At 39.5% G+C, this 72089-nt stretch overlaps 6 protein-coding genes across 6 annotated transcripts; all 6 read left to right on the top strand.

Annotated features, from left to right (window-relative positions):
- The first annotated feature begins 1927 nt into the window (after positions 1–1927).
- LOC101681407 (olfactory receptor 2A5) lies at positions 1928–2860 on the top strand. The gene has a single exon (XM_004772079.1). It carries the CDS (start codon positions 1928–1930, stop codon positions 2858–2860), a length of 933 nt encoding a protein of 310 aa, XP_004772136.1.
- Positions 2861–17707: 14847 nt separating this feature from the next.
- Positions 17708–18655, top strand: LOC101688448 (olfactory receptor 2A25). Its single transcript, XM_004772102.1, has one exon. It carries the CDS (start codon positions 17708–17710, stop codon positions 18653–18655), a length of 948 nt encoding a protein of 315 aa, XP_004772159.1.
- Positions 18656–28805: 10150 nt separating this feature from the next.
- Positions 28806–29738, top strand: LOC101681691 (olfactory receptor 2A12). The gene has a single exon (XM_004772080.1). It carries the CDS (start codon positions 28806–28808, stop codon positions 29736–29738), a length of 933 nt encoding a protein of 310 aa, XP_004772137.1.
- Positions 29739–44501: 14763 nt separating this feature from the next.
- Positions 44502–45434, top strand: LOC101688734 (olfactory receptor 2A14-like). The gene has a single exon (XM_045089519.1). The coding sequence runs from the start codon at positions 44502–44504 to the stop codon at positions 45432–45434; it is 933 nt and encodes a 310-aa protein (XP_044945454.1).
- A 9292-nt stretch (positions 45435–54726) lies between these two features.
- Positions 54727–55661, top strand: LOC123394840 (olfactory receptor 2A5-like). Its single transcript, XM_045089520.1, has one exon. The coding sequence runs from the start codon at positions 54729–54731 to the stop codon at positions 55659–55661; it is 933 nt and encodes a 310-aa protein (XP_044945455.1). The 5' UTR covers positions 54727–54728.
- A 7507-nt stretch (positions 55662–63168) lies between these two features.
- On the top strand, positions 63169–64100 carry LOC101689289 (olfactory receptor 2A2-like). Its single transcript, XM_045089521.1, has one exon. It carries the CDS (start codon positions 63171–63173, stop codon positions 64098–64100), a length of 930 nt encoding a protein of 309 aa, XP_044945456.1. The 5' UTR covers positions 63169–63170.
- The last annotated feature ends 7989 nt before the right edge of the window (positions 64101–72089 follow it).

The raw sequence follows: 72089 nt of genomic DNA on the forward strand, positions 1-72089 counted from the left end.
ACATGAATGCCAATTTTCAACCCACTGCCTCATGAAGATGGGGCTCTGCCTCCTCCAAGCTCTACAAATCCATCGGGACAAGATAAAGATCCAGGAACCTATCACCATCCAAATACTTGGGGGGTATAATTTGCAATGCGGTCCCAGGAGTATGTTTGTTCTTATTACTATAGAAGTTTCACGTGTGTGGATTCAGCTGGGTATTAAGTCATCATTTGCCAGCTCTTTTTTTTCTGAATGTCCATCCCCAGGGCCCAGAGAAATGGAAAGAGAAAGACAAACAATTTTGGTTCTCCTGATAGAGGTGTGTGTCCTGGTCTCATCACCCCCAGGGACACTCAGAGACAGTCTGGGTGGCCTTGGGTGAAGAGGAGCTTGCTATAAAACCTTTACTGCTGGTACTCCCGATGAGCAGACCCCAGTACCTGCATCAGCCTGTGTCAAGGGAACGAGGACAAGCCCTGCACTTCAAAGTCCCTCTTTCAGAGACAGTTGGAGGGGCAGGATCATCCGCTCTCACCTTCAAAATCTGCTGACTTCCGTGCAGTTTCTGCTAAATCTAATCCAACTCTAAGATAAGACAGGCCGGTATCACAGTGAGTAAAGGGCCTTTTTCAAAGTGTGTTAGTTGAGAGAACTGGGCTTTGGAGGAAGGAAGAGCTCCAGAAATTAGCATCCTGAACAAGAGGCACATGGCCAACTTATGGACAGGCAGCTTTCTGGCCTTACACAGGGCTGAAATTTGGGGCGCCTGGTTCTCCAGGCTCAGTGGGATAAATAGGGCTGAAATTTCCAGAGTTGGAATCATAAGCTGCTTATTGAGAATGATCAAGTATATCATGAAATATCATACAATAGGTGTCTATAATCGGTTCTATGGAACATTTCAGGACTCCCTCTCTGTCATCCCTGGGGCCATCTGCTTGGTGAAATGGCAGCCAGAAAAAAATGAAAAAAAAGTCAAAAGCCTTGATTAAATTCTGGGATAGGCACTTTGGATGTTATTCCTAATGGGACACCTTCCATCCATCCATCCATCCATCCATCCATCCATTCAGCAAATGGGTGCTATATTGGGTACTGTCCAAATGCAGGGGGACCCAGAAATAGCATCTGCACAGAACCAGGGAAGCATTCCTGCAAGGGGGTGGGGGTCTGGCAGATATAGAAACATTGTATAATTAAGTCTTCACATGATAACCACTTCCCTGAACCTATACCTAAGTTATGTCTAGGAATGCCGATCAGATTCATGATGTTGCTCTACCCATGCTCAAGAGAAACAGCCAGATTTTCCTATGTAGCATCAGGAGTCAAAAAGTTCATGCTAACTTCATTTGCCAAAGCCCTAAAGTTAGTGAACAGAGAGAGAAAACAATTCTCCTTGAAGTTACGTTTATAAATCTTATTCTCTAATTCATTCATTCATTTATTTATTCTGTCACTTATTGAGCACCTGGTACGTGCAATGTACTCCACAAGTTATAAAATAAGAGCAAATCAAATGATAAAGAGAAAGTGGAAATGAAATCTGAAAACTAAATCAATTAGAAAGTAAACATATATGACAATATGGCTATGGAACTTTCCCCCAAGTGAAATAATTGGTCATTCTGGAGAACAAATGATTCTGTGTCTGCCATCATGATAGTATATATGTGGATCTTGCAATCAAAGTCAAATAAAATTCTGTAGACCTCAAAATGGTACATGCAACCTTGCGCTCCTTAAATAGGTTCTCTTCCTGCGTTACTGTGGATTAAGGATTTGACATCATGGCTCTGAAAAGGATTGCCAGCTGAGGTAACACACAGGATATACTTTAACCCCCCTCTTTCTGTTTGAGAATTAACCCAGATCTGTGTTCGCTCCTTAGCACACAGCCTCCCGCAGCAGCAGAGACTGGTACAGATACTGTTGCCAGGGAATGACAGAAAACCAAACATGGGTCACAGAATTCATTCTCCTGGGATTCCCACTCAGCCCAAAGCTGCAGATGCTCCTCTTTGGGCTTTTCTCCCTGTTCTACGCCTTCACCCTGCTGGGGAACAGCATCATCCTGGGGCTCATCTGGCTGGACTCCCGACTGCACACCCCCATGTACTTCTTCCTCTCCCATCTGGCCGTCGTTGACATAGCCTATGCTTCAAATAATGTCCCAAAGATGCTGGCAAACCTTCTGAGCAAGCAAAAAACTATCTCGTTTGTGCCATGCATAATGCAGACATTTTTATACATGGCTTTTGCTCACACTGAGTGCCTCATCCTAGTAATGATGTCCTATGATCGGTACGTGGCCATCTGTCACCCCCTACATTACTCCATCATCATGAGCTGGAGAGTGTGCTCCGTTCAGGCGGTCACTTCCTGGGCCTGTGGCTCCCTGCTGGCCCTGGTCCATGTGGTTCTCATCCTGAGGCTGCCCTTCTGTGGGCCTCATGAAGTCAACCATTTCTTCTGTGAAATCCTGTCTGTCCTCAAGTTAGCCTGTGCTGACACAAGGCTCAACCAAGTGGTCATCTTTGCTGCTTCTGTGTTTATCTTAGTCGGGCCCCTCTGCTTGGTGCTGGTGTCCTACTCACGCATCCTGTTGGCCATCGTGAGGATCCAGTCCGGGGAGGGCCGCAGGAAGGCCTTCTCCACCTGCTCCTCCCACCTCTGTGTCGTGGGGCTCTTCTTTGGCAGCGCCATTGTCATGTACATGGCCCCCAAATCCCGCCACCCTGAGGAGCAGCAGAAGATCCTTTCCCTGTTTTATAGCCTTTTCAACCCTATGCTGAACCCACTGATCTACAGCCTGAGGAATGCAGAGGTCAAGGGTGCCCTGAGGAGAGTGCTGTGGAAGGAGCGATCAGTGTGAGAGAGGCCGGAGACAGTCTTAAAGGTGGAAGACTTGTTTTCTATGAGATTTGGAACAACGGTAGTATAAATGCTTTAAGAATCTAGTGTCTCAGATTTTCAATAATAAAAATTAAAAAAAAAAAAATTAAAAAAATTAAAAAAAAAAAAAAAAATATATATATTGAACTGATTTGGTCCCTAAACATGGGATACTTCCAGACCACAAAGTCCAGGCCATAAGAGAAAAATTGTGTCCTGGTGAAGCACAGAATAGAGTCATGGACTCCACCAGCCAGGTCCCAGTGCTACCTAGGATCCAGTTTCTTTTCTTTTCTCTCACATCTCCCCTTAGATTCATCTAAGATTTCCATCTCCCTTATTGCCATAAGTATATGCTAAAAATGCCACCATATATTCTGTACAATGGTGCACCTCTAATAAGAGAATAGAACTGATCTTGTTATGAAGTCCTCTCCTGGGAAATGTACGAAAGGAACTGCAAGTCTAAGGATGATGACATCAGCTCTGAAAAATTATCTGAATCTGAGCCCACAGAATCTATTTCTGTGAAAAGCAAAGTTTAACTTTATGGGTTTTTGGTTTTTTGTTTTTAATGTATGTGACAGGCAGAGAACTGTTAGACTCTTTGTTTCATTTTATTGAATTCTGCTCTGTTTAATTTAAGTGAGTTTGTGTTTAGAATAAATACGAGAGTCAGGTATCTGAGAGAGTTACCATTTGCAGCGTTCAGAGTCAAATCCAGGTGTAGGTAACAACTGACCATTACGATGGTGGCATAAAATATCACCAGAGTAAGAAAATCTTCTAGAAGGAAAACAACATGAAGGAAGGCCAGTAGCTTAACATCCTGTTGTAGAGCCACGTTTGGAGCCACTAGCACGACAAAGTCGGGTAAAGACTTGTAGGAACCTCAACAAAATTCCAAGAGCATCTGGTCCAGGAGATACTAGTCACTTATTTTGGGCCCAAGTGGTCAGAATGATGAAGTATAATTTTTTTTTTTTTTCTGCTTCTAACACATGTCTGGGAACTAAGTGGCCAAAGGAGTATGAAAACAGTGATTTCTTTAACACATGAAGTATGTCATCTTTTGAATTCTCTTCTTCTCTGGTAGGCTCGTGTGCCATTCCAGTGTGTGGCATATATGATTGTGTATTATTATCTGGGTTCTGGAGATCTTTCTATTTTTTTCACATCTCCTCATGTACCATTATCAGTCCCCATTTTTCTTCTTCCACAAAATTAAGATGCACAGGAGAAACTTTGCCTTCCATCTCGCTCCTAAAGCATGATTTTCCTCTCGCTTCTTAAAAAGCCGCGTCGCTGATTATTCATCTCCTGGACTATTCTACTCATTAGTTAACTTAGGCAAAACGTTTTTCTCTGGCCTTTACCTGAGTCTCCATGTCTCCACTGTATGAGGAGGTCGCTTGCTCAGGCACACTCCGCTTGCTCTCCTCCCTCCTTCTCCATCGACCCCCACCTTCTTTCCCCCTCCCCGCCCCCCAAAATAATTTGAATAAAAAAATATTAGCCCTAAATGGAACAATAAGCATGATGGAGCTACTGTGAGACCTATTTTAAAAGTAGAAAAAAAAAAACCTGGCGATTCACGGACCTGTACCCCTGGGGATAAAAATATATGTTTATAAAAAATAAAAAATTTTAAAATTAAAAGTAGAAAAAAACAAGCAATATTTTTATAAAAATGATATTTTAACTATACTTGGAAAATTATTATTCACTAAAATATGTATACCTTAAATTAAGGTTAAAATTCGAAGAGGAAGAGGCAAAATTAGGATAATGTGTCTCAGAAAATATAAGCTCTTGGTTTGGATTCAGAATGTTTCTACAAGGACCCATTAGAAAAATCAGGGGATTGCATTCACGTTTATGTCAGTTCAAAAATACTTGAGAAAATGTAGACCAGAAAGACCAAGCTTCTGTCAGGGTAACTGAGATGAATGAGTTAAAAAGAGACGTCCTTCAGCAAGTCTCAGAAATGGCTCTGGTTCAAAAAGGGAAAACAAAACCAAGAACTATATTTTGTCAAGAAATTACAGAAAAGCCTGAGTGTATGAGAGATTCCTCTTAATTGTTTTAATATTTGAGGTAGAGGACTTTAATAAACAGATTCAATTTTGTTGACTTCTTTTTATGTATATTCTTTTGATGTTAGTCACAGTTTCCAGAGAGCCGAGGGTGAGGGAAAGAGGGTACACTTGCTTAATGTGGAGGAGTCTGGTGGGCGCTTCCCAGGCTTTATCCCGTCCTTCCCCAGTGACACTGGAATGTAGACACTGTTCACCGAGGACTTCTCCTCAGCAAAACAGGTGCCAGAAGAGAACATTCAGAATGAAGGGGGGAAGCATCACTCTACAATTTTATACTTGGCCTAAAATTCATTGAGGAATAAGAAAACCAAAGGAGAGAAAGTCTTATGAGATAAAGTCTAGCAAAATATATCCCCCACAGGCCTTGGTGGAAGAACTCTAAATAGATGTACTTGGGTCTTTTTTGGAGTGAAAGCGTATGATGTAAGGAAAACTTGCCAGGCACACAAGTTGCTAAAACATGTTAGTAAATGTAGCTGTTAATGTGACAAAATTAGCTTTTTTTTTTTACAAATTATCTTTTTATATGAAAAAAAGGAAAAGGGAAATGTTTATCAGCCATGAAAAGTTGATTAATACCGATGAGTCATTGAATCAAAGTAAGTCCCTTGTTATGGCTAGCAAGAAGATGAAAATCTGGAATAATTGTAGATGTCATTAGAAAATTTTAGAATTAAGGTATGTGTTAAATATTTTAAGGGGTGCCTGGATGGCTCAATTGGTTAAGCATCTGCCTTTGGCTTCAAGTCATGATCCCAGGGACCTGGGCTCAAGATCGAGCCCCACCTCGGGCTCCCTGCTTCTCCTATCCCTATGGCCCCCCTCCCCCAATCATGCTCTTTCTCTGAAATAAATAAAATCTTTTTTAAAAAATTCAAAGTAGATCACCTTTGCTGCCTCTGAACTCCTGCCTCATCAGGTGGTTGCTGTAACTTCAGAGTCTACCCGCCCAACAGTGATGCTATGGACTTCTAGCCACAGACAAGGACCATGATTTTGGTACATAGAGCTCCTGAACTCTGTTGCCAGCTGGGTCAGATCAGTGTCTGTGCTGCCCAGCTGCCCTGACCCCAGTAATCCTGACCTCCACGGAGGATTGTTCCCAAAGGATTTGAGGCAAAAGTGAATTTCATGGGAACTTTGGAAGAGGCACCATGGAAATGGGCACAGCTAGCTAAGAGGTTGGGGATTTCCTGATAAGACCAGCAGGTCTAATGTTCTAGGGTAAGGTCAGCTAGCTAACCCTGAGTTGGAGGATTGTGATCAGTGTATGTTAGAATTCCTCCATAGGTGAATTTCCTGCAAGTGAAGGACTTAGGTTTAATTTTTGACGTGGATCAGGCCACTGGGCTAGCCTCTTTGCTGTGGGTCCTGATATATGAATTAACTATCACAAATATGCTGGTGAGGAGATTGAATAGGGTGATCTTTATCTGAGGAGGCAGAATAAGCACATTTTTGAGGAGTGATGAGGGATAGAAGAAGAAAAATGTTCACTGTTAGCCCAGAAAGCTGACCTATATCCTGCATAGTTTAGATAAGAATCAAATACACACTGGTTTCTACATTCTTCAAAGGTCTCATGATTGCCTGTATATCTCACTGATAGTTAATATGGGGCTGAATGATAAGCACCAGAGATATCTTGCAAAAGTAGTTTTATGAGAAGAAATTGGAGGAAACATTTATGATCTAATACTCCCTGCATATCCCCTTGAGCACTAAACATATAACCACCAGCTTCATACAGCAAAAGTTGAAGCTCTTTCTCCTCCTGGATCCTGTCCCTGTGCTTCTTAAATTAGCTTACAAAGTTGCACCATGAAATGTCTCAAGAATTCTTTCTTGGCCACTGGGCTTGAAGTCTCCACAACACGCAGTTGTATTTTTCTTTGAAGGCGTTCAATTTGTGACTCAGTATTTTGCCTTTCATTTGAGAATACTGATGATGTTAACCATAAGAACAATGATAATTGACAACATCCAGTCCTTGCCTGGAATGGATTAGCACCCAGTTAATGTCATCAAGATACTTCCAGAAGAGTGAGCCCAAATAGGACAAAATTAATGATTCTAAAAGAAAATATGCTGTTCTCTATTAATCTGCTAGATAAGCAATGGAATCTATCAGTGTGGTTTATGAACCTATAGGAAACCAGGTGTTGAAATGAGAATTTTTGAACAAATGAAAGAAAAGACAAAGACCAAGGAAGAGAAAAAAAATGAAAAGAAAAAGATAATCTCAAGATATGGTCCTTGCCCTTGGCTGACCTTGGGAATTGCCTGGGAGCTTTAAAGAATCCTGAGGCTTAGGCAACACAAATTAATTAAATAAGAGTCTTCAGAGATGTGTCCCAGGTTCAGCATTTTTTTTAAGGCCCCAGGTATAGTTAGATTTGAGGACCACTACTCTAAAGAAGTACTTTATTTTCTTGATGATTTTTTGAGAATGGGAAGTTGCTTAGAAAGAAGGTTCATAAACAGAATAAAAATATCCTGGAATCCTAAAACATGTCCCAGATTTAAAAAAAAAATACAAATTCTGGAAAAGCTAAAATTTTCCTGGTAGGATTTCTGTTTCAGCCCAATGAATATTTAATAAGTGAAATATTGACCTGTGATGTGATTTATAAGAAATATGTTTGGTCTTCATCCATGCTTCCTGGCTCACAGGTCCCAAAACTTTTGTAATTACCTGAAGGATAAGAGCAATGGGAGAATCTTTTATTATAACATTCAGTCTCTTGTCCTCAGTTCCTGAAATTACTTTGGAGCCATTAAGGTGAAATGTGTGTCTTGTTATTCATAATATGCCCCTTTCCACCATAGCCACGTTTATATTAATGAGGTGACTTAAAGTGACCTAAAGTGCAGGCTGGTTGCCAGGAGAATCAGAGGGGCTGGATGTCGGATCCATCACCAATGGCTAATGATGTAATCAGTCATGCCTGTGCAATGAAGCTTCCATTAAAACCCAAAAAGACAGGGTTCAGAGAGCTTCTAGGTTTGGGAACCAGAACTTTTCCATGTCCAGATCATCTGTCCAGGACCTCACCTTATGTGTCTATTCATCTAGCTGTTGATTTGCAACCTTTTTGTAAGAAATCAGAACCTAATGAGTAAGTCTGTTTCCTGAGTTCTGTGAGATATTCTGGAAAATTAAGCAAACCCAAGGAGGATGTCATGGGAACCTCTGACTTATAGCCAGTTGGTGAGAAGCCCATAAGTTAGGACATGGACTTGTGGTTGTCTTCTGCAGGCCAAGGAGGCAGTAGTGGGAACTTCTGGTCTGTAGCAGGGAAGTCAGAAGCCCAGGATGGACTTGGGATTGGCATCTGAAGAGGGTGGCAGTCATATGGGGGCTGAATGCAAAATCCAGAAATCTGACACTATCTCAGGGTAGATACTGTCACAACTGAGTTAACTGTGGAACACCTGGCTGGTGTCTAGAGAATTGTTGCATATGCAGGGGCATCCCCCAACACATACTGGGTGGAACTGGGTGCAGAGCCCTTCTGGACCATAGCAAACATAATGAGGTCAGACACAGATAATTCTCATCCTTTCCTCTTTTTATAGGGCAAAAATTACACACCACCTCACGTTTCTAATATTGATGAAAGAAAAACTCTTCTTTCTTTGTAAATCACTATAATTGTCCATAAACTTTCTTCAAACCAAAAAGCCTGATTTATGGCTTGCCAAGCATGCATTGTACATTGGCTTTGTGAATGAGTCGCCTGAAGGAAAGCCATCTTATCCTTGAGATATTGATCAGTGCTCCTACTCCCTGCCTTCATACCTTGAGTGAAAACCCATGATTCCTGCCTATATGCTAATGCATAATCTTTTGAGCTTTTACTAGATGTAAAAGTGTATATTATCCTGTTTATTCTCTGGAACACTTTCTCCCTTGTGAAGATTGTGTCCCACTTGGGCTATCCTACCTTGGGTTCTGATAAAACTCTATTTCTTTTTATATTAGAGTTTTCTCTCTCTGGTAAATTTGTGTTGACAATCGGATATGAAGAAAGGAAGTCATCCTGGAAACTACAATGAACAGCAGAAATGTCAGCCATGTGGAGTTACCAAACATAGAGTAGAAAGAGTCCTAGTGATTCTTGCTTTGAATAATTTTGTCCCTCTGAAGCTCTTCAGAATAGGGACCTGTCAGCTGCTGTCAATGTTTTCCTTCTGCAGATTATGGATTGGGGATACTTTTCCAACAGGAATAGCTCCATGATAATGTAATTAATGGGAAAGGCTATTGAAAATAATGATGACTGAGATAAAGAAGCCCAAGATGAAGGATTTCTCGTAGGACCACATTTAATAATTATAAAATTTGCTTCTTTGAAGATTTTTTTTAAAAACTTTATATGATCTTGGAACTTTATATGATCTCTAAGGAACATACTCGGTCCTACTGTAGTGGCATTTTATGGTGACAGATGGTGGCTACATTTGTGGCAAGCATGGCATAGGTACCGAGTTGTGGAATCACTATGTTGTACCCCTAAAACTCATGTAACACTCTGTGTCCACTGTACTAAAAAAAAAAAAAAAAAAAAAAAAAAAAAAAGCTTTGTATGATAGGAAAACTAGTCATAGTAAGGTTTTTTTTTTGTTTTTTTTTTTAACATTATAGTGTTACTAGTTTTTACTAGCTGGAGTAAAATACCCTTGAAACATCAGTATTTAGGAAGGGATTAGCATTCACTTTGAATATAAATCAGGTACATTTCATGATAAAAACAAAACCTCTATCAGACTGTGATTCTCTTTGGGGGGTCCTGACGCCTCTGTCAGAGAGTCTGTGTGACAATGAACATCATCATCAGGCAGGAAAACTACTGTATTTACAAAATGTCAACTAGCGTTTACTGACCTTACGTGGAAGCTGGTCTAGAAACAACAATATGGTACTTACACTACAGTCCTTTGTGGAGAGTGTTGGGTAATGTCTGTGTTGGGGACAATGGGGTATGATGGAGGTGATTCCCTTGGAGGAATCAACGTGGAGGGGATTCCTGTCAGCTTCTGAGACACAGTGCTTGGCTTCCAGTCAGCTTGGATTCCTGTCAGCTTCTGAGACACTGTGCTTGGCTTCCAGTCTTCCTCTCTCCTTCTCTCTGGGGGTCAACTATCAACACGAAGCACACATTTTCCTCTGCCCCTCTGTGCTGTAAGTTGTACGTAGGCTGTGTCTTGTAAGGAAGGCCAGTTTTATAGTGTTTCCTGTGTCTTCGCAGTGGGTTCTGTTCCGGGTAAGGAGTTAATAAGTCATTTGGGTAGCACATTTTTTTTTAAATTTTATTTCTTCATTTGAGAGAGAGAGAGCATGCACAAGGTTGGGGGGGCAGAGTGAGAGGGACAAGCTGACTCCCCCCTGAGCAGGGAGCCAGATGTGGGACGCAATCACAGAGCTCAGAGATCAGGACCTGAGCTAAAAGTAGATGTTTAACTGACTGAGCCACCCAGGGGCCCTTTGGGTACCACATCTAAACCACATTCTCCACATAGTGTTTCTTCAATAACTCCTGCACCTCTTCCTTAATTAATTCTCAATAGGAGTGATGTAGAAGCTTGTTCTTTATTGACAAGCTTAAAAACCCCAGCATATTGTACCCAGGCTTATAGTAGAGATTAACCACACTGGGGCATTTGGATTATTGGTTTCAGCGGCTTACAGTTGCCTGTGCTGTGTGGGTAGGGAGCTCTAAAAGTCACTGGGAGCTGGGGCTAGGGGGACAGGGACTTACTTCTTCCTGTTTGCTTGCTGGTCTCGTCCAGATTGCTCAACCCCTCTTTACTTAGCGGGTGGCAGCTGGTGCCTGTTCCTCCAGTCTTTATTTTCTGACTTTCCCAGAATGAGCCTCTTTCCTTCCCCTGGAGGCAACAGTGCAACCAGGGGAGCACCTCCCCCTCAGAAGTAAAGTCCGAACCCTGACTCCTCTGACCTTCTAGTTTGTAACTACGCCAACTTCTGCTCTGGGTCTTAGCCCTAGGGATGATGGCTGCTTCACTCAGCTCCTATCTGTGTATCACAGAGCTCCATTTTTAGTGTTGAAACTCTGCAACATCACTTTAACCATTTTGTTACATTTAAATCGCTATTGAAATATCTATGTGACTTCTATTCCTATGGGATTCCCATATGATTCAAAGAGAGGTTTGAAAAACACTCTGAAATTTGGGACAGTTATACCAGTGATTACATACAATATCTGGGCAGGTATGAAGGTTAAAGAAAAGAATATTACTATGTAATATTTCTAAAATTACCTAATGTGTTTCAAGGTGATCCAGTAATTATTAGGTGTGGTGTGTGTGGTACCTGTGTCTTGAGCGAAAATGCCCAAGACATTTACAAGTTTTGTTCACTAAGTGAAGACAAAACAATGGAGTAAAAAAAAATAAAAAATAAAAAGTGGGCATCAGGTCAGACAATGGTACAGTATCTCTTTTTAAAAAAATCTTGCCATTTGCGACAACATGGATGGAACTAGAGTGTATCATGCTTAGCGAAATAAGTCAAGTGGAGAAAGACAACTATCATATGATCTCCCTGATATGAGGAAGTGGAGATGCAACATGGGTGGTTAAGGGGGTAGGAGAAGAATAAATGAAACAAGATGGGATGGGGAGGGAGACAAACCATACGTGACTTTTAATCTCACAAAACAAACTGAGGGTTTCTGGGGGGAGGGGGGTTGGGAGAAGGGGCATGGGGTTATGGACATTGGGGAGGGTATGTGCTATGGTGAGTGCTGTGAAGTATGTAAACCTGGTGATTCACAGACCTGTACCCCTGGGGATAAAAATATATGTTTATAAAAAATAAAAATATTTTTAAAAAAGTAAAAAAAAAAAAGAGCAGAAGAAAGAAACATAAAGGTCAAGAAAAAGAGTGCTGAACAGAAAACAGAAACGGTAGTCTAGTTATCTCAATATTTGCACTGAATGAAAATATATTACATTCTCCTATTTCCTCATTGATATTTTCAAAACCCATAAAATATAGCTTTATATATTTATAAGAGCAATTAAAATGGGTCACGAAGAAAAGCTAATAAGGGTATTGAAGAACATATTCTGTGCAAATATATGATGAATTGAAGCAACAATGTAAATACTAGGCAGATATTTGCATTTATGGCTATATAAGGCGGAAAGCATTAATATAGATAGTTACTATATACAAATACACATAATAGGCTGTCGAGAAGATGTAACAATCATAAATATGTATGTATGTGACAACATAACTACAGTATAGAAATAAGGGGGAGGAAACCCAGAGAATTATCATGAAAAGTTTTTTAAAATCCAACTTGGTAGTGGGGGATTTAGCAAAAGTTCTCAGAAACAAACTGACAATCTTAGAAAAAAAATCAGAAATACAAGTTCTGAAAAAAAGGAATTAACAAGCTTGATGTAATACATAAAGAATCCTGCACCCAAGAAACAGAGAGGTGGCTCAGTCAATTAAGCATCTGACACCTGATTTTGGTCATGATCTCAGTGTTGTGAGATTGAGCCCTGCGTTGGACTCTGGGCTCAGCATGGGTTGGCTTGAAATCCTCTCTCTCCCTCTGCCTGTGCCCCTTTCCCCACTCGTGCTTGCTCTCTCTCTCTCTCTCTCTCTCTCTCTCAAAATAAGTAAAATCTTGAAAAAAGCAATAGAGAACATACATTACATTCAAATAATATAAAAATTGCAAAATCTGAATATATACAAAGCAACAAAACCTCTCTGATTTTCAAAGAAAAATATCACAAGGATTCATTATTTTACCATAGTGATAATACATTTTAAATTAAAAATAAAAGGTTATATAAATATTTGGAAACCTAAAAATATACTTCAGCATCATGTAAAAATGAAGTTAATAGGGGCGCATTGTGGCTCAGTGGGTTAAAGCCTCTGCCTTCAGCTCAGGTCATGATCCCAGAGTCCTGGGATCGAGCCCCGCATCGGGCTCTCTGCTCAGCAGGGAGCCTGCTTCCTCCTCTCTCTCTGCCTGCCTCTCTGCCTACTTGTGATCTCTCTCTCTGTCAGATAAATAAATAAAATCTTAAATAAAATGAAGTTAATAATGATGAAAGTTGTGAATACCAAACTTGAGATGGATGGCTAAAATGGTAGAAAAAAGCAAATTTATATCTCAGTTTACATTTATTTAAAAAAAATAGGACACAAAAAGTAGTTCAATAGTCAACTCAGGAAGATGATCAAGAATTAAAATAAAAAGGGGCATCTGGGTGGGTCAGTCACTAAAGTGTCTGCCTTTGACTCAGGTCATGATCCTGGAGTCCCAGGAATTGAGCCCCACATTGGGCTTCTCACTCAGTGGGGAGTCTGCTTCTCCCTCTAACCTCCCCCCCCACCATGTTCTCTCTCTCTCTCTCACTCACTCTCAAATAAATAAAATCTTTTTAAAAAGAGAATTAAAATAAACATAGGAGTTTATGTAAGAGCAAACCTTACTGATGAAAATAAAGAATTTTGAAAATCATTAAAATATAAACCTAGTTCTTGTTAAAAATACCAATAAAATAAATAATATTTGTGAGGGAAAGAAAAAGAAAAGGTCTATATATAAAATTTTAAGTATAATACATTATCTAACCAAAAAAAGTAGAGATTAAAAACAGAGTTCTATGAAAAAAATTATTTTGATAAATTTTAAAGTTAGAAATGTTACTAAAGCTTCCTTATGTAGAAATAGAAAATCTGAATAATAATGATTTAAGAAAATTGAATCAATGACCAAAATTATCCTAAAATCAGAGAACACTAAGTCAAACAGTTTCATAGGCAAATTTTTCCAGTCTTCAAGAAATGCCTAATTTTCCTATCATGTAAAACCTTTTTGAGAACAGAAGAAGAGGGACAACTATCCAGTTATTTTATGGGGCTAACACAACATCGATGACAAAACTAGTAAAGGGTAGTAGAAGAAAAGTAACTTAATAAATCTCAAAAGGTAAAATAAATACAAAAATCTTAAATAATTAGTAAAGCAAACACAGCATTTTCAATATCAAACAAAAGATATTTTTCAGATAAAATTAATTATTAACAAAAAAATTTTTTGAGAAAAATAGGAGCTTTAAATGCTAGTAGAATTAGAAATTGAAGAAATATGGTAAACTTATATGTTTAATAAATTGGACCATGAATAACATACAGGTAATGGTGACTGTTTCTCTCTAGGCATCAGAGGCCCTTGGATATTATCAGTATGGGAGAGTAGCATCTTTCCAGCATGTCAGAGTACAAATCTGGATGCCAGTTACCAATAGACCTCTCCTTGAACAAGTGTGTTGGAGAAAAACCCATTTCAGATCTACTGTTGGTCAGTGCTCTCAAGGTAAAAAAATAATTGGTCTATCCATGATTTACTTGATTGGCATGTACAGTAAAATAACTTTAACTTGGGAAACTCTACTTCTTTTATATTTGAGTATAAGATAGATTTGGATAAAAGAACAAAAGAAATTTAAGTCACAAAGTCACCATCAAATTGACTCTGTTGTATTTTCTAATATTATACAATGGAGCTAGTTAATTCCATTTTAGGAAGAACAGAAAATGTCATAGCTACAGACCTAGAGAGCCTTGGTCTTTCCACCCACTTGAGCTCAGAATCTCTGGAAATTAAAAAATAGAGATTGTTTCCTGCTGAGAATTTTCCTTTCCTTTCTGTACTCTAGTTAAATTCTACAAAACAGGATTTAACAAGTCCCATTGGGATACTTTATCCATTTCCTGACTCTTTACCATGTTCCCCGTAGCTACTATAGGTCCTGCTACCTGGTCTTACTTTATAAATGGTATTCCTTGTGGTGACCTGATGAAAAAATAAGGTGCATGGTTAGTTGGGTCAGATGTGGTATAAAGCTTAGACAACACCAAAGAGCATGGGAGAAATATATGAGTTTCTTCTGCCCTAAATACCACATAATCTATTTGCGGGTGTTGGGGTGTGGGTGCATGGGGCTGGGGGGACGTTGACGTTTTTGAAACTGAAATAAATCCAAGATTGTGTTAATTGTGATATACGAAGGAGCCTGGAAGACATCCTCATACTCCTTACATTTAGGATCATGGTGGACCCCACAGTGAGTGAAGAAATCAGCAGCAGCAGCATCTCGTCATGAATGTCGCTGTAAGAAAACCAGAGGTAAATGCAGTGACAGCCCCTCTTCTCCAGGAGCAGTAGTTGGCGGTGTGCAGGGTGGGTCTTCATCTCTCCCCTTCCACCAAACACTCAAAAACATCTTGAGAGGTGGGTGCGCTGAGCAGAGAATGAAATCCTCTCTTCTGAAAGAAATCTCATTGCCTCTGTTGAGAAATTTTTCTTTCAAGAGATCGTTGGAAGAAAATAATTTCAACACTAACGTACAGATCCTGTTTACTTTATTGGCACACTTGTGCTTCACCCAATTTCTACCCAGTTTGTCTCCTCATTTCTTAGCTGTAAATCTGAGATACATTGATTATCTAGCCTTTGTTCACTGTACAACATCAGACAGGCTGTAATGAACAATCACAATACAAAATGTAATTGCTAGTGTCTGTCAATGCCAAATTTCTGCTATTTATAGACTTAGCTAATAGGATAATTCAAAAGTTAACATCTCTTTTAGATACACTTACTATGTGTCATTTACTCTCCTGAATTTAGTGCTGAGTTTCTTGTTTAAATGATAACAGCTGTTTGAGAGATTTGCTGGAAACCCTTTCCATCGCCTCAGGAAATTTAATGGTGTTTTCATGAAATAATGGGCTTGATTGACCAAAAGGGAATCTGTTACAGAAAATGAGTTGTCCTGAAGGTTTTATTTTTAAAATATGAAATTTCTTGTGGTGATTTATTTAAATATAAGAATTGCCATCTTTGCGAATCCTTTTAACAGTGCTGTCATTCCAGCCAGCTGGTTATATACACCAGCAGACATGAACTGCCTTATATAACATGAAGCAGGACATAGACTGTGTTCAGTAAATATCTGTGGATTTTAGATTTTGTCTTTTAGGTATTTGCAGGTAGGAGGAAGATGAGGTAATCATTGGTCCTTCTACTTGGGTTTATTGTGTGCCTTCATCATATGAAATCTTAGAAATAGCATTGTGATCTTCATTGGCTCTAGTTAGTGCAAGAAAGTTGAACTGAATATGACTAACATAGGGGCCAGTGAATCCTGTCGTTGGAAGGGACCTTAGCATTCTTCTGGTTCAACACAGGAATGTTATCTTGAATAGATGGTTGGTCAATTTTTGATTTAAAACATTCACTGACTAAAGTCCACCTCCAATAAAACAGCTAGTTTTCAAGGAGGTGATTCCAATTGTTACAGCTATTTTTTGAACTAAGATAAAGTCATCCTTCAATAATTTCTACTATGAATTCTGATTCTGTCTTTGATTCTGTCTTTGAAGCAAGGCAAAATGTTAGTTGCTTTTATGATATCTTTCAAGTATTAACAGAAAAGTTAAATGAGAAACTGATAGATAGGAACTCAATTATGAATTCTTCTAGGATTCTTATTTTAGTGAAATTCAGATGAATTCTGGACTGAAGAAAGATATGGAGTCAGAAAAAATAGAAACAATGGCTTAAAAGTTACAATGATTCAATCTTCAGAGTACCTACTCTGTTATGGAAAGATTCTTTTAAAATTTAATAAGCCACAAAAACCTAAAGATTCATGATAAATAATAATCGTTTTTTATGTAACGTTAAACTATAAAATAAGTTAATGATCCTATTATGACTATGACTCCCTAGTCAGGGCTCTTGCCCTAATCTTGGATAAGAATCGGTACTTGTTAGGTCCCAGGCTATGACGCACCCTGAAATCATTCAACCACCATTTTTGCTAATTAAATAGAATAAAATAATATAGAAAATACATTTCGCCTCATAAGGACACAAGGATATTAATGCATGTATGTATATAGTAGATGTTTCTTACTATAGGATGTGGCAAAATATTTGGGAAAAACTAGATAGGTAGGTAGGCAGATAGATAGATACAAAATTTAAATGTAACATAGAGTGTAAGAGGGGTGACAGAGGTAGCATCCTGATGATGAGATGACACAATCAGAAAGGAACATCTGTAGGTACAAAAATCAAAAGATAAAGGTCTCCATTTCAAATCTAGCCAAAGTCGTGGCAAACAGCCTGCCATTCTCTTATTTCATTCAAGATTATGCTCTCAGTAAAGATCTCAAGTAAAGATCTCAGTAAAGATCTCAAGGCTAAAAAATAATTAATATATTGAAAGCACAAATTCATGGGAAGACCTAATGGAAGAATCACCGACATGCACCTTCCCTTCTTTCTATCCCCATAGATGAGCACACATGAGTCATCCTGTGATAGAATCGTTACAAACTGAGGGAAGTACCCAGTCCTGTGAAGGCAATTTAAGTATTATTAACATTTTGTACTATGGTGAAAGTTGGTCAATAAACATAAGATTTACTGAAGACTGTAATAGAATGCTAGGATTTAGCCTATTGCCATGAAAAAAGTTTCCTTCTGTGTCATTTGGAATGTATCCTTTTCACTTAATAAGCGACAAACAGGACAAAAATCTCATTGAAGATGTTTTCTTAGGAAATAAATGATGACACACAGAGACCCATCCTGTTTAAACACTTCCCCCAGGCATTCAGACTTGGTGAGCTCTGTTATCTCTTTCACAGGGAAATGAGGGGAAATCAGACGTCTGTCACAGAGTTCATCCTACTGGGATTTCCCCTCAGCCCAGGGATTCAGATGGTTCTCTTTGGGCTCTTCTCCCTCTTCTTTGTCTTCACCCTGCTGGGGAATGGGCTCATCCTGGGGCTCATCTGGCTGGACTCCAGACTGCACACCCCCATGTACTTCTTCCTCTCCCACCTGGCCATCGTCGACATAGCCTATGCCTGCAACACCGTGCCCCAGATGCTGGTGAACCTCCAAAATCCAGATAAGCCCATCTCCTTTGCTGGCTGTGTGACACAGACCTTTCTTTTCTTGACTTTTGCTCATATTGAATGTCTTCTCCTGGTGGTGATGTCCTATGATCGGTATGTGGCCATCTGCCACCCCCTCCGGTATTCTGCCATCATGAGCTGGAGGGTCTGCATCACCCTGACATTGACTTCCTGGATTTTAGGAGTCCTCCTGGCTCTAGTACATCTAGTGTTACTCATACCATTGCCCTTCTGTGGACCCCAGAAAGTTAACCACTTTTTCTGTGAAATTATAGCTGTCCTTAAGCTTGCCTGTGCAGATACTCACATTAATGAAATTGTGGTTTTAGCTGGAGCAGTATCTGTGCTGGTAGGACCATTCTCCTCAATTGTGATGTCTTACATTCATATTCTATGTGCCATCCTAAAGATTCAGTCCGGGGAGGGACGCCAGAAAGCCTTCTCCACCTGCTCATCCCATCTCTGTGTGGTTGGACTCTTTTATGGCACAGCCATCATAATGTATGTTGGGCCCAGATATGGGAACCCCCAGGAGCGGAAGAAATATCTCCTCCTGTTTCACAGCCTTTTCAATCCCATGCTCAACCCCCTGATCTATAGTCTGAGGAACAAAGAAGTCAAAGCTGCTCTGAAGAGGATGCTTGAAAAAGAGAGAACATCACGAAAACCTGTAGAATAAAATAACTGAGTTTAAAGGGGCCTGAGAAATCATCTCATCCAATATTTACCAGGATTCACAAGTATGCTCTAGGGCATCCTTTTCATCTGCAGATTTTCCTAGCACTCTCTCCCAAGAAAGATCATTCTACTTTCCCTACTCTGGCATTGAAAGTCAGTGCTATACAAGAAAATGAAAATAACTTCCTGCTAGCTGCACCATGGACACACTTTTAAAAATTATATGAAACATTCTGAATAAGAGGAAATAAGTTTGTATATTGTTCTGTAATCAGGGCTAGTAGACAACATTTTATAAAATAAAGCAAGGTATTGTCAGAACATTTAAGACACAGCAATTGGGAGAAGTTGATACCATAATAATTTCAATATTTGAAATTCAGCAGCTGTCATCTCCTTCAAAAATAAGTCTACACTTAAAATGGAATTCCTGTGTAAATTCCTGTGGTAGCAATGTTTTCTTAGGCAAAATCAACAAGTGGGGAAGAGCAGGAGCCAAGGCTTCAAGGGAAAGAGAATGAAAAATGTAACTCTGATGCTACTCCCAATAACAAAGAGCCCCAAAGGAAGTCTGGCTGGTAAATACATGGACATTGGTGCGCTCTCTGTTACTTGTTTTCTCTGCTTGGGGAATGGAGGTGGTGCTATGTGGAGGAGAAGAGAGCAGAATGGTTGGGTCATTTGTCTCCGATGGGAAGACTTGGAGAAGTCTTGGAGAAGACACTTGGAGAAAACTTCCTCGCAAATGAGAGCAGACTATAAAGCACCTAAAAATACTGGATAAAATATTTTAAAAACCATAATTTTTAAGTACACAGCTGGGCTTGCAAGATCGGAAATAAAATTCGCGAAGGACAAAGATAAGGCATAATCACCAACTGAGTGGTGAGACTGGAAACCAGCGCCGGGCTTTCGGGTCACTTTGAATCCCTAGGATTCCAGGTTGCAATGACTGCAATAGGCCCATGAGAGATACAGCTCTCATGGCAGGAGATTAGAATACAGACACCTTCGTGAGACTGGACCCTTCCTCCATTACCATCAGGAATACAGTAATAAGCAGTTACTTGAAAAGCTAACTTCTCAGTGGAATCTACAGAAGTCAGAAGTCAGAGGAGAGCAGGAGAATACCTTTAAAGCAAAACAGAGGTCACTCAAAAATTTTATATAAGGAAGAGTACCCTTCCAAAACCCAAATGAAATAAACACATTCCCAGACAAAAACAAAAATAAAACCGGCAAGCAAACAAATGAATCTGAGTCTTTATTGCCAGTTGGTCTACACTGCAAGAAATCCTAAAGAAATACCTCCTTCTAGCTGCAGGAATGCTCCCTGATCATAATGGGTATAATTTTTTTCTCTAAATATTAAGAATATTTACTTTATCTCTGGTTTTCAAAAATGCTACTGCAGTATTTCCAGGTATCTTTTACATCAATTTATCCTGGCTGTGATTTGCTGAGATTTCTGCATTCATGGGAGCATACTTTCACCATCACTGGGAAAGCTCAGAAATAACTTCTTCAAAATTTGCTTTTCTCCCCATTATATTTTTCTTTCCTCTTGAGAATATGTTCGAATTTTTTTTACCACACTCTTTTATATCTTTCAGATTCAACTTTATTTTTCCATTATTTTTCTTTTTATGTTTTTATTTGATAGTTTCCTGTTAATCTTAATATGAGATCTTGGTCCTGCTCTCCATCAGGGACAATCATCTGTTAAATTCATCCAAGGTTTTTTAATTTATTATTTATTACTGTTTCAGAATGAATATTTTATTCTTTCTGTAGATTCTAATACCTCACTGAAATATTACATTTTTTATTCTTTATATCTTCATTTCCCTTTCCTTTGACAAATTATAGTTATTTGAGTTTTTATTTGTAACTTTAGTATCTGTTCTATCTGGTATCTCTACTGTTGACTATTTTACTTCTTGATTATGGATAACTTTTCCTTGTGTGAAATGATTCATTTTAGAAGCTGTAAATTATGTCATACTCCTATAAAGATTATTGATATGTTTTGATTTCCCTGAATAAGCAGTGAATTTGTTGAAGACCACCTTGTTTCTCTTGGGGTTCCATTTTAAGTTGGCTAAAACTATCCAATTTCGGTTTTACCCCTACTGCTCAGGCATCATTTCTGTGCCTACACCAAGGTTTTTATGATGAGCTCTTCATCCTGGCTAGACTGTAATTCTAAAATCCCCTGAACATTTTGCAACTTCTGAAGTTTCTGTTCAGCTCCTTTCAGCTCCTCTCAGTTCTCCTCATCTTTCGGCACTTCAGCCATTGGTCTCTGCTAGGTTTCAGCATCCATGTACTTAGGACTAAGCAATGCCTAAGAAAATTCCCCGCTCCTCTCACAGAGTTCCTTCCTCTTGCACTTATCTAGGCCAACTCAATTCCCAGTTCTCTTATTTTTCTGTAACTCCCGTTTCTGTTGCTTGCACCCAACAAGACTGCCCCTTTCTGCTTGCACTCTACTTTTACAGCCACTGTTTGGGAATATCTTCTGGAAGAAAGCCTTTGTGAATGTGAGCTCATTTTGTGTATCTCTTTTCCTCAAGGAGCACAACTCTGTACTATTGGTGTTTACTTCCTAAACACCCTCATCTAAAGCCTAATTCATTTCCAGTTATCTTAGCGACTTCACCTTGCTCAATAAATCATTAAATATTATCAAATAAAAATTTTGTGAGAAATTGATCTCATTAATGGTTAAAGCAGCATGAAAATAATGTTGCCAGTTTGAAGAGTTGAAATACGTATAAAGGCTAGGGCCTTTATATGTAATTCACCCAAATGGCAAAATGCTCCAGTTAACAGTTTTGTATTTATTACTGAAGTCTCTATTTATTGGTAAGTAAGAACTGGGGCAATATAATCCTGAACCGTATTCCAGAAGATGTGATTCTGAAATATCAAGTCATGTACCTGAGAAGTAAATGTTAAGGAAATTGATTTGTGGTTGCTAATCATAGATACCATGTGATAAGGTTTCATTGTCTTAAAAGTGAGTAATTAGCTGGGTTGGACTGAATTGTGTTCACTCAAATTTATATGTTGAAATCATGGTCTTCTAATACCTCAAAGGGGGGACTTTTTGGAGACTGGGTTTTATAGAGGTAATTATATCAACATGAGGTATATAGAGAAGCTCTAACCAATACAGCTGGTGTCCTTATAAAAAGAGATTAGGACACAGTCATAAACAAGTGAAGACTCAAGGAGAAGATAGCCATCTACAAGAAGACAGACTTTGGAAGGAACCAACATGGTCCACACCAAAATCTCAGACTGACTACTAACCCTCAGGACTGTGAGGAAACAAACTTCTATTGTTTATGCATCCCATACTGTGGTATTTTGTTATGGCAGCCCTAGCAAACTAATAGAGAAGTGAAATAGCCAAATGAATATTGATTAGCAGACAGCCAAGCATAGTTTGGTACAAATAAGTTACCAAAGATACCATTTTTGGGTTATGGACATTGTGGGGGGGTGTGCTATGGTGAGTGCTGTGAAGTGTATAAACCTGGCGAGTCACAGACTTGTACCCCTGGGGCTAAAAATACATTATATGTTTATTTTTTTAAAAAGTACCACTTAAGCAACTACTAGAAAATTCTTCACCATGACAAAGAGTTTATCTTAAGTTTGGAAAAAAATTTTTTTTCTTAATTGTCAAAGTTTTTTATTGAGATCTTTTGGAAAGAAACAACATCTCTAGTATCATTACACAAAACTAATATCCTAGATATTTTCAAGTTAATGTTCATTTTATGAAAGCACAATGACCACAACAAAACTATTTATAAATTTGCCAAGGATTGCACTTCTCTGAGATGCTCTAAAAGAATCATATAAGCAAAATTTACCTTAAAAATTAAAGTAATATGAAAATAAATACCATTATGGACAGTATGGATTTATTGTGATCTATATCTATATCTATATCTGTATCTATATATAGATGCAGATATATGTATTCTTCAATCACCAAACCATGTTGATGATTAATAGATTGAATTCAAAAGAGAAAAAAGGAATCTCATCCATGCTAACTGTTCCCTAACTTCATGTTTTAAACACCAAGTGCAATAAAGTTTGGAGAAGTCATCAGAAACCTTAGTTAAATAAAGTTTCTAAACAGACAAGAGTTAGACATGTGAAGGGCTAGAAAAGTTTCTTTCCCTTTTTGTAAGCTTATTCATATAAGCTGTGAAGAGCAGCTGTATGTTATCTGTGGAGACAGGAAATATGCTTTTTCTTCAAAAAATTATAAGCACTGTTCAATAGAAATAATGTAGTAAGGATCTCCAAAAATCCTCTGCTCCATAAAGAAAAAAGGACAGTGACAAATTTGTAGAAATCAATTCTTTCAGAGCTTGGGGTGGTCAGGGGAGACAATAATCTAGGGAGTGTGCATGCAATAACTGCTGATCTTGTTAAGAACCATGAACTTTAGGATGGTTAAACTTGCTGTGTTTCCATCTCAAACTCCCCAGCTTTGCAATATCCTTGAAAACCAACAGCTCCGCAATTGTCATGGAAACCAGCATTTCTACAGTCTCTGGAGGGAGAAAATAAGGTTGAAGCAATAAAAGAGCAAAGAATTGGTAAACTATTGAAATTAAGTTGACATTAACCTGAGGCATATTATTATAAATTAAAATGCCACTAAGGAAACAACTCAAATATGTGTGTGTGTGTGTGTGTGTCTATTGAAATGACAAGAGAATTAAAGAAACAACAAGAGAATTAAATAGTGCACTACAAAATATTCAACAAAAAGGGGCCAGTAATGAAGGAAAGAACAGAAGAACAAAACACTGTAAGATATATGGGGGAAAAATAGCAGTTAGTGTACAAATGTTGATGTTGATGTTGAGTGCATCTGGGTGGTTCAGTGGGTTAAGCAGTCGGCTCCTGATTTTGGCTAGGTCATGATGTCAGGGTCGTGGGATTGAGCCCTGCATGTAGCCCCTCCTGTCAAACCCCCCACTGAGCTGATTCTCTCTAGCTCCCTCTGCCCCTTCCCACACTTGCTCATTCTCTCTAGAATAAATAAATAAATCTTTAAAAAATTAAAACATAAATGTTGATGTTTTGGGCGTAGAGCCTAGGTAGGTCTTAGATCCTGTACTGTTACACTCTCATCCAAATGATGGAATTAAGATTAAATTTTATCAACATCGGGGAATATAACACTTTATAACACTTTAATTAGCACTTTAATTAGCAGTAAATACTTTAATTAGCAGTAAAAAATTACATAGAGTTATAGGAATCACAAAAGACAACTAGAAGAAGGGAAGAGAGAAAGAATAGAAGACATGGGGTATAGAAGTGCATTTCTTAATGTGTACTGCGGAACGGTCTCCATATAAAGCAGGCACTCTCTCAAAAGCAACAGAAGGAAAGCATGAGAGGAAGCTAATAATTGGGGTCATCTAAGTGGATTTTAAGATGTTGAACTTACTCTTTTGAGACAGGAGGTCAGTGGGCACTGCTGATTCACTTGACGTGCACTGGGCTAACATTCAGTCTGGACACTGCATTTGGGAAGAGGCCTGGTGGGACATACGAACTGAAGTGTTATCAGCATGTAAAATGCAGTGAAATCCTTGGGACTGATGAGGTCCCATAGAAAGTGGACAGAAACCAGGTACAAAGAACAAACCTTTACAAATGCCAGTGTTCATAGGTCGGGGGAAATGAGGAGAAACCCACCAAGGAGACAAAGAAGGAGCAATCAGGAAGGTAGAAGGACCACAGGGGGAGCAGAACAGCATAAGAGTGGAGGGAAAAAAATGCTTCAAAGAGAGAGCACTGTTGACTGAGTTATATGGTGCTGGCAGGTCAAGTCAGATAAGCACGAAGAATTGGTTATTGGGTTTAGCAAAGTCAAGATAATTAGTGTCTTGGAGAAAAAGAGTTTCACATGCTGACTGGATGTGTTCAAGGGAATAGGAGCAAAGACATTTGAGACAAATTGCTGGAGAGGAGTTCTTGAGTAGGCAGGAGGGATAGGACTCCGTATAAGTGGCGGCTATCCTTCATGAGGGTCAAAACCAGTAACTTCACAGTAACAACAGAGAAGTTGGCAGGGAATGCAGATCCAGGACCCTGGTCAGTGTTTTAGTTAGATTGTGAATTGTTATCTGATCACTTCTGTGTTCCCAGTGACTCTCAGTAGCTGGGGCTGTGGGTGGGCGAACTCATGGGAGGTTTAAAGAGAGAAATTATGGAGAAAAATCATCTTAGAAGACTAGAGAAACAGGATGAGTTCTGGTGGCATCAAGGACCAAATTGATGTGAACAGTCATGAGCTTAAAGCGGCCTGAGTCGTCAGGGTTACGTGTTTTTCTCCAGATGTGTGGAGGCGGGCAAAGCCACCCACCATTTAAATTCAGTCTAACACCTGAGGGCTTAGAACAGAAGCATTAAAATTACCTCTGTAAGTACAGGATGGAAAAAGAAATGTTAAAAAAATGGACAAGTGTTTAAGGGGTGGCTTATAATCAAAAAGTACTGAGTTTCATGTAAAAATTCATGATTCAATCTCTGAGTTTCCATGTAAAAATAAATATGTACAATGGAAAGTTTTGATAATTCACTTTACAGTAACACTTTTCAACAGACAGAGATTATTCACTCTCTAGGGAGGATGTAGTCCTTTGAGGTGCTGCCTTAACAAGCCCCATGGGGGGCACCCATATATCCTAACATTTAAACCATTCCAAGAGGGGACATTGAAGCAGGCACCCTTGAAAATCAAGTCCGTAAGAAGTCTGAATATTTGAGGCTTGTACTATGTGACATAGGCCATCAAGTATGACTTGCGTCTGCTACATTTTCATGCCAATGTTCTCCTGAGTAGGATCACTCATGCCATTCTTCCTGAGTTCTCATTTTTCTGCATAAGCAGGTGCACAAAGATGCGTACACGCTTGGATAACAGAGCTGGAGAACTCTGCACAGGTTTCACACTGCTGTGTAGGGTAGCCGTAGGATGGTGGGAAGTCACTTTGTAATGTTCCCTGAATGCCACAGGTACGCCTCTGGGGAATGGGTTGTTTTTAGGTGATGAGAGTATATAGCCCTCCCACCTAGACACCTCCTGAGCAGCCCTGAGTACTGTCCTCTTGGTCAAGGTGGAAAGGAAACCTGGGACTCATCATCCACCAAACCCACTTCAGGGAGGAGGTGACTCATTTCCTCCTCTCTGTGAGTTTTCCTGTATATTCAAGATGAGTTTAAAAGATATACCAGAAATAGCACCTCCCTTTGTATAAATCGTTATAGAGACACTGGTTGATGAGTAACAGAAGAGCAAGGCAGAAGGATGGCAGAAATCATCAGGTTCAAAGAGAAGAAGAAGAAGCCACTTTTGTGAGACCCCCTTCTCCCACTACGCTGGGGGTCTCAGTAATACCAGTGTTACTAACCACTACGCTCTCACAAGCCCTCCTCAGTCTCACGTACGGGAAGAGGCAGATGGAATTAGATGTCTGTGACTCATGGTATCAAACCGAAAGGGGCATAAGTGCTATCTAGTCCATTTGCCTTTTTCTACAATTGAAGAAGATGAAGCCAGAGGTCTTACACAATTTTCCTTGACCTGTCATTTCTTCCCCGGCTGCACTATCTGATCGTACCACGGCTTAGAAATATCTTCCAACCAGGGAAGTAACAACACGGGGGCAGGGGGAGGGGGGCTCCTTTTATATGCTGCCCAGGAGAGAAGTCTTAATCAGTATCAGGGAGAAATCCCATTGTTATTTGATAAAATTCCATTATTATCTTTTTTTTAATCGGTAAAGCTGGAAGAGGTTCCTGATTAGCTTTTTCTTATTTGGTGTCTCAAGCTTGCTCTTACAGGATGGCAGTCCTCATCCTAGGGGTGAGGTTCCCCAGGGGAACACGTTGATCCTAGAATGGAATTATGTGATCACTAGTTTCACTTAAAGTTAGGAAGTAAGTATAGATGGTGGAAATATGGTAAAACACACCCGCGCGCGCGCGCGTACACACACACACACACAACATAAAAAAACACTACTACAGAGTTTCTCTACTTCATCTCTATTCTGTATCTGGCACCATATTCAGTGAAAACATCTGCGCTATAAAATTTTAAAAATTTAAATGCTCTTTACTTTTAAAGTCACTTTTGAGAAGTGTGGGTTTTTTTAAACAATGGAACTAAAGTAAAAATGTGTTATTCTTAAATTTAAAAAATGCAAAAAGAAAAATAGGAGAATCCAGGTCAGTGGGAGTAATATGATGTAATGAGATGATCTTCTGCTTGTTTAGATTCTGTGTAAGGAGTATTTGCTACATTTAGGATCCTCTCATTTGTATTCTGACAGGTTGGTTTTCAGCTCTCATATTTAGATCTAAAATCTACCTGGAATTTATTGGTGTATTCTGTGAGGTAGGGGCTATGTTCTCACTTTGTTTCACATGGATAGTTAACTGAACCACATTATTAAATACCAGTGCCTCCTTTGCTAGACATGGTTGAGTGTGCATATACAAATGCATGCGTGTGTTTCTGAATTTCCAAGTTAATCACATTGTTCTCTTGATCTGGTTGTTTATCTTTGCCCCAATACTATGATGATTTAATTACTGTGGCTTTATGATAAGTGTTGACTGTGGAGTAACTTCTACCTCATTCTTCCTTCTCAAGATTTCCATGACCTTTTGCATTTCATGTAGCATTAAAATGAGATTATTAATTTCCACACACTAAAAAAACCTGCTGGGATTCTGATTTGAATCTCACTGAAAGTACAGATCCATCTGGAGAGATTTAGAACTTTATAAATCATCTAATCTGTAAACACACACACATACAAATATCCTTCATTTTGTCCATTGACCTTGAATTCAGAGTTTTTATAAAAATCACTCATTGATTTCAAGAATTTACCTATGATTTTTTTTAAGATTTTATTTATTTATTTGAGAGAGAGAAACATGTGAGAGAGAGCAAGAGCATGAGTGGTTTTTTTTTTTTTTGTAAGATTTTATTTATTTGACAGAGAGAGATCACAAGTAGACAGAGAGGCAGGCAGAGAGAGAGCTCCCTGCTGAGCAGAGAGCCTGAGGTGGGACTCGATCCCAGGACTCTGAGATCATGACCTGAGCTGAAGGCAGCGGCTTAACCCACTGAACCACCCAGGCGCCCTGAGTGGGGTGTTTTTATTTTTTTTTCCAACTTTTCTTTCTTTCTGTTTTGTAATTTTGAATTTTTGTTGTTCTTCACCCAGCTCCATGGACCCTGCTTATATAATATGTAATATATAATACAGGAGTGTCTCAGTCTCTGGTGTTCTAATGAGAAAGGCTGAAAGCATACTGACCTCTTGATAGTCACTTTATTCAATGGCCCAATAGCTGTTTTATATCTCCTTTTATATCCAAACACTTAGTTTCAAGCAATCATATTAGTATATTCTATCTCCCAAAACTTGCCTTGACTCTGTAAGAGTTGCAGGTCTAACATCCCACTTTCATACTTGGAGCATACATGTTTCTGATTCATTTCTGATGTTGCAAAAATGATCTCATTGTAGGCTTTGGCTATCTATCTGGGGGTTTGTATTTTATATTTTGATTTCTCATCTCCATGTGTTAGGAACTCCTCTTGAGCACAGATCTTTCTTCTTAACTAAATATATAACCAATAGTGTAGTACAATGTTAAAATTGTTAGTGTCAATTATTATTGTTCATATTTCTGGGAGAAAATAGAAATTAGTGGAAGAAGAGATAAATGAAAGAGAATCTGACCCTATTTCCTTATTAGCTTCAGCTGATTATTGCTTACAATGAATTTCAAGAAATGACATTTCTTCTATTTTTGAAAAGCAGCCAGAGACCCTAATTTGTATGTGAAATCTACTAATTGTTAATATTGGTCAATAACTGAATTTATTAGATATTTCTAAAAGCCAAATGTACAGATCGGTATCACAGACTTTGGCCTAGATTGGATCCATGAATTACCGACTTGCGGCCTTTGCAAAAATTCTTACTCTGTATGAATGTATCATTCCTTTTTCCTTTTCTATCACTCAGCTCCAAAATTCCCGTGCTAAGAGCAGCATTGTACCTATCTGCCAAAAGAGCATGGGAAGCAATCAGACATGGATCACAGAAGTTATCCTGCTGGGATTCCAAGTTGACCCCAAACTTGAAGTTTTCCTCTTTGCATTCTTCTTGCTATTCTATAGCCTCACCGTGATGGGGAACGGACTCATCCTAGGGCTCATCTGGCTGGACCCCAGACTGCACACCCCCATGTACTTCTTCCTCTCAAACCTGGCCATTGTTGACATGTCCTATGCCTCAAGCATTGTCCCCAAGATGCTGGCAAATCTTATAATGGAGACGAAAACCATCTCCTTTGCTCCATGCTTACTTCAGACATTTTTGTATCTGGCCCTTGCTGTCACAGAGTGTATGAGTTTGGTAGTGATGTCCTATGACCGGTATGTGGCCATCTGCCATCCCCTCCATTCCACGGTCATCATGAGCTGGAGGATATGTACTATCTTGGCTGCCACTTGCTGGATATTCAGCTTCCTCTTAGCTCTGGTCCATATTACTCTCATTCTGAGGTTGCCCTTCTGTGGGCCACAAAAAATCAACCACTTTTTCTGTCAAATCATGTCAGTATTCAGACTGGCCTGTGCGAACAGTAGACTCAACCAAATTGTTCTCTTTGCGGGCTCTGTGTTTGTTTTAGTCGGGCCCCTCTGCTTGGTGCTGGTGTCCTATATGCACATCCTGTTGGCCATCCTGAGGATCCAGTCCAAGGAGGGTCGCAGGAAGGCCTTCTCTACCTGTTCCTCCCACCTCTGTGTGGTGGGGCTCTTCTTTGGCAGCGCCATTGTCATGTACCTGGCCCCTAAATCCAGCCATTCTCAGGAACAAAGAAAGATTCTATCACTGTTTTACAGCCTTTTCAACCCTATGCTAAACCCACTGATCTATAGCCTGAGGAACTCGGAGGTGAAGGGTGCCCTGAGAAGATTCCTGGGGAAGAAGTCATCGGTGTAAGGGATGGTTTGGAGTATTTCAAGACTGTGAGCTTTTTCCACATAATTCTGGGTTCTTGAATGCACTTTTTTGTCCCTTAATTTAACAAACCCAGTACTCTTTATCTTTGGATTTCTTGTAAAATGAGACTATAAATACTCTTACGTTTTAAGTCATTGATACAAAACCTGAGATAAATAGTATGAAACAGAAAATCACAGTCTAATGAAGAGAGTTGCAAAGAGCTTAAAGAAAATATTAGTAAAATAAGTCCACAAAAATATTACATTTTGATACAGTTTTATCCTCCAAATGCAAGAATTATTCAACATTAAAACAATGAAAATAATTTGCCACATTAACAAATTAAAGGATATGTATCAGTTCAACATCAATTCGTGATAAAATTCTTTTTTTTTTAAAGGTTTTATTTATTTATTTATTTATTTGACAGACAGAGATCACAAGTAGGCAGAGAGAGAGAGGAGGAAGCAGGCTCCCCACTGAGCAGAGAGCCCGATGCGGGGCTCCATTCCAGGACCCCAAGATCACGACCTGAGCTGAAGGCAGAGGCTTTAATCCACTGAGCCACCCAGGTGCCCCCATGATAAAATTCTTTACAACCTAGTATAACAGTAAGTATTCCTTAGAGGATCTACCAAAAAACAAAAAACACAAATAATAAGTATAATACTTAGTGGTGAAATGCTAGCAGCTTTCCCAGTAAGTTAAAAAATAAAAGACAAAGATGTAGACTCTTACCACTGTTTTTCCTTGTTTTAACTTTTTTACTAGAGACCCTGAAGAGTATAGTTAAACAATAAGAAGAAATATATGAGTTGTGTGCATACACACATTTGACAAGGAATAAATGATTTGTGATTATATACAAAATAGCTGATTATATATGTAGGAAATCTGAACTGTAAGGAAGTTAAGTAAAGTAGCTTGATATAAAATCAATATGAACATAAATTACATTTTTATATAACAACAAATAATTAAAGTGAAATTTTACACAATGTTTGTATAGACTACGGGACTTACTTTGAAATGAATGTTTCATTTCATGAAATGAAAACTCTTGAATGTTTTCAAGACCTTATTTTGAAATGCTTAAGAATAAATATAACAATATACAAAGTAAATTTAACAATATACAAAAACTATAAAGATACACTTAGAAAAATGTATTGAGTCCCTATAATAACCAAATACACAAATGTACAGCATACGATACGCTGACTTCTTGAACTGGGAAACATAATATTACAAAGATTCCATCTCCTCAAGCTGATTAATATATTTAATGGAATCCTAGTCAGTATCCCACAATATTCCAATGGTGTGGCTATGTGCAGAACTTCACAAGCTGATTTTAAAATGCAAAGGGCCAATCCCAGCCCAAACACTATTAAAAAGGATAAAGGATAAGGTGGGAGATTTAGTTCTCCTGATAAGAAAGTGTACTAAAGTGCCAGTAAATAAAACAGTGTGTTGTTCCTGCAGGCATTGACCAATAAATAAACCGAACAGAATACAAAGCACAGAAGCAGACTCGTGTCTTTGTAAAATGACGCTCGTCTTGTTCAAGATGTGGCAGGGCAGTTCGGTGGGGAAAGGAAAGGTTTTGTCGTAAATGCAGCTGCCACAGTTGAGGAACCGCGTCAATGCTCAAACTCAGTTCCCAGTGTTTTCAAGACCTTATTGTCAAACACAAATTGTACAAAAAGCTTTTAGAAGATAAGAAAGGGGAGGACTTTTAAAATAATATATACAAAACTGTGAGTCCTAAAAGAAAACATTGATAAATTTGACTAGATTGAAATAACGAATGTCTGTCAATCAATAAAGAGCATAAAAAGAGTGAAACGACCAGACCCGGCAGTCTCTCCTACCCACTCTTCTGATTTATCGGGTTTCAAGCCGCACCTCCTCAGAGACCAGCATATTTCAGAGTCTCGCCTCTCTGCGCTAGGTGACTTTCCACCCTATCACTCCAGTTTATCTTTGTACCCAAATCACTTTACGAAATAAACAGACCTAAGGAATAAAGGCAGCATGGGTCTTTTTTCTTTCCTGGACCTATGGTAGATGAGGCATTTTCAGGTGTTTTGGTGGTAGAATTTTCTGGCATATCAGTGTTTCAAACGATAAAGAACAAAAGAGAAACTCTTTCTGCCTGGCTTTCCCTCTTTATCAAGAAGGAAGATCTTTTCTGGAATTACTCCCCCTCGGCAGGTTTTTCCTGGTATTCCACTGGACAAAATTGGGCCAAATGCTCATCTCTAAACATCTCTGACGAAGACAATGAGATGAGAGCTTGGCTTTGCTCCCTGTAGCTCAGAGTGAGAGCCACTTTCTGGATAAGTTTACTATTTGCTACCTCAAGACTATCAGTACGAGCTCAGCAAGGAAGGGGGAATGGCCATAGGACAACCAACAGTATCTGCTCAATGGTTCAAGTTGTGAAGCAAGACTTCTTGAATCTTCAGTAAAGCGAGAAACTCACAGTAAAGCATAATGTTTAAAACTTAATGCTGGGTGCCTGGGTGGCTCAGTTGGCTAAGCAACTGCCTTCGCCTCACGCCATGATCCCAGGGTCCTGGGAGGAGCCCTGAATTGGGCTCCCTGCTCAGTGGGGAGCCTGTTTCTCCCTCTCCCTCTGCTGTTCTGCCTGCTTGTGCTCTCTTGCTCTCTCTGTCAAATAAATAAATAAAATATTTTTAAAAAATAAAAAATAAATAAAACGTAATGGTTACAACCTCTAAATATATCAAAGAGATTGTATTAAGAATCAGAAGATTAAAAAGGCTCTCAATTAGAATAATTTAGTTACATAGTAGGTACTTTTTCTTCTGCTAGATTAAAAAATATATACACTTAAAAATAGAAGTATGAACCAATTTTCACTAAAATACTATCTGTTTATCCTTCCCTCCTTTTATTTCTCTAAACATACAGAGATATATGGGGATCAACTAACAAAATGTTTGGGTAATGTATTTTTATGAATTGCTTATTTTCATTTGGGGAAAATATTCCTTTTACACAAATAAGAAGTCAAAATACTTTCCTAAAACATCATGAATTAGCCCTGAATCTGTATATTTACTTGAAGAAATCTCTGGGATACTGAGTTATTTAGTCATAGTAGTTACCTCCAAGTGCTTTATTATGGAATAATTTTAGATTTTCTATGTACTTTTCAGGATTGCTTTTTTACACATGGAGCTCGTTTCCTATTTACAACAAAGAATTCCATTTTTTCTCCTAAAAGTGGGTAGAGAGGGGCTGGTAAAGAAGCATAGAGACTTAAAGAAGGTAACATGAATGCAGCTCTTCTGTTTACCACTAGGATGTGAGCAAAGGGAATGAAGATTTTATCTCGATCAGTTTTATCCCTTAGTGTCTGACACATTACTGGTCTATGTCGAACATCTGATTAGGGAAGATAGTGGTGGTAAGCACCTACTCTCTGGTCCTAAACAGGGTACAATGCAATGTTGTTTTCCCATTGATCAGCGCAACAAAAGAGATGCAATTTCAGGAATAGTCTTTGGGTGAAAGAAAGAGAAACAACACCCATTGGAAGCCCATTCGTCCATAGCACATCAGCAGTGGCAAAACGTTTGTATAGAAGAGAGAAAGGGGGGAAGGAAAAAAGGAGGGAAGGAAGGAAGGAAAAGAAAGAGAAAAAAGAAAAGACAAGACTCAAGCTCTCTGAAGGAGAATTTTCTGTCTCATTGATGGCAAAATACTAAAATGATATTTAGGGGCAGCTGTAGTTATTCTATTTGTGATCTTCAAACACTTCTCTCTCTAAATTGACATTCTTTAACAGAGGTCCATCCCTAATGATAGAGCCAAGTAGGCTTTGTAACATTTATTCTCACTAAAATATTAATCAATATAAATATTGATAATAAAAGAAGTCTAAGACTCCTCACAAGAAACGCTTTTTCTTTCTCCACTTCAAAGATTAGAGACAAAAAAAAAAAAAGAGAGAGAGAGAGAGACAAATCATGACACCTCTTTGCATCAACAATGTGCTGTGTTAAATATCATCATATTGTCAACCAAAAAAAATAAAAGTGGTAAATAAACATATTTTTTTAAGAGGGAGAGGTGGGAAGGGGCAGAAGAAGGGGCAGAGAGAGGAGAGGGAACCTTAAGCAGGCTCCAAACCCAGTGTGGAGCTCAACATAGGGCTCATTCTCACAACCCTGATATCACGACCTGAGCTTAAGTCACGAGCCAGACATTTAACTGACTAAGCCACCAGGTGCCTGAGCAGGCATCAACTTACTATCCTTGGTTCTATCTGGGTATTGGTGAGTGAAATTTATTTTTCTGTAATAATCTTGTTTTCCTTGTAAAATACAGGAAATACAAACAATAAATAAAATAATAAAAATATGCAATTACTTAAGCACAACTTGATAAGTGCTTTTAGTCTTCCGGAGAAGGAAGACCAGCCTGGGTTTAGATAATCGAAGAGAGCTCCCTGAGTGCTTTGAAGGATTGTTATTATATTTGAAGTCAAGTGGGTATCAGGACAAAATTGACTTGGAATAAGGAAAAGTATTTCCTGAGTGGGAACAATTGAGTAGCACTTGAATAAAGTGGAGTGTCTTGAAGAATGAGAAGGTATGTGGAGTGAGGCTCTATCCAACACAGATTACTTTAGGAAAAGAAATAACTCCAATATCCTCTCCTTAAATATATTTTCTCTGCTGCCCAATAGATTAAATATGTTGCTTTTATTTCGAAGTGGCTTTTCTACCAAAGTTTAAGAACTAAGACTCTACATGGGCACTCTGGAAGTTAGAAATGGAAGGACTTTACAATCATCAAACATCACTTAGCACACAAGGCTGGGACCCATTATTTATTTGTTTGAAGAGAGAGCACAAATTGTGCTGGGTGGGGGGGCAGAGGAACAGAGAGAAGCAGACTCCCTGCTGAGCAGGGAGCCTGATGCAGGGCTCAATCCCAGGACCCCAGGATCATGACCTGAGCCAATGGCAGATGCTTAACTAGACTGAGCCCCCTAGGTATCCCCTGCCCTTTATTTTTTCCCAAAGATTTTCTTGAGATTCATTTTAACTGTAGACCTTAACCCAGGATGAAGAAACAAAAAATGGGATTCAGAATTCTTGAGAAATTTGAAATGGAGACAAACTAAAGCAAATTAAGGGAGAAGTATATCGAACCTTCCAAGTGAGAAATGTGCAGTGATTTCCTGGCAATAACATTTCTCCACTGTTTCTCTAAGATGATGTATTAACAGGGTCCATGGTGTCCCTACCATGAAACATCAAGAAATCACAGCTTCTCTTCTACAAACGGGAGGAGTTACAGAGTGGAGCACTTTTAAGGCTGATAAAATACATAGGGAGAGAAATTAATTTATGATATGATCTTGACTTTTTTATTTTCTGTGCCAGAATCTTGTGTAATTTAGAGACATTCTGGCCTCACTCAATCCCAAGCAAACACAAATCCCAAACAAATGCACATAAAAAAATCCCACAGGACCCTGAAAGATCAAAATGAATACACATGGGAAATGCATTTATTGGTTCACCTGCTGATAGGAGAGTGGCGAACTCTTCAAATCTCTCTGAGGAGAGTGTGAGTGGATGTAATGCCACAGGGTTCTGTCCCCTGCATCATTATTCGTGTCTGTGGGGACGGAGCTGGGTTCAAATGATGACAGAACAAAGCCCTCACTTGCAGAAGCGAATCCATCATCAGGTTCTGCCATGAGAACTGTGTATGTGGGCTTCCCCTCCCGATGAGTTCTCTTTAGACAAGAGGCTCATTCCCGGACCTTCCCTGTGAGATTTCTTCTAAACCCAAGGCCACATTTGAAGAAAAGAACCCAGATTCTACCACTGTAAGTAAATGTGGTTCATTAGCGAGAGGACGGGGTTTGCAGGAGAGAAATGGGAAAAGGCAGGTGGGAATGAAATCCCTGGCTTTGGGCATCAGTGACTAAATGCTTTTCATGTGGCCCTAAACCTATCTTCACAAGTAGGGCCCTGATGGGGATCTCTAGGTACCACTACTAATTCCCATGGTGTAGCCATGGCACCTCTGACCCTCTAAGACCCTCAATCCACATTCCCCTCATGTGGCAGCTCTTGGCTTTGTCATGACTGTCAGAAAAGAGGAATCAGCTAATCATCCAGTGGGATCTGATCTGACTGATGAAAGGCTTACAAAGAACTTTAGGGGTCACGTGGCGCAGGTGCCTCCCCTTACAAATAATCCTGAAGTCGGAGGTAAGTGGTTACTTGCCCTGAGACTTCTCTTCCTTCCCTGCTTTGTTAACTGCCTGCCCCTGCAGATGCTCAGAAACATTGCCTTCCCCAAGAGGACCCACTTGTCACTTGCCTGGGAGATGACATTCTCTTAGAGAGGAGACCCTGGTCTGTTGGTGTACAGATTCTCTTTTTGTCCCCTGTTTTAGCAGAGGAATATTGCGATTCTCAACCTGTTTGCTTATGATTATCGAATGCAGCAGTTACTCTGTGTGTTGGCTTTCAAATCCCTAATATGTCTTTAAGCACTTACTATCTTACGTGAGTTAACTCATGAGGTTTATTGTTCACCCCACTTTGCAGCTGGTGGAGCTGAGGGGCAGAGAAGATCAGAGGGGTCACAAGACCAGCATGCGGCAAAGTCGGGATTTGAACACAGGCCCTTGAGCTCAGAACCCATGTTTCTTTGTTACACTCTGCTACTCATTAGGACCAAGCTGTGTCTCTAAGTAAGTATTGGAGATGGTAAGTAATTTCTGAGTAAGTGTGTGTTTCCTTTAAAGGATTTTTCCATTTTTTAAAAATCTTTTTGAAAATTAATTTTTTTAATCAGTATATAAAAACAGTAACAGAAATGAAAATAAAATGGGTGTGTGTGTGTGTGTGTGTGTGTGTGTATTTATTTGGTGTGCTTTCTATTTAAACTAAAAAAAATAACCAAAAAAAAAAAAAAGGCAAAATACATGTGAAAAGGTTTACAGTACCATGATTTTGTTGGATTTCTAATCCCGATGATTTGGACTCTTTCTGGAATTTGTGGTCTTATTAATATTGTTAATAACAATTAACATGAATATAACTCCTAATATATGCCGGTTTCGTGGTCATTATCCTCCACATCAGCCCTTTTAGACACGTGTTGTCATTATTTTGTGGACGAAGACAATGAGGTGGTGACGAGAGTAAGTGGCTCCAGGTCATAGCGTCCACCTTGCAGATCGGAGATTGGAACGACGCTCTGACCAGCACTGTTCACACTGTTAACCATCCTGCTTTCATCCTGGTTCCGGGATCTTGCTGTTTTCAGTCCCTGTGAATGTTTATGCTGTTGAAGAACAGAGAAATGTATCCATGAAACTGTCCTTTATTCTGTGCACTGAGGACTTTTCTTTAAAATGGAGCTGGAGCAGATACTTAAGTCATTTATGATCTCTCTCTCTTTGTTGTTATCTGCCCCAGGCTTTTTCTCAGAGGAAAAAATAAATCCGGTTTCTTGAACTGTGAAATTCAAAATGCAAGATCATGCCAATATTTAAAAGGAAATAATGCTTTCACCTCATGTATTTTTCTACTTTTCTTGTCCTCCACAAAGGAGCTGACTGACAGTGTGTGTAGATAGTGACCGTTACAGAGTGGTCTCCTTGTGATTTTCCTACAAAACAGTACAAGGGTGCGACTGGCAGCCAGTGTGACCTGTAGTTTCTTAATAGCTCACGTTTGATGAAACATGTTGTTTCACTAAGAATTCTGTTTGCCTCCTTTTGGAAGGCGTTTTGGACATTTTGGAAATTGGTTACTGGATTCTCTCAGAAATATCTTGGGGGGAAAAATTACACGTAAAATTATAATTCCAGATTATTTTAAGTGTGAACTTTGATTAGTCAAACAATTTTAATCATTTCGGAAAGGGAAGCTAATAACTGGCATATCTGAAAGTTGAAGGATCCATGTGTCTCCTGTCCTGGGTCACTGGCCTGGGTGTAACAGGAACACGGAGGGACACATCACAGATGAGCCCATCAGGCTTTCCCTGGATCTACTCTCAGCATCTCATCTCAGGCCCAGACAGGCTTCCTTGGCCACAGGCCCTGTGCTCAGCCGCCTGGCCTTCCTCTTCAAGCTCATATCACACTTCCCCTCCAGGAGGTCTCCTAAGACTCATCCAAAGACGACCTTTGGAAAGAAATGGTCTTTCCTGCTTCCTGTGTCTTCATTAGCTCTAAAGACATGCATACAAGACTTCTGAAAACATGATCTCATTTTCTGTCATTACTTGTGCCTTGCTTTCCATGGTGAGAGAATGTGCTTATTTCAGAAGAACCTTAAAAACTTACAAAATGTCATATTCCTGGAGGCTCTGGCATTGAGAGCTCTCTCAGCCCTCCTATTCGGCTTGATTCCCTGGGACCCATTTCCATTTTGTCTGTCCACAAAATGCCATATGCTGTTCAGAGAGGAAATGTACCGTTCAGACAGAATTTGTATTGTCCAGACCGTTTACAGTTTCCTATTTCATACCTGCTAATTAGTAATTCAGTATAAATCCTTTAACTGTGCTCTCCTTGCATGAATTTAAAAGTAAGTCAATAAGTCAAAAGTACATCTATTGGCCCATATAAAATCAGTAATATTTGAGTGACTTTGTAAGGTATTTTACTGATCATAATTTGCTGCTAGTTCCTGGGTCCTCCAGTGAATGTCTACCCAAAACTTAGGAAGTTAGTTTAAGACAACCACTTTCTTTTAAGGGAAACACCAATTTCACAGAGGCATAGACACATAAGTTCACATGAAAGAGAGCAAATGCTTCTCGAATTTACAATTCCATTGCTTTCTGCACAAATGTGTCTGCTAGTAAGCATGTTGGTCAACCACACGATTATAAACAAAGGGAATTCACAAAAGCAGACATTAGTCTGCAGCATCAGAGCAGTATCCAGGGAAAGAGGAGGCCTTCATGAACTGGCTTGGGACAACTGCCACTAGTAAGCAAGCTGATTCTAAGTGACTTTTTCTAAGATACTGATGGGAAGTTTCCTAGCAGACAGCTAAATTCTCTGTCCCTCCTGATTCTGCTTACAGGTACTGGTTTTATTGTTGTTTTCAGTGTTTCGGTCTTTAACTTCAAACCCCTAAAAGCTACATTGCAGATAAGGAAATTAAAGGGGCTTCGCGATGTGCTTCTCTGAACGACAGACTCCACCCTCTCTGACCTCTGCCACATCACAGCTCTGCCTGTGCTCGCATCACATTTTGGTGGGTGTTGCAATAGTTTTTAACATAATTTATGATCTATTTCTACTTTAGTCCATAGAAGATCTTGATCTTTTTCTCTGTTAATTCATAGAAAAAAATCTGTATAAAAAAAAATTGAATTTGAGGTTTTTAGTTTCCCCTTTCCTGTCAAAGGTTAACTATTTTTCGTAATGTAGTGATTAATTGCTCCCATATGAAACTGTAAGAAAATCTGCTTAGATTTGAGATTCCTGTTAACATCTGGTGAGGATTACTCTCAAGATGAGCAGGAATAATGTGAATCTAATAATAATAATAATAATAATAATATGCATCTTTGGTTGAATATTACATTGTAGATTTTTCCAAAATGAAAATATTTTGCTTTTTTTCTCCCAGTAATGCATGAAGTTTATTAAGCAATGAGCAAATAAGCAAACAATTTATACAAAAGAGAAATACCCATACAATCTTTTGCTCGGTTTCTTCATTCTCCCTCATTTGGTCCTCTGTATCACTAATTCTCTCTTCTGCCTCAATTATCCTAGCAGTAAGAGCCTCCATTTTTTATTGCATCTCATTAATAGCTTTTTTTATTTCAGCTTGGTTAGACTTTAGTTCTTTTATTTCTCCAGAAAGGGCTTTTATTTCTCCAGACAGAGTTTCTCTAATATCTTCCATGCCTTTTTCGAGCTCAGCTGACACCTTGAGAATCGTCATTCTGAACTCTAGATCTGACATATTACCGATGTCCGTTTTGATTAGGTCCCTAGCCTTCAGTACTGCCTCTTATTCTTTTCTTTTGTGGTGACTTTTTCTGCCTTGTCATTTTATCCAGATAAGAATGTATAAACAAGAGAATAAAATACTAAAAGGGTGGCAAAGACTCCAGAAGAATGTACGCTGACCAAATCAGAAGAGACCCCAAATTGAGGGTAGAACAAAGGGGGTAAAAAGAAGTATTAAAAAAAATTTTTTTTTAATTTAAAAAGTACATATACATACTAGCCTGGTGAATAGAACAGAGTCACCCACTTGATTCTGGATGTATTTTGGTCTCTTTGAAGAAACTACCTCCCTAAATTTAAAAAAAGAAAAACTTCTATATATACAAAAATAAGGATAAACATGATGAAGGGATGGAATATGACTGTAAAGATGAAAATTTTTAAAAGAAATTCTAAAAAAAGGAATTGATAAGTTGATTGGAAAAAGAAAGTGGAAAGAATTTGCTCAGTCTGGAGACTAGAACAAAGCCCTGTGCTAGATTTAGGATATATTTTGATCTGTTGGAAGAAATTGTATCCCAAAATTTTTTAGAAGAAAAAACCCTATATGTATGCAGAAAATAGATACAATGAAGCATAAAATTATGACTATAATACTGAAGGCTTAAAAAGATTATTTTAGGGTGCCTGGGTGGCTCAGTGGGTTAAGCCTTTGCCTTCGGCTCAGGTCATAATCTCAGGGTCTTGGGATCACGTCCCACATTGGGTTCTCTGCTCAGCAGGGAGCCTGTTCCCCCCACCCACCTGCCTCTCTGCCTACTTGTGATCTCTCTCTGTCAAATAAATAAATAAAATCTTTTAAAAAAAGATTTTTTAGAAAGGTATTGTTAAGATAAACTAGTTAAAAACATTAAAAGAGGAAAAGTTTAAAAAAATTATTATAAGAAAAAAAATAAAATTAAAGAACTTTAATTAACTTTGCAAGACTAAAGAATCATGGGGAGAAAGCCATGAATTCCATGCTTTGCTTTCCCCTCCTCTGGAATTCTGCTGTTCTCTTTGATCAGTGAGCTTGGTCTTGGCTGGATGTTCTAGCTGATCTTCTGGGGGAGGGGCCTGTTGCAGTGATTCTCAAAGGTCTCCACCTGAGGCGGAATTGCACCACTCTTGCCGGGGGCGGGGCTAGGTAATCTCCTGGAGTTCACTCTTGGGAGCTTTTGTTCCCTGAGCACTTTCCGTAGAGTTCCGGAGGACGGGAATGAAAATGGCGGCCTCCTGGTCTCCAGCCCGGAGGAGCCAAGAGCGCCCGGGGCCTCACTCCTCAGTGCACCCTCAGAGAAAAGCACTCGCTGGATCACTCCCGTCTGCCTGGTCTCCAGCCGCGCTCCAAGCTCACCGGGCCTGTGACTGTGCATTTCTGTCTCTGGCGCACAGCCCCGTTTGGAGTCTCCAAACCCGGCAGATGGAGGTGCTCTTCTGGCAGATGGAGGTGGGTCTCCCCAGATCTGCCTCTTGTGGGGTCCCTGCTCAAAGAGCAGTGACCTGACTGTGCCACGGATCACAGTTTAATGTAACCCCAAGCTGAGCGCTCACTCCTTGGCTCCGTCTCTCTAGCTGGCTTCTCCGCTCTGATACCTGCGAGCTCTGCTACATTCAGACACCCCCGATACTTCTATGACCCCACAGGACCTGAGACCACACTGTCCCCACGAGGGCTCCACCCCGCTTAGCCTCTGGAGCGACGTCCCTCAGTGGAGCAGACTTTCAAAAGTTCTGATTTTGTGCTCCGTTGCTCCGCCCCTTGCTGGGAGCCAGCCCCACCCCCCACAGTCTATCTTCCCGTTGCTTTGGATTCACTTCTCCACATGTCCTACCTTTCAGAAAGTGGTTGGTTTTCTAGAACTGCTGCTCTTCTTCTCTTCGATCTCCTGTTGCATATGTAGCTGTTCAGAATGGTTTGATAATTATCTAGCTGAACTCCTGCGACCTGATGTCATCTCAGTCTGCTACTCCTCTGCCATCTTGACTCCTTTGGTTCATATATTTTTAATGGTTGCTTTGTATTCTATGTTATAAAAGTAGCCAAATATCTGAATCCATCTCCAACTTTTAAACTTTATATCAATTCCAAAATTTTTAAAATATAAGCAGGGTTATAATGAATATTTAGAACCTTATGGTCATGACGGTTCTGGTACACTGGATATTTTTCTTTCTTTTTTTTTTTTCTAAGTACTTCCTGCCCAGGGATTTTGTCTATACTGTTCCCTGTGTAAGGAACAGTCTACTTTGGCTGTAGTTATGGTGGACTCCCCTTCATCATTTGGATTCTGCCCATGTGTCTCCTTGTTAGAAAGATTTTTCCTGTCAGTCCCATCTAAAGGACCCCCCCCCATACCAAGTGACTTTTTGTCATATTACCCTGTTAATTTTCTTCATTGTACTTTCCACTATTAACAAATACTTTATTTCTTTGCTCCTGTTGTTTTAGGGATGATAATCAACCATGATGTCTCCTTGTTCCTGATCTGAAGAAATAGAGAAATAGACCCAAGAATCAGGTAGAAATTTAAAATATATGCTTTCTTAGTGAGGCTTATTGGAATACATTATCTATAGCTTTAACATAATAATGTCTCTCCAAATTAAAATCACAATCATTAGCCTACCTCCACCCCCTAAATAGGACGGTATATGCTCCTGTAGGCTTTAGCAAAAAACAACAGAAATGCATAAGACCAAAAAGGGAGCAGAGAAAGGGCATTCTCACTTCCTGTTTCCTGTTCTACAAATCCTATAAATAAGAGAGCAAGGGAGGGGCAGGTATCCTCCAGTGTTTCCATTCAGGGGAAGAGAGATTCCTCCCCTAAAAGGAAACATGAAGAATAGATGACAGATACACTACCTGACTTTTTCAGTATCTGTTTCCCCTGTAGAATATGTCTACTTTCTCTCTTCTGATCCTCCAGAGTTTAAAAGAGAGGCTAGAACAGATGATGTGTTTGAGGACTATGTGTTAAAGAATTGTGAATTTAAACTATATAAAACTACTCACATATTCTATTTTCAAAGTTAATAAAGGGAGACACTGGTACATTTTTCCTGCAGGGAAGCTGACCGTAGGTGTCACAAGCTTTGAAATGTCTATAATGTAGCCTCTGCAATTTGACTTTTAGAATATATCCTGAAAAATGAACACAGACCAAATTTCAGTTTGAAAGAATATTTATATTGATGCTAATAAACCTAAAAGAAATAAGAACCCCAAAGTTTTCAACAGTAAGAAATAAAATAAATTGTAATATAATAAAATCACATTAGTTTCAAATAATGCCTATAAAGTATTACTTTAATACATGAAAATGTTTATTAAATTAAGGGTAAATGATAGTAAAAAATTGTCTCTATAATATGATTCTGATTTTAAAATATGAATTTGAGGATTTAAGTTTTTACAAAGAATAATTGAAATTATTTTTTAAAATATTCTGTTGGATTTGAAACTACAGCCTAATTTGAAGTTCTCAGGTTGTTTCTGGGGACAAGGTGAAGAGAGTGCAAAGGCACAGCAAGCCCCAGTCTACATGGGTTCAAGAGTGTTCCATGACCCAGCTACCTCCCAGGAAGAGCTTCCTAAAAAGAAATATCCAACCAGTGCCCACATGTTCCCATTCCCTGTTACCCTTAGAACCCATTAGAACAGCAGGGGCCAGTGAGCATGTTAACAGGTGAGGAAGGTCTGAGGGAAGTTCATGGCCACAGGAGTTGCCAAATCTGGGAAGATATCATGTTGACAATTCTGTCACACCAGAAAATAAGATAAGCTCCAAGATTTTTCTTGGAGAGAAAATACCCCAAAAATAAAATTAACAGCTATGTTGTCATTGTAATTCATTTTCCCTTCTGAGATTCATTGTTGAGAAAGCTGTAGAAATGTCCGCCTTATATACCTGAATTCAGGATATGTACACGTGTTCATTGCAAGTAGCCAAAGGATTCTTTCTCTTATGCCTGAATTTCAGTATCCATTGTTGATAAAATAGGTGATAAAACTCTCAAATAAAACTGCAAACACTGGAGATGGGAAAAGAGGTTCTGGAAAGAAGCTTGTAGGGAGGATTTGTAGCTGAAAATAGGGGCTTACAAAGTAATAAAGATTCTACAAAATTGAGATTTTATTTAGAAGGCGTTTCAAATCTGAAATAAATAGGTAAAAAAGCATCTGAGGAGGTAAATTGATAAGTAAGCAACACATGAAGAAGAGAGGGCCCTAATTACCTCATATCATGGGCCACGAAGACAAGCAACCTTAGGAAACAAGACTACCTCCTGCTGCATACACTCTGTCAGGGCATCTCTCTTCTAACTACATTAGCAATCAAGATTTGCACCCTTGAAGGGAAGCCAGAGCACTTTAATTCTCCAAAACAACATATCTGTGCATGTGTGTATGTGTGTGTGCATGTGTCTGTGTGTATGCTTTAGTTATAGAACGTAATCATGTATATTATGTTGTAATATATTTTATTTATAATAAATTATACACAGCTCTATCCTGTCATTCCATTGATACAAGGGGAATTTTTTTCTGATTTATATGAGCACACTGAGTTTTTTAGACATATCTAAAATAAATGGCAGAAAATCAATCCAGAGTAATATATTTCCAAATGATCATTCTGTAACATATAGTGATATTTTGAATCTTGATTACCCTAGAGTTCTGACCTTTCTGTTGTGAATGTGGACTTGTCAGTCTCTGCCATAGGAGCATGGGAGGCAACCAGACATGGATCACCGAGGTCACCCTGCTGGGATTCCAAGTCGATCCAGCACTGGAGCTCTTTCTCTTTGGGCTCTTCTGCCTCTTCTATACCCTCACCCTTCTAGGGAATGGAGTCATCCTATTGCTTATCTGTTTAGACTCCAGACTGCACACTCCCATGTACTTCTTCCTCTCTCACCTGGCCATTGTTGACATGTCCTATGCCTCCAACAATGTCCCCAAGATGCTGGCAAATCTTGTGAATCTGAAAAGAACCATATCCTTTGCTCCTTGCATTATGCAGACTTTTTTGTATCTGGCTTTTGCTCACATAGAGTGCTTGATTTTGGTGGTGATGTCCTATGACCGGTTTGTGGCCATCTGCCACCCCCTACATTACACTGTCATCATGAGCTGGAGAACATGCGTGGTCCTCGCTGGCGCTTCCTGGGTGTTTAGCTTCCTCTTGGCCCTGGTCCATTTAATTCTCATCCTGAGGCTGCCCTTCTGTGGGCCTCATGAAATCAACCACTTCTTCTGTGAAATCTTGTCGGTCCTCAAGCTGGCCTGTGCTGACACAAGGCTTAACCAGGTGGTCATCTTTGCAGCCTGTGTGTTTATTTTACTGGGGCCCCTCTGCTTGGTGCTGGTGTCCTACTCACGCATCCTGTTGGCCATCGTGAGGATCCAGTCCGGGGAGGGCCGCAGGAAGGCCTTCTCCACCTGCTCCTCCCACCTCTGTGTGGTGGGGCTCTTCTTTGGCAGCGCCATTGTCATGTACATGGCCCCCAAATCCCGCCACCCTGAGGAACAGCAGAAGATCCTTTCCCTGTTTTATAGCCTTTTCAACCCTATGCTGAACCCACTGATCTACAGCCTGAGGAATGCAGAGGTCAAGGGTGCCCTGAGGAGAGTGCTGTACAAATGGAGGCACATGTGAGGTACAGTGGAAATCAACATGGTGAGGTGCCTTTTGCTCCCCATGAAATATAGTAGGTGGCATTTTTTCACCTTACGCTACAATAAATGCCACATTAAGGTAGAATATTTTAGCCTAAACACACAACCTGAAACCATACAGACTTTAGAAAATAGATGAAAACCTTCAGGACCGTGCATATGCAAAGATTCTTAGAGATGAACCAACAAGCACAAGACAAAAAATTTGAAGAATTGATAAATATTGGGCCTTTTCAAAATTAATCAGTGTGATCATCAAAGTCATTATGAAGAGAGAAGAAATGCAAGTCACAAACTGCTTTGTATTTTTTTAAATGCAATAGTGAGTTGGGTATGGCCACAAAAAGAGACACAGGGAAGTGCCTGGGAAACACAAAGTTTGTTTTCCTCTTAAGTTCTGGAGAAGGAGGCATGTACTTCTTGCAGGGCCATATAGGAAAGATACCAGGGTGGTCAGGAGACAGAAGACAGGGTCAAGGGAAGATTTATATCATTGCCTTCATGAGCATTTCCACAGAAAACACCCAGTAAATTGTTGTATAAGAGCAAGCTGGAGTTCCCATAATGGGTAAATCATTACCATGTACAGACAGGGCATCATGAAGACAATGGGCCAGGAGAATTCTAAAGCTGAGAATTTATGTGATCTTCAAAGCTAGAGTTACCTTACTTCCAATAATCTCCTTTAACTCCATCTGGCTTCACAGGGCACCTGGGTGGCTCAGTCAGTTAGGGGTCTGCCTTAGGCTCAGGTTATGATCCCAGGGTTCTGGGATCAAGCCACTCATCAGGCTCCCTGTTCTGCAAGGAGCCTGCTTCTCCCTCTCCTCCTGTTGCCCCCTTACTTGTCCATGTTCTCTCTCTCTCTCTCTTTCTGTCAAATAAATATATAAAATCTTTAAAAAAAATTAAGTATATCTGGCTTCTCTTCAGCTTTGAACTATAGAGTGCTGTATAATAGTATGTCCTACTGTTTGCCCTTACTTTCTCAAAAACCAACATGCCCAATTTTGACCTTCATACAAGTGGGATGGATTTCCTCTCAGGTCTCCCAAACCCCTGGTATTAAAAAACAATTATAATAAACCATTTTCAAATGCACAGTTTGCAACTGTAAACTTCAAAGTCATGAAATGTTGAATCTCTGATCTCTAAAAGCAAAAAAAAAAAAAGAAAATAAATAAATTCCTTTTGCTTGGAAATGGAGTTTTTAAGCCCTAAATAATATAGTAGATGATCTCTTCAGATATCAAAGCAAATTTCTAAGAAACTGCCTCCAACTATGAGAATAAAGTCAAACAAACAAACAAACAAAATCCAGTCCTTTGTCACCAAATTGTAACTACCAAAGGTGAAAACAATAATGGGGCTTTTCAGTACAACTGCTGAGAAGGGAGGGTTTATGAGGCACTAGCAGCCATGCAGGCAGGATGGTGACGGAGACTCCAGGCCCCACTGAGAGCTTCTTCAAAGAGCAACAAAGCCCATGAAGTTTTTGTTTTATTTGTTTTTGGTTTTTTGTTTGTTTTTTATGTCCAGTGAGCCAGCATATAGTACATCGTAAGTTTTTGTTGTAGTGTTCAGTGATTCATTAGTTGCGTATAACACCCAGTGCCCATCCCCACACATGCCCTCCTTAATATCCATCACCTGGTCACTCAGACCCCTCACCCTCCTCTTCTGTAATCCTCAGTTGGTTTCCTGGAGTCTAGAGTTCTCATAGTTTGTCTCCCTCTCTGATTTCTTCCCACTCAGTTTTCCTCTCCCTTCCCCTGTGGTCCTCAATTCCTTATGTCCACATATGAGTGAAATCATGTAATTATCTTCCTCTGCTTGACTTACTTCAGTTAGCATAATCCCCTCCAGTTCCATACATGTTGATGCAAATGGTGGGTATTCATCCCTTTCTGATGACTGAGTAATATTCCATTGTATATATGTACCACATCTTTATCCATTTGTCTGTTGAAGGGTATCTTATTTCCTTCCACAGTTTGGCTATTGTGGACATTGTTGCTATGAACATTGGGGTGCAGATACCCCCTTCTTTTTTCTACATCCGTATCTTTGGGGTAAATACCTAGTAGTACAATCACTGGGTCATAGGGTAGCTTTGTTTTTAATGTCTTGAGCAAACTTCATACTGTTTTCCAGAGTGGTTGTACCAGTTTGCATTCCCACCAACAGTGCAAGAGGGTTCCCCTTTCTCCACAACCTTGCCAACACTTGTTGCTTCCTGTCTTGTTAATGTTGACCATTCTAACTGTTCTGAAATGATCTCTCTCTCTCTCTCTTTTTCTAAGATTTTATTTATTTATTTTTCAGAGAGAGAGAGGGCACAAGCAGGGGGAGCAGCAGAGGGAGAGGGAGAAGCAAACTCTCACTGAGCAAGAACCCCAAAGTGGGACTCAATCCCAGAACCCTGGGATCATGCCTGAGCTGAAGGCAGATGTTTAAATGACTGAGCCACCCAGGCATCCCAAAGATGATGTCTCATTGTAGTTTTTATTTTAATTTCCCTGATGGTTAGTGATGAACATTTTTTCATGTGTCTATTAGCAATTTGTATGTCTTCTTTGGAGAAGTGTCTTTTCATGTCTTCTGCCCATTTCTTGACTTATTATTTTATTATTTGTTTTTTGGATATTGAGTTTGATAAGTTCTTTATAAATCTTGGATATCAGCCCTTTATCAAAAAATGTTATTTGCAAATACCTTCTGCGATTCCATGGGTTGCCTCATAGTTTTGTTGACTGTTTCCTTTGCTGTGCAAAAGATTTTTATCGTGATCAAGTCCCAAAAGTCAATTTTTGTTTTTGTTTCCCTTGCATTTAAGATGTGCCTTGAAAGAAGTTGTGCCCAGTGTCAAAGAATTTACTGCCTATGTTCTCCTGTAGGATTTTGATGGATTCTTGTCTCACACTGAGGTCCTTCATCCATTTTGTATTTACATTTGTGTATGGTGTAATAGGATGGTCTAGTTTCATTGTTCTGTATATGGTTGTCCAGTTTTCCCAGCACCAGCTGTTGTAGAGACTGTCTTTTTTCCATTGGATGTTCTTCCTTGCTTTGTCAAAGATTAGTTGGCCATAGAGTTGAGGGTCCATTTCTGGGTTCTCTATTCTGTTCCATTGATCTATATGTTTGTTTTTGTGCCAATACCATACTGTCTTGATGACTACAGCTTTGTAATATAGCTTGAAGTCAGACATTGTGATGCTCCCACTTTGGTTTTCTTTTTCAACATTCCCCTGACAGTCCAGAGTCAATTCTTTCCTGATTAAAACTCTTCGAAGTACAGGGATAAAGGGAACATACCTCAATATCATAAAAGCCATCTATGAAAAGCCCACAGTGAATATTATTCCCAATGGGGAAAAACTGAGAGATTTTCTCTTAAGGTCAGGAACAGGAAAAGGATGCCTGATTATTCTTCAATGTAATACTAGAAGTCCTAACTTCAGCAATCAGACAACAAAAAGAAATAAAAGCATTCAAATTGGCAAAGAAGTCAAACTCTCTTTCTTCACAGATGACATGGTACTTTATGTGGAAAACCCAAAAGACTCCAACCCCAAGTTATTAGAACATATACAGCGACTCAGCAATGTGGAAAGTTACAAAATCAATGCACAGAAATCAGTTGTATTTTTGTACACTATCAATGTAATTGAAGAAAGAGGAATTAAGGACTCAGTCCCATTTACAACAGCTCCTAAAGCCGTAAGTATTCTAGGAATAAACCTAACCAAAGAAGTAAATGATCTATACCCTAGAAACTACAGAACACTTATGAAAGAAATGGAGGAAACATAAAGAGATAGAAAAACATTCCTCATGGATTGGGAGAATAAACATCATTAAAATGTCTATCCTGCCTAGAGCAAATTACACATTCAATGCAATCCCTATCAAAGCCCATGGGTTTTCAAGATGTATGAAGGTGATCAGCTGGGAGGAAAAGGAACTACTCTGAATGTCCTCAGTGATATGTAATGATACACAATAAAAACTAGTTTCAGTACAAGCCTTTAAACTGAGATAGGTTTTGTCTTTGACTGATTGGAACTCTGAAATCAGTAAACCATGGCTAATTGTAATGACATCTGTCATCATAATAATCTAGGATATGGACAAGGGCCAAATCTGTTGGGATGTCACAGCAAATACCTCTGTAATTCTTACTGACTTCTGTAATGAAACCTAATGGTACCATGACCATACTCTGCTCTGGGGTGCCATTGGCATGATTGATAAAATTCAACTACCTTACATAAATAAATGGTATGTCCACGCTGACACTGATGAGCAAACATACTGAGATCAAGGTAAAGCCTCCTCAAGGTGTAATACCAAAGGAAAATAGCTGGTCTGGGGAAGTACTTGGGTCGGCTGATATTCAGCTCATTTCTATGCTAAATAGCTCTGTTCAAGGTTATTACAAGGTACAAACAACATAGCTCCAAGGGGAACAAGTAATCAAATAAGTACAGAATGTGAAAATGTATACCATGGCTTTCGAAGACATTGCTATTTCTTTGAATCTATCCCTAGTTTCCACTGGCTCCTCCAGACATGGGGCACATTCATGGTCTTCCTTTATCTATCCTATTCAGTAAAACATTGCTGTCCCTGCTACATAAGTGCTCTTAAAATGTAGATGCTCAGAAAAATACGGTCCTTTTGCTGTAAAAGCACCTAGGCTGAGAACCAGGCGTGTGGACTGTGCCGTAAAAAAGGGTTAACTCAGTTAAATTTGTATAAGTTAGGAATTAAAAGGAACTTTAAAATATTCTAATCCTAACAGTTAGAGTGAGGCACAGAAATGGAAACCATGTCCCTCTGAGTTGGGATTCAGAATTACTTTGATAATTCGGGTTAGGAGTCCTCGAGACACATGTGGCTGATGATGAAGAGCAGAGACAGGATAGCCTGTGTCTGAGGAAAAACATGGGATCCAAATGCTGCTCCTTGGTTAAGAGGAAAGACTGCAGGTGGCAGGATTCCCGAGATGACCCCCTAAGGTACCTTCCCGCCCTTCTTTATTAATCAAGTGTTAATCTGGTCTCTCTGTGGAGACATTTTGCAAGACAGTGAAGAGAGTAGGTATGTTTTACATTTAAAAATATTTATTTATTTGAGATCATGGCAGGGGGAGGAGAAAGAGAGAGCGAATGGTAAGAGAGCATGGAAAGGGCAGAGGGAGGGGTAGCTGGAGTCTCCTTGGCCAACTTGGCACTAAGCAAGAAACCTGACAAGTGGCTGGATCTCACCCCGCTGAGATTACTCCCTGAGCCAAATTCAAGATGCAGACACTTAAACAACCAAGCCACCTGGGCAACCCTGTTTACATTTTGAACAATCTTACATGTTGGCTTAAGCAAGGAGAACTGAATTCTCTATTTCTGCTGCATTCTATCTGATGCAATATCACAGGGGTCATGTTGCCTCTGGAAAACTCCACTGGGCACTCATGACGGAGGAAGGGTGAAGAAGGCAAAAAGTGTAAATAAAATTCTGAAAATAGTTTTGATCATATGGACCCTTTGAGAGATTCTCAGACATTCCCTCCGGTCGCGGGACCACACTTAGAGAACCAATGACTTAGTATATTCAAGCTCAGTCTCCACATTCATAAGATGGTAATGCTGATCAGATTAAACCATGTAGTCAGTATAGAGCATTTGGCACGTTTTCTGAAACAGGACGAGGGCTCAGTAATTGCTGCTTATGAATAGCAGAAACCTTCCTCATTAGTATTTACCAGTCCTTCCTACAGACAGAGATAGTATCTCAGCTTGGGGATCTGTTCTCTCTCAGGTTTCCATAACAGGTTCCATGGGAATCCATTTCTCGTGCACCTGTGATCAATTTGAGAGTTTGGGTACAGTAATTTGTGCTATTTGTCTCACATTTATAACCCTTGAGATAGTTGGAAGTTTGTGTACAAACAGTGTGATGCCAATATCCACCCTGTTTTTTCCCCAGAATTTTCCTCCAAGGACCATTAGACACAACCTTAGGTCTCCCTCAGAGGAAATTCAGGGAATTCCCCCCTCCCAGTCTTAGGAAGAAGATAAATAGATATAATATCATAAGATCATTCTGGGAATTTGAATTCTCAATAGAAACTCAGGAATGTTTTAAATTCATCTGACTCCAAAATAAAAGCTACACTCCTGGGGTTCTTTGAAGAACCTTCAGCAAGTCTGGTGAGTGACTCTGTCTGTATCTGGGACTCAATCCTCTGAAAGCTACCTAGGGAACAGAGCCCTACATCCATTTTAGAAGTATATCTCTCAACTCTGTGGGATTTACTGTAGGTTAAATTTGCTTCTTGTGAGAAAACCCAGGGCTGACATGTCCTTATGTAGAAGAGATTATTAACTTGTGCTGAGAGATGATTCTCAGTAAAGGACAGGTTATGTGGCCAAAAATGACATTCCTGGGTGAACTTCCCTCCTGACTCACACTTTCCTCCTGAACTTCCTTCCTGACTCACACTTTCCTCCTGAATTTCCCACCTGACTCTCTCTCCCCTACCTTGGAGACCATCTGTCCACTGTGTGGTGGGCAGACATCCTTGAATTCCCCTGGCATCTCTCTCATGGTTTCCTCCTAATGTAACTGAGTAGTGATGGGCAGAGCTAGCACAGCTGTCTCAGGGCTATGTGAGGGGCTCAGACAATGAGAAGCCTTATATTCAGCCATTGACTTTGAACATGTTTTCCAAAAGGCCAATTAATGAAAGGACTTTATATATCACGTAGCTTAAAGGGAGGTTTGGGTTTTGGTTTGTTTTTTATTTTTTAAATCTATTTATTGATTTTAGAGACAGAGCAAGCCCAGGGATGGGCTTGATCCTGGTACACCCAGATCATGACATGAACGGAAATCAAGAGATGGTCACCTAACCAACTGAGCCATCCAAGAGCCCAGAAGATCTTGATATCCAGACAAACCTGTCTTAATGGAAAAGAATGTTCTAGTAACATTTACAGTAAATCTTTGCTGAAACACTGTAAAATGTAAGTTTGCCGTATAGTTATCCTTTTTGGAACCATAGCAGTTTTTCACTCTTTTGTGAAGATTTTCAAGCTTAAAAACCACTGAGTTTATACACCTGTCTTTCCTATAACAAAATGGGATAAAAGGGAGTGCCAATGGTTCTGACGAGGGTTGGAGAAAGAGATATAGCTCCCTCAATTAGGAAACATTCTGGGCTCCAGACATCCCATAGAGAGCTGCCCCTACTAACTGAACAAAGGTTTCCTTTTTGAGCTGCTATTATTTCATTTACTCCATTGGGGAGATGAAATTTTAGGTATCACTACCATGACATTTTCTTCTTTTTGCCAGTACTGTATCTGCTTAAAGTTTTTTTTCTGGAAAAAGAGGGTGGGGGGAGGGTAGAGAGAGAGAGTCTCAAGCAGCCTCCAGGACCAGCACGTAGCCCAAAGCTGCTCCATCTCAGGACTCTGAGATCATGACCTCAGCCAAAAACAAGAGTCAGATGCTTAATTGATTGAGTCATCCAGTTGCCCCACTGCTTCACAGTTTTAATACAGGTTTATTCTTATTTTTTTATTTTTTTCTGTTGTTCATTCTTTAACAGCAAGATGGTGTTAATGGTAATGAAAATCTGAATGAAAAGATTCACCAATTCAGACACAAAAATAACTAGGCTAAAAAGTTATTAAACAAATGTTCCCACTGAACAGTGATGGATTCAATGCCTTCAATGGTATTTTTATCCTTTCTGTTCACAATGTAAATGTGGTTCAGACATTGCTTATTGTATCCCACTGTGCCTCTGTAGAATTCTGCAGTACCGATACTGCTGTCTCCCACTTTACACAAGGTAGGCATATTCTTTAATTGTAGCAAAAATCCATGCCACAAACATAAGGCACATTTACACAGAAGCTTCCCAAAGGCAATCATACTCATGGAGGTGAAAAAAATCTATGATTTTTGTCTCTCTTTCCATTTCCCAGTGATCATATTCTAACTTCTCTAAGGAAGGAGAAACCATGTCTTTGTCAAATAAAACTGGCAGACAGAACATACTTAGTACCTCCATTTTTTGAATTAAAATGACAACCATCCACCTAACAAACATTTCCTGAGTGCCTGTTTCATTTAGCACTTTACCTGTTATTTTGAGATGTAAAGATGTTCAGGACATATTAAACACCCACAAGGCTTCCTATTTGGTGAGGGAATCTCAGTTCAAATACATGACACTTGGGGCACCTGGGTGGCTCAGTGGGTTAAGCCGCTGCCTTCGGCTCAGGTCATGATCCCAGGGTCCTGGGATCGAGTCCCACATTGGGCTCTCTGCTCAGTGGGGAGCCTGCTTCCCTCTCTCTCTCTCTGCCTGCCTCTCTGTCTACTTGTGATCTCTCTCTGTAAAAGAAATAAATAAAGTCTTTAAAAAAAAAAAAAAACAAATACATGACACTTGGTATAATCTCCTTTTTATCTTTGATTTCATCTTGAGGATTATCCAGATCTTCATAGTGAGGATCTACCTCTTGACTGTTAGTATTGACCAAGCCCAGACATTCCGTAGGTACCTGAAGAGCCTCTTCATGTGAATCTACTCTGATTCACAAGAGTAGAAAAGAGCTTTTTTGCAGGTTGTTTTATCATTCATATTTCAGTGGGGCCAAGAGAGATCAAGAAGGCTGCCTTCTTTCTCTTTGTAGTGGTACCTACAATAAAATGGTTTGATTGAAGAGGACCATGACAACACCCATGGCAACACCCCACCAGAATTATACAACGAGGGTAGTGATGCACATGGTTTGTAACCACACTGATACTTTTGAATGTCGCATTTTCGTTTTCCAACCCAATATATACTAGATTGAGAATTTACAATTCCCTAACCCTAGTATGCTCTTAAGTGTTATACAATAATTCTCAGTATTTAAAAAGTTACTGAATTCATCTTACACTCAGAAAAGGCACACAATGGTGGAGAAAAAGAGAATAAATACGAATGAGATAGTAACATTTGTTGAATCTGTGTGAAGGCCTTTGGGAGTTCTTTGCCTAAGTCTTGACCCTTTCTTGGAAGTTTCAACTTTTACATTAAAAGTTCAACCAAGAAGGTAACCAGTTCTGGGGAGGAGGGGGCGCTGGCTAGTAGGTATAAAGAGAAAACCTTTCTCCAAACTCATTTTGAGATAAGTAACTCTAATTTTTGTTGATTCTCCAGCTCTGACCTTTTCTCATTCTTCAGTCCTTGATAAACTGTCACTGAGAAATGGGAAGCAACCATTCAGGGGTCTCCGAGTTCATCTTGGTAGGACTCCAGCTCAGTGCAGAGATGGAAGTCTCCCTCTTCTGGATCTTCTCCCTGTTCTACATCTTCAGTCTGTTGGCAAATGGCATGATCTTTGGGCTCATCTGTCTGGACCCAAGACTGCACACGCCCATGTACTTCTTCCTCTCACACCTGGCCATCATTGACGTGTCCTACGCATCCAATAATGTCCCCAAGATGTTGGCAAACTTAGTGAATCAGAAGAGAACCATCTCCTTTGTTCCATGCATAATGCAGACGTTTCTCTATTTGGGTTTTGCTGCGACAGAGTGCCTGATTTTGGTGGCGATGTCTTATGATAGGTTTGTGGCCATCTGCCACCCCCTCCAGTACTCTGTCATCATGAGCTGGAGAGTGTGCTTTGTTCTGGCTGGCACTTCCTGGGTGTTTAGCTTCCTCTTGGCCCTGGTCCATTTAATTCTCATCCTGAGGCTGCCCTTCTGTGGGCCTCATGAAATCAACCACTTCTTCTGTGAAATTCTGTCTGTCCTCAAGCTGGCCTGTGCTGACACGAGGCTCAACCAAATGGTCATCTTTGGGACCTGTGTGTTTATTTTACTGGGGCCCCTCTGCTTGGTGCTGGTGTCCTATTCATGCATCCTGTTTGCCATCCTGAGGATCCAGTCCGGGGAGGGCCGCAGGAAGGCCTTCTCCACCTGCTCCTCCCACCTCTGTGTGGTGGGGCTCTACTTTGGCAGCGCCATTGTCATGTACATGACTCCCAATTCCAGCCACCCTGAGGAACAACAGAAGATCCTTTCCCTGTTTTATAGCCTTTTCAACCCTATGCTGAACCCATTGATCTACAGCCTGAGGAATGCAGAGGTCAAGGGCGCCCTGAGGAGAGTGCTGTACAAGCAGAGGCACATGTGAGGGACAGTGAAAATCAACATGGTAGGTGGCATTTTTTCACCTTATGCTATAATAAGTACCATGTTAAAATAGAATATTTTATACCTAAATATACAACCTGAAGCCATATAGAATTTAGAAAATAAAATAGATTAATAGCTTCATGACCATAGGTATGCAAAGATTCTTAGAGATGATCTAAGAAGCAAAGACAGAAAATTTGAAGTATTAGTAAATATTAGACCTTTTCAAAATTAATCCTTGTGATCATCATTGTCACTATGAAGAAACAAGAAATGCAAATCACAGACAAAGTGTTCTGTATTTTTTTAAATGTTATGGTGATTTGGGTATGCCACATAAGGAGACACAGGGAAGTGTCAGAGAAACACAAAGTTTGTTGTCCTCACAGGTCCTGGTGTAGGAGGTCCTCACAAGTCCTAGAGAAGGACCTCGTAAGTCCTAAATGCACTCCTCACAGGACAATGTAGGAAAGACACCAGGATGGTCAGGAGACAGAAGACAGGAACAAGGGAAGATTTATATCATTGCCTTCATGGGCTATTTCACAGAAAGCACCCAATAAAGGGTTATATAAGGATAAGCTAGAGTTCCTATAATGGGTAAATCTTTCCTATATACAGACAGGGCATCATGGAGAATGATGGTCCAGGAGAATTCTAGGGCTGAAAATTCCTGTGATCTTCAGAGCTCAAGTTACCTTACTTCCACAATAATCTCCTTTAAATCTGTCTGGTTCCTCCTCTGCCTTAAGCTATTGAATGCTGTGTAATAGTATGTCCTTCTTTTGCACTTTCTTTTGCAAAATTCAACATACCCAATTCTTACCTTCATGCAGCTGGGATGAATTTCCTCTCAGGTCTCCCAATCCTCTGGTATTAAAAAAGAATTATAATAAACTATTTATAAATGAACAGTTTATAATTGTAAACTTCAAAGTCATGAAATATTGAATCTCTGATCTCTAAAAGCAAAACAAAATGGAAATAAATAAATACCATTTTTTTTGGAAATGGGATTTTAAAAAAATTATTTTTATTAACATATAATGTATTATTTGCCCAGGGGTACAAGTTTGTGATTTGTCAGGCTTACACACTTCACAGCACTCACCATATCACACACCCTCCCCAATGTCCATAACCCAACCACCCTCTCCACACCCTCGGAAATGGGATTTTTAAACCCTGACTGATACAGTAGATAAACTCTTCAGATTTCAAAGCCAATTTCTAAAATACACTGCCTCCAACTATGAGAATAAAGTAAAACAAACAAAACCCAATCCTTTTGTCACCAAATTAGAATACCAAAGATGAAACAATAATGGAGCTTTTCAGTACAACTGCTGAGAAGGGAAGTTTTATGAGGCACTCACAGTCATATAGGCAGGATGGTGATGGAGATTCCAGGCCCTACTGAGAGCCCCTTCCAAGAGCATCAAAGCCCAGGAATTTTTAAGATGTATGAAGCTGATCAGCTGGGAGGAAAAGGAACTGCTCTGTATAACACCATGTCCTCAGTGGTATGTAATGATACACAATAAAAACTAGTTTCAGTACAAGCCTTTAAACTGAGATAGGGTAACTGGTTTTGTCTTTGATTGATTGAAACTCAAAAATCAGTAAACCATGGCTCATTGTAATGACATCTGTCATCATAATAATCTGGGGTATGGACAAGGGCCAAATCTGTTGGGATGTCACAACAAATACCTCTGTAATTCTTACTGATTTCTTCTGTAATGAAACTGATTGGTACCATGACCATACTCTGCTGTGGGATGCCATTGGCATGATTGATAAAATTCAACTACCTTACATAAATAAATGGTATGTCCACGCTGACACTGATGAGCAAACATACTGAGATCAAGGTAAAGCCTCCTCAAGGTGTAATACCAAAGGAAAATGGCTGGTCTGGGGAAGTACTTGGGTCGGCTGATATTCAGCTCATTTCTATGCTAAATAGCTCTGTTCAAGGTTATTACAAGGTACAAACAACATAGCTCCAAGGGGAACAAGTAATCAAATAAGTACAGAATGTAAAAATGTATGCCATGGCTTTCGAAGACATTGCTGTTTCTTTGAATCTATCCCTAGTCTCCACTGGCTCCTCCAGACATGGGGCACATTCATGTTCTTGCTTTATTATCCTATTCAGTAAAACGTTGCTGTCCCTGCTACATAAGTGCTCTTAAAATGTAGATGCTCAGAAAAATATAGTCCTTTTGCTGTAAGAGCACCTAGGCTGAGAACCAGGTGTGTGGAGTGTGCCATAAAAAAGGGTTAACTCAGTTAAATTTGTAGAAGTTAAGAATTAAAAGGAACTTTAAAATATTCTAATCCTAACAGAATGAGGCACAGAAATGGAAACCGTGTCCCTCTGAGCTGGGATTCAGAATTACTTTGATAATTCGGGTTAGGAGTCCTCGAGACACATGTGGCTGATGATGAAGAGCAGAGACAGGATAGCCTGTGTCTGAGGAAACACATGGGATCCAAGTGCTGCTCCTTGGTTATGAGAAAAGAGAAAAAGAAAAAAAAAGAGAAAAAGAAAAAGACTATAGGTGCCCTCCTCTCTTTTAGTAGAGTGCTAATCTGGGCTCCACTGTGGAGACATTTTATAAATCAATTGATATTAAATATGGAGCTATGTTAGTGGGCCAGCCCCAGTCAGTTGAGGTTCCTGAAAGCAGGGAGTTTTCTCATGTAGCAGCAGAGAAGGTCAGGAGATCTGATGTGTGAGGATGGAGAGTGCTGTGTTCAAGGACTGGAGGTAAGGACTGCAGAACCATCCATGTCCTTGGTGTCAGCCTGTGAGATAGGTGCAGAGACCCCAGGTGCCCGATCCTAGAACTCTGACCCATGGCAGCTGGGACAAAATGCATACGGGCTTGTTTGTTTGTTTTTTTAAACGTGTCTGGTATTTTTTTTTTTTTACATTGTGTATGTATATATATATATATATATTTTTAATTTGTTAAAAATTCCATGCTAGAGTCAGGTATACAATATAGTGATTGAGTAATTCTGTACATTATTCAGTGCTCATCAGAAGTCTACCCTTAATCCCCTTCACATGCTTCTTACCTCCTTCCACCCACATTCCCCTGGTAACCACCAGTTTGTTCTCTGTAGTTAAGAGGCTATTTTTGTTTGTTTGTTTGTCTCTTTTTTCCTTTGTTCATTTATTTGTTTTCTTACTTCAATTCCACATACGAGTGAAACCATATTGTGGTATTTGTTTCTCTGACTTATAGCACTTAGCGTGATACCCTCTAGGTCTATCCATGTTGCTGCAAATGGAAAGATTTCATTCTTCTTTATGGCTGAGTAATATTTCATTGTATATAGATATCAGTTGTGTGTTGCTTTAAGCTGCTAAGTTGTCTTCATTTGTGGAAGCAACAAGAGAAAACTATAAAGCTTTTGGCATGAGAGAAAATCCATTTGTTTACAATTCTGCCCCGGTGAGATTGGTGATCTACCATTTCATGCAATGGTACTTTACTTTTCTGGTCTTGGGACTTCCCTGAACTCATAAAAATCTCCAAGGACCAAAAGATATATTATTTATGGGGTTATATTTGTTCATAGACATCATATTAGAAATCAAAAGTAAGAAGTTATTAAATACTTCAAATCATTTAGAATTATTTCTATTATATATTAATATAATGTATTTTATGAAAAACAACTTTTATAAAGCAAAAAAAAAAAAGAGCAAAGAGAATAGCTGTGTTTGACATTTAAAAAAAAATTATTTATTTTAGAGAGAGAGAAAAGAAAGACAGAAAGGCATGAGAGCAGGGAAAAAGCAGAGGGAGAGGTATTTGGAGACTCCTTGGCCAACTTGGCACTGAGCAAGAAACCTGACAAGGGGCTGGATCTCACCCCGCTGAGATTACTCCCTGAGCCAGACACTTAAAGAACTGAGCCACCTGGGCAACCCTGTTCACATTTTGAACAATCTTACGTGTTGGCTTAAGCAAGGAGAACTGGATTCTCTATTTCTGCTGCATGCTGTCGGATGTAATATCACATGTCATGTTTTCTCTGGAAAGCTCCACGGGGCACTCATGAGAAAGGGAGGGTGAAGAAGGCCAAAAGTGTAAATAAAATTCTGAAAATAGTTTTGATCATATGGACCCTTTGAGAGATTCTCAGACATTCCCTCCGGTTGCGGGACCACACTTAGAGAACCAATGACTTAGCATATTCAGCTCAGTCTCCACATTCATAAGATGGTAATGCTGATCAGATTAAACCATGTAGTCAGTATAGAGCATTTGGCACATTTTCTGAAACAAGACAAGGGCTCAGTAATTGCTGCTTATGAATAGCAGAAACCTTCCTCATTTGTATTTACCAACCCTTCGTACAGACAGAGATACATCTCAGCTTGGGGATCTGTTCTCTCTCAGGTTTCCATAACAGGTTCCATGGGAATCCATTTCTCATGCACCTGTGATCAATTTGAGAGTTTGGGTACAGTAATTTGGGCTATTTGTCTCACATTTATAACCCTTGAGATAGTTGGAAGTTTGTGTACAAACAGTGTGATGCCAATTCTGGGAAACAAACAGTGTGATGCCTGTTTGTTCCCCAGAATTTTCCTCCAAGGACCATTAGACACAACCTTAGGTCTCCCTCAGAGGAAATTCATGGAATTCCCCCTCCCAGTCTTAGTTAGAAGATAAATAGATATAATATCATAAGATCATTCTGGGAATTTGAATTCTCAATAGAAACTCAGGAATGTTTTAAATTCATCTGACTCCAAAATAAAAGCTACACTCCTGGGGTTCTTTGAAGACCCTTCAGCAAGTCTGGTGAGTGACTCCGTCTGTATCTGGGACTCAATCCTCTGAAAGCTACCTAGGGAACAGGGCCCTACATCCATTTTAGAGGTATGTCTCTCAACTCTGTGGGATTTACTGTAGGTTAAATTTGCTTCTTGTGAGAAAACCCAGGGCTGACATGTCCTTATGTAGAAGAGATTATTAACTTGTGCTGAGAGATGATTCTCAGTAAAGGACAGGTTATGTGGCCAAAAATGACATTCCTGGGTGAACTTCCTTCCTGACTCACACTTTCCTCCCGAACTTCCCTCCTGACTCACACTTTCCTCCTGAATTTCCTACCTGACTCTCTCTCCCCTACCCTGGAGACCATCTGTCCACTGTGTGGTGGGCAGACATCCTTGAATTCCCCTGGCATCTCTCTCATGGTTTCCTCCTAATGTAACTGAGTAGTGATGGGCAGAGCTAGCACAGCTGTCTCAGGGCTGTGTGAGGGGCTCAGACATGAGAAGCCTTATATTCAGCCATTGTCTTTAAACAAGGTTTTCAAATGGCCTAATTAACTAAAGGATAATGCACCTAGCCTAAATGAAGACCTTGATTTCTAGAGCAACCTGTCTCAATGGATAAAAAATAGTAAATCTTTGCTGAAATACTGTAAAATATAAGTTTGCCATATGGTTATCCTTTTTGGAACTATACCAAGTTCTCACTCTTTTGTGATGATTTTCAGAATTAAAGTCTATATACATGTTTATATACATGTCTTTCCTATAACAAAACAGAATAAAAAGGAGTTTCAATGGTTCTGACAAGGGTTGGAGAAAGAGATATAGCTCCCTCAATCAGGAAACATTCTGGGCTCCAGGACAGCCCATAGAGAGCTGCCCCTACTGACTGAACAAAGGTTTCCTTTTTGAGTTACTATTATTTCATTTACTCCATTGGGGAGATGAAATTTTAGGTATCACTAGCATGACATTTTCTTCTTTTTGCCAGTACTGTATCTGCTTAAATTTTTTTTCTGGAAGGGGGGGGGGGTGTAGGAGAGAGAGTCTCAAGCAGCCTCCAGGACCAGCACGTAGCCCAAAGCTGCTCCATCTCAGGACTGTGAGGTCATGACCTCAGCCAAAAACAAGAGTCAGATGCCCCAGTCACCCAGTTGCCCCACTGCTTCACAGTTTTAATACAGGTTTATTCTTATTTTTTTAATTTTTTTTGTTGTTCATTCTTCTAACAGCAAGATGGTGATAATGATAATGAAAATCTGAATGAAAAGATTCACCAATTCAGACACAAAAATAACTAGGCTAAAAAGTTATTAAACAAATGTTCCCACTGAACAGTGATGGATTCAATGCCTTCAATGGTATTTTTATCCTTTCTGTTCAGAGAGTAAATGTGGTTCAGACATTGCTTATTGTATCCCACTGTGCCTCTGTAGAATTCTGCAGTACCGATACTGCTGTCTCCCACTTTACACAAGGTAGGCATATTCTTTAATTGTAGCAAAAATCCATGCCACAAACATAGGCACATTTACACAGAAGCTTCCCAAAGGCAATCATACTCATGGAGGTGAAAAAAATCTATGATTTTTGTCTCTCTTTCCATTTCCCAGTGATCATATTCTAACTTCTCTAAGGAAGGAGAAACCACGTCTTTGTCAAATAAAACTGGCAGACAGAACATACTTAGTACCTCCATTTTTTGAACTAAAATGACAACCATCCACCTAACAAACATTTCCTGAGTGCCTGTTTCATTTAGCACTTTACCTGTTATTTTGAGATGTAAAGATGTTCAGGACATATTAAACACCCACAAGGTCCTATTTGGTGAGGGAATCTCAGTTCGAATACACGACACTTGGTATCTTTGATTTCATCATCTTTGATTATCTTTGATTTCATCTTGAGGATTATCCAAATCTTCATAGTGAGGATCTACCTCTTCACTGTCAGTATTGACCAAGCCCAGACATTCCGTAGGTACCTGAAGAGCCTCTTCATGTGAATCTACTCTGATTCACAAGAGTAGAAAAGAGCTTTTTTGCAGGTTGTTTTATCATTCATATTTCAGTGGGGCCAAGAGAGATCAAGAAGGCTGCCTTCTTACTCTTTGTAGTACTTAGTGGTACCTATAATAAAATGGTTGAATTGAGGAGGACCATGACAACTACGACTATGGCAACACCCCACCAGAATTATACAACGAGGGTAGTGATGCACACAGTTTGTAACCACACTGGTATTTTTGAATGTCCCTTATTCATTTTCCAATCCAATATATACTAGATTGAGAATTTACAATTCTCTACTCCTAGTATGCTCTTAAGTGTTATACAATAATTCTCAGTATTTAAAAAGTTACTGAATTCATCTTACACTCAGAAAAGGCACACGATGGTGGAGAAAAAGAGAATAAAGTAAATACGAAAGAGATAGTAACATTTGTTGAATCTGTGTGAAGGCTTTTGGGAGTTCTTTGCCTAATTCTTGACCCTTTCTTGGAAGTTTCAACTTTCACATTAAAAGTTCAACCAAGAAGGTAACCAGTTCTGGGGAGGAGGGGGCGCTGGCTAGTAGGTATAAAGAGAAAACCTTTCTCCAAACTCATTTTGAGATAAGTAACTCTAATTTTTGTTGATTCTCCAGCTCTGACCTTTTCTCATTCTTCAGTCCTTGATAAACTGTCACTGAGAAATGGGAAGCAACCATTCAGGGGTCTCCGAGTTCATCTTGGTAGGACTCCAGCTCAGTGCAGAGATGGAAGTCTCCCTCTTCTGGATCTTCTCCCTGTTCTACATCTTCAGTCTGTTGGCAAATGGCATGATCTTTGGGCTCATCTGTCTGGACCCGAGACTGCACACGCCCATGTACTTCTTCCTCTCACACCTGGCCATCATTGACGTGTCCTACGCATCCAATAATGTCCCCAAGATGTTGGCAAACTTAGTGAATCAGAAGAGAACCATCTCCTTTGTTCCATGCGTAATGCAGACATTTCTCTATTTGGGTTTTGCTGCGACAGAGTGCCTGATTTTGGTGGCGATGTCTTATGATAGGTTTGTGGCCATCTGCCACCCGCTCCAGTACTCTGTCATCATGAGCTGGAGAGTGTGCATGGTCCTGGCTGGCACTTCTTGGTCATGTGGATTTACTTTGTCTCTGGTACATGCAATTCTCCTTCTATGGTTGCCCTTCTGTGGACCCAGGAAAGTGAACCATGTCTTCTGTGAAATTCTGTCTGTCCTGAAGTTGGCCTGTGCTGATACATGGATCAATCAAGTGGTCATTCTTGCTGCCTGTATGTTTGTCTTAGTCGGGCCACTCTGCTTAATGCTAGTCTCATACATGTGCATTCTCTGGGCCATCCTAAAGATCCCGTCAAAGGAGGGCCGCATAAAGGCCTTCTCCACCTGCTCCTCCCACCTCTGTGTGGTGGGGCTTTTCTTTGGCGTAGCCATGGTGGTTTATATGGTCCCAGGGTCTAATCAACGAGAAGAGCTGGAGAAAATACTGTCCCTATTTCACAGTCTCTTTAACCCAATGCTGAACCCCCTCATTTACAGCCTGAGGAATGCTCAGGTGAAGGCTTCTTTGTATAGAATACTGCAGAAAAAACCCATATGAAGCATAGATAGAACATTGTTTGAGTAGCGTTTCCTTTTAAATTCAGTGGTTTGCTGAAGCAAAAACACAGAAAAAATTCCCACTTAGAAGTTTGAATTAAAAATGGCCACTTTCCATCTTTAGCTTTAAAAATAGGGAGAAGTTCAATGAAAAGCATATCATCTAAAATTGAGAGACCATATTGGGATTTTTTACATCTAAATTATCAGAATATTTAGTCTTTTTTTTTAATAGATTCATTTACTTATCTATTTGAGAGAGAGAGAGAGAGGGAAAGAGGAAGAGTAGGGGAAGGGACAGAAGGAAGCAATGTCAAGCAGACTCCCCACAGAGTGCAGAGCCTGACTCTGGCCCTGTCTCGGGATCCATGAGATCATGACCTGAGCTGAAACCACGAGTCTGTCACCCAACCGACTGGGACACACAGGCACCCCTAGACTTTCTTTTAAAAAATATTAAATGTTCTTTATTTTTTGAACCCAGGAATATTAATGTATGGAGAAAAAAATTCAAATGTAAAAAACTATATCAGTGCATTTCTCTGGCTTATGTACTTAGACATATGTGATTTTTTAATCACCTTGTGGTAGCTAGAAACAGCACAGTAAGATTAATACCGTAAGACAGAACTTCCAGAGTAGATATGAAATTTCAGTAGAGAAAATGTTGCAGAATTATATGACTCTATCTTACCAATTGTGAGGTCAGTGAAGTAAGAGATTAGAGAAACTTTATATTCCTTGATGGAATAATTTATGAGTAAAGGGGAGAAAGTTAGGGAAAGCTCTAGTCCAAGGAGAGCCCATACAAAAGTATCCTAAAATATATTAAATATTTAGGATTTGGTGACATGAAGAACATTCATTAGTAAACGTTTAAATGGTTTTAGAGGTAAGAGTTTTGAGCATTGCTCAAATATTACATTTATTAGTGGGTTATAATTTCACTGTTTAAAACAATTTCTAATAAGATTGAATTACCTGTTAAAGTTCTTCAAATAGTTCCCACCAACTTTTTTTGTAGTATTTGAACCAACTTACTTGAAGATGGTTTGGGGTAGCACCAAACATCATGAGACGATTATGATTAGATAACATCGTCTTTCTTTCCTGGTGGTGGAAATTCCTCTGAATTTACCATATTGAACAACTGTCTTCATGATGCTAATGGTGATAAAATAAGGAATAGCCGCTTTTTTATCATTCAGTATTTGTAGATATTGCAAAATGATCGCAATAAGTATAATTAACACGTGTAACCATATATAGTTAGAATTATTTTTCATGTATTGAAAACTTACAAGATCTGCTCTCTTAAGAGAAACTTTTAAACATGCAATACAGTATTATTAACTATAGTCCCTTAACTGTGCATTCATCTCCGTGAGTTATTTATTTCATAACTGCAACTTGGTGCCTCTTGATTCTCTTCACCCCTTTCACCCATTCCCCACACACTGGCCTCTGGCAGTCATCAATCTGTTCCTTGTATCTATGAGCTAGTTGGGTTTTTTTCTCTTTCTCTTTCTTTCTTTCTTCCTTTTTCCTTCCTTCCTTCCTTCCTTCCTTTCTCCCCCCCTTCTTCTCTTTCTCCCCTTCCCTCTCTCCTCCCTTTCCTCCTTCTTTCTGCTTCTCTCCCTCCCTCCCTCCCTTTTTGGTTCCACATATAAGTGAGATCAGAATGGTATTGGTCTTTCTCTGTCTGATTTATTTCACTAGTCTAATGCCCTCAAGATCCATCCAGGTTGTCACAAAGCAAAGCTTCCTTCCTTTTTATGTCTGATTAATATTTCATTTTATACATACCACATTTTCTTTATCCATTCTCCCATTGATGGGCACTTATGTTGTTTCCTTGTCTTAATTATTGTGAATAGTGCTGTAGTATCATGGGGGTACAGATACCTTTTTGAGTTAGTGTTTTTTTTTTTTTTTAAAGATTTTTTATTTATTTATTTGACAGAGAGAGAACACAAGTAGGCAGAGAGGCAGGCAGAGAGAGAGAGGAGGAAGCAGGCTCCCTGCTGAGCAGAGAGCCCGATGCGGGACTCGATCCCAGGACCCTGAGATCATGACCTGAGCCGAAGGCAGCGGCTTAACCACTGAGCCACCCAGGCGCCCGAGTTAGTGTTTTCATTTCCTTTGGACAAATACCCAGGAATGAAACTGCTGAATCAAATGGTAGTTCTATTTTGAATTTGTGGAGGAACTTCTATAACTGTTTTTTACAGTGGCTGTACCAATTTATATGCATAAGGGTCCTCTTCCCCCCACATCTTCACCAACACTTGTCATCACTTGTGTTTTTGATGATAGCCATTCTAACAGGTGTGAGGCGACATCTCATTGTGATTGTGATGATGACGTGTGATGTCAAGCGACTTTTCATGTGCCTGTTGGCCATCAGGATGTCTTTGGAAAAATGTCCATTCCAATCTACCCGTTTTTAAAATGGATCATTTGTTTTTTGCCATTGAGTTATATGAGTTCTTTATATATTTTGGATATTAACCCCTATTGGATAAGTGATTTCCAAATATTTTATCCCATTTAATAGGTTGTCTTTTCATTTTGCTGATGGTTTTCTTTGCTGTGCAAAAGCTTTTCAGTTTTATCTTAAAATGTATCACGATGTTAATTATCCTCTATTTTTTGACAAGTTATGAAAACTTCAATTAACTTTAAGAGTTATAAAATTCTAGAATAGGTACAAAATTAAGCATATTTAACTTTCATTAAAAATATATCATACCCAATTAAATATATATGTATTACTCAAAGCATGTAATATATAGTATTCAACAATATAAGCAAATATATATGCTGAGAAAGATAATCAAAGACATTTAATAAGCTTAAATAAGTAAACACATAAATAGAATTCAGTTTACTTGGCAGAGGACCATCATCTATGTCCACTGCCTATTTGTTGCCAGTTTTTTCCATCATAATTTTATGTCTAAATTGTTCACATGTGCTCCCAATACATGGTTGTAACTATAAAAATAAAGTCGATTCTATGCTTCTTCCAAACATGAAATAGAAGATGGTTCTAGAGAAGATGACCCAGAAAGTGACTTTGTTTCATTTCAATTCAGTGCTTCCAATGAGAATTTAAAAATTGCCTTAACTGTTGTCCAAAGTCAATATCTCAGATTCTAAGATGTCAGTCTATATATTTGGAATGAGCTTATATATTCAGCAATATAAACAAACTTCATAAACTATAAAAGTTATTTGAGCAAATCAAATGTTTATTTTCTATATATAATTTAAAATAGTAAAAGTCATATTGTTCTAATATTAACCACTTAATAATTAAGCACTTTAAAAGTTTAAAACATTGCTCCATCGTCTTATTTCTTGTATAGAAAGAAAGAATGGAAAAAGAGAAATCAAGTTATTTAAAGTTCTTAAAATAAGGCTATAAAAAAATCTGTGTTTCTAAAATCTGGTTCAAAATTGTTATTTGTAGGGTATAACTTTTTGAGTAGAATTTCATTTTTACACTGGTGCTTAGTTATATACACTTTAGAGGGGTCAGAGCTGTGTTTTTGCTGTTCCAACATCGTCATGAATACTGTACTGTAAGCTGTATTATAGGAAAGCCTATAGAACCTTCCATCTGAGGAAGAGACCAGCAGTGGCAGCCCTCTGGTGATCAGAGGGTCTTCCAAAAGTTATGAAGGGTCAGCAGAGTCACAGCAGGGACAAGCTGTGCCCCGCAAGCTCACTGATCTCTCTCATTCTCACGAGAAAGCCGTGGAAGGTGGAAAACACACACACACCTGGACACAACACTGGCATTAGAGGAAGCCAGTAAGATACCCCACAGGATAGTCGGAGGTCAAGAATTCAGAGGTACATGAGGTTAAAAGGGCAGACCCCACCACTAGATTGGAGTCACGGAGACAGGAACGAATCTCATTTCCTCTACTCACTGTGTGGCTGGTGCAGGTACTTAAAATACAGAGCCCTCATCGTGAAATTAGGAATAACACTTCTGCTCCAGAAGATCAAGGTGTGCCAATAGAACACAGCCTCAGCACAGGGCGCGACACAAAGACACACCTAGAAAATGACATACATGGTATCCAGAGGCCACAGGTCAGGCATGAAGACTGAGGACTGTTCCCAGTTGTAGACATGACATGACCAGATCATGTGTCCCTCTGCCCAGAAGTCTTTTTCCACTTGAGCTCTGCCTCAAAGAGCAGAGTCTCACTATCAGGACTGTCAAACATAAAGAAATGGCTTTATAGGGAGCAGGTCTATGCTTAGTGGTTATCACTGGCGTGTCTGATCATTATTCTTTTACCGCCTTTCAACTCTTCAGAGATCTCTGTTTTCCTGTCCTCAACATGGATCCTTTCATTCTACTACCTGAGACAATGATTTTTTTTTTTTAAAGCTTCAAGAAAATGTCAGGGGCTCTAAAAACATCAAGGCAGTAATATCTTCCATCCTGAGATGTTACTTTTTTTTCCCCCTGGGTCTGAAGGTTAGCTATTCTCAAGTTACACAAGCATTAACCAAACACTGCCAATTTGTAGGAATAATGCAGAGAACCTTCTGAGGGGATGGGCAACATATGTATAGCTAGGGAACCCTCCTTTGTCAGAAGAGTGCCTTCTGGGTCACTTTCTCTATCTGCTTCTGGAATAACAAGGGGAAGCTCAGTGCCGATGCTCAGACCGGGTGTAGCAGGTTCAGCCAGGGACCAAGGGCTGTCATATACATGGACAAGCATCCGGGCGGGCAGTCGGCGCACAGTGCAATACAAGGAAGTGACCTAGCTTCAGTTACCTGAACTAGCTGTTTCATTCCCTCCCGCTCTTTGAAGTTCAACTTCTTTAAGGTCATCTGAGGTCCTTTGACCCCTGACAAGGCCAACCTGATTGCTGGAGAATCAAGCAGAATGACAGCACATCCACTAGTGAGCAGCTTTAGAACACGGTCTCTAGAGGCAGCCTTTCTGAGTTCAAATCCAAATCCTGCCACTTACCCCTGTGTTGACCCTGGGCTAGTTCTTTAACCTTTCTGTCTCTGCTCTATCATCTATAAAATGGAGATAATTGTACCTACCTCACAGAGTAATCACGTGGACTGAGTTTTTGTAAATGCATAGAACATATATAACACATAGCAGAAACTGTGTGTTTGGTAAATAACAGAAAAATTACATCTACCCTGGGCTTGGTGTTACGGCTGGTATTGGAATCCCAGAATAGAAAATATCTTGTATTACCTTTCCCCTGTAATGCATAATGCCGATTAGTCAGTCAGAGATCTTGGAAGACTCTAAAAAGGCAATTATTTTTTTCCTAGACCTATTCTTTCATTTGGGTTAGAAATCATTTTCCCCACTTAACAGGTGAAGCAGTTGAGATTTGGAAAGTTTAACTTACTTACTAAAAGTGAAAAGGAAAAAAAGAAACTTAGTGAGAAGAGATTAGAAAGTGGGAGAACAGTTCTCCCAAACGTGGCAGGAGACAGAACATTTTTACAAGATGCCATTCACAGCCGCTCCTGAAAAGTAATGAAAGTAATTAGAGCCCCTGATAAGTCTGAGCAGTTTTCTGACAGACGTTCATAATATTTCAAGAGCCTTTCTGGGCATGTAGGGTTACCCACTCAGCTGACTGTCGGTTTTGGGACTTGCCTACATTTTTAACCTATTTTGTGACAAACCTAATAATCTTTATTGTTTTTAACCTTCCAGTAAGTACTTTATTTTTTAACTTATTTTTGTTATGTTCAATTAGCCAACATATAGTACATCATTAGTTTTTGGTGTAGGGTTTAAGGATTCATTAGTTGCATGTAATCTTTAATCAGACATTTCCATATTGTATCTGCGCTCTTTTTCTTACAACATGAATGTTTTTACCAGCAGGAGGCAGCACTGAGTTTATTTTACTCAGCAACCTCTCTAGCAGCTTGTTGGAAATAGAATGGTGAGGTTACCTCTCACCCTCTCTCTCCCCTACTCTTCGCTTTCTTCTCCTCCCCCCTCTCCTTTTCCCCTTACTTTTTTTTTTTTTTTCCTTCTTTTTTTAAACAAAGTAACCCAAGGTCAGAAGGGAGGAACCCGGAGCCAGTTACTTCTCTGTGGGTGCTGAACTATTTTGCTCGGCCTTGAGGAAATGCCTGCGCAGGGCTGGTTTGGGAGCAGGGAGGTTGCACGAGGGTGCTACATGCAGGGGAAAAGACAAGACTGGGGAGTGGAAAAGCTCTTGAGAAAAGGAGCCGCCATCACAGACCAAGGGACTCTGGTAAGAAACTTTGGAAAGTCACCCATGGCCTCAATCATGATATTTTGAGTAATGTACGACTGAAAACCTCAGCTTTCCCAAGTTGGCTAGATTTCCACTCCAGCTCTGGGTCTGCACCGGGGTGAGGGAGAGACTGAATGTAAGTGCTAGAAATTCACCGCAGGTGTCTTCCTTTATTATAGGGCATAGTTTATGTAATTCTAAAGGCTGCCCTAATTATGCCTTCTTTATAATTGAGGGGCTTAAAGGCATCTGCACTTGGAGGATGTCCACCAGATAAGACAGTGGTTTTTTTCACACAAGATGAGGGTTTTGGTTTTTAAATTTGTAAGAGAGTTGTGGTTTGAATTTCTCCTTGAGGGACTGTTGATCACTTGTGCCTTTTACGTGGTGTATAGAACACAAATTTGAAATATTTTGTTAAAATCTCTGCTTATTCATGAACTTAAAAAAAAAGAAATTCACATAGTGACCCACATAGTGCATAAACCCTACATCTTTAGGCATGAAAAAAGCAATTTCTTTTCTAAAGACTTTTTTCTGTTTAGCTGCTTTAGAATTAGTTAACCCAAACAGTCCCCCCAAAATTTCTAGAAAATGGGCTCCTAGGGTGAGCATGTAATGCTTAAGTATTTTTCTTGACCTGTACAAACTCCTCATTCATAGAGTTGGTTGTATTCTCAACTAATTAATTTTCTACTGGTCTCTGGTATTTAGAAATTGTGTAGGTGAGTGTTTTCCGCCAGTTTTCAAATATTAAGTCTGTTTTTCTTTCTGACAAAGAACAGGTGGATCATCAAGGCCAGAATTTTCCTTTTTTTTTTTTATTTAATTTTTTTTTAGTGTTCCAAGATTCATTGTTTATGCACCACACTCAGTGCTCCATGCAATACGCGCCCTCCTTAATAACCCACCAGCGACCTGACCCAACCGCCAACTCCCCTCGCCTCCAAAACCCTCAGTTTGTTTCTCAGAGTCCACAGTCTCTCGTGGTTTGTCTCCCCATCCAGTTTCCCCCAACTCACTTCTCCTCTCTTTCTCCCAATGTCCTCCAGGTTATTCTTTTGCTCCACAGGTAAGTGAAACCATATGATAATTGACTCTCTCTGCTTGACTTATTTCACTCAGCATAATCTCCTCCAGTCCTGTCCATGTTGTTACAAAAGTTGGGTATTCATCCTTTCTGATGGAGGCATAATATTCCATTGTATATATGGACCACATCTTCCTTATCCATTCGTCTATTGAAGGGTATCTTGGCTCTTTCCACAGTTTGGCAACTGTGGCCATTGCTGCTAAGAACATTGGGGTACAGATGGCCCTTCTTTTTACTACATCTGTATTTTTGGGGTAAATACCCAGTAGTGCAATTGCAGGGTCATAGGGAAGCTCTATTTTTAATTTCTTAAGGAATGTCCACACTGTTTTCCAAAGTGGCTGTTCCAATTTGCGTTCCCACCAACAGTGTAAGAGGGTTCCCCTTTCTCCACATCCTCTCCAATGCATGTTGTTTACTATCTTGTTGATTTTCGCCATTCTAACTGGTATAAGGTGGTATCTCAATGTGGTTTTGATTTTAATCTCCCTGATGGTTAATGATGATGAACATTTTTTCATATGTCTGTTAGCCATTTGTATATCTCCTTTGGAGAAGCGTCTCTTCGTGTCTTCTGCCCTTTTTTTGATGTGATTATTTATTTTGTGTGTGTTGAGTT

The sequence above is a fragment of the Mustela putorius genome, unplaced genomic scaffold (genome assembly GCF_011764305.1).
Source record: "Mustela putorius furo isolate JIRA1106 unplaced genomic scaffold, ASM1176430v1.1 tig00003845_pilon_pilon_pilon, whole genome shotgun sequence".
NCBI classification, from domain to species: Eukaryota; Metazoa; Chordata; class Mammalia; order Carnivora; family Mustelidae; genus Mustela; species Mustela putorius.

Excerpts from the sequence above, each read along its gene's own strand:
- LOC101689289 (XM_045089521.1), top strand. The coding sequence starts at position 63,171 with ATGGGAAGCAACCATTCAGGGGTCTCCGAGTTCATCTTGGTAGGACTC.
- LOC101688448 (XM_004772102.1), top strand. The coding sequence starts at position 17,708 with ATGAGGGGAAATCAGACGTCTGTCACAGAGTTCATCCTACTGGGATTT.
- LOC123394840 (XM_045089520.1), top strand. The coding sequence starts at position 54,729 with ATGGGAAGCAACCATTCAGGGGTCTCCGAGTTCATCTTGGTAGGACTC.
- LOC101681691 (XM_004772080.1), top strand. The coding sequence starts at position 28,806 with ATGGGAAGCAATCAGACATGGATCACAGAAGTTATCCTGCTGGGATTC.
- LOC101688734 (XM_045089519.1), top strand. The coding sequence starts at position 44,502 with ATGGGAGGCAACCAGACATGGATCACCGAGGTCACCCTGCTGGGATTC.
- LOC101681407 (XM_004772079.1), top strand. The coding sequence starts at position 1,928 with ATGACAGAAAACCAAACATGGGTCACAGAATTCATTCTCCTGGGATTC.